Source organism: Acinonyx jubatus, chromosome A2 (assembly GCF_027475565.1).
Source record: "Acinonyx jubatus isolate Ajub_Pintada_27869175 chromosome A2, VMU_Ajub_asm_v1.0, whole genome shotgun sequence".
Classification (NCBI taxonomy): domain Eukaryota; kingdom Metazoa; phylum Chordata; class Mammalia; order Carnivora; family Felidae; genus Acinonyx; species Acinonyx jubatus.
This window is the reverse complement of record NC_069383.1, coordinates 146,458,416-146,527,703: the sequence shown is the minus strand read 5'-3', so window position 1 is coordinate 146,527,703 and position 69,288 is coordinate 146,458,416. Positions and strand designations below refer to the sequence as shown.

The window sequence follows — 69,288 nt, the reverse complement described above, 5'->3', positions numbered from 1 at the left end:
GTGCTCCAGTGGGAAAAGCAAATGTGTCCTCGGGTCCCTCTTGCTGCAACAAGGGCCAGAGAAAGAGCACTGCTGGGGCTCATGTCTACATGGGCTCATGTTACGGGGAAGCGGAGGGGTGGGGTGGGATTAGGGAGGAAAAACCCCAAAGAGAAAGAAAGCTACACATATACTCCTTGCCACGATAAAGGTAAGTGATAACATCGTCTCTGTTTTACAGACGATGGCTCACAGACGATTTGTGACTAGCTCAAGTCACGCAGGTGGCCTGGCTCTGAAACCATCTGCAGCAGGGCTCCAGTATCCCCTGAAAACCCAGTAGATGACACCGGCAGCTCTTCTCATTCCGGTTGGGTGGGCTCCGGGTCCAGTTCTCCCATGGTGGGTTCTTTCCAGCCAGCTTGACCTGGGTGCAGGTGCCCAGGCCTCTAGGTGGTGGAGAACTCAGCCTCCCCACCCACTGCCAGCTGCCTCAAGTAGCCTCTGAGAACCAGCACTCCCAAGCACAGGCACAGTGATGAACCGTGTCCCTAGGCTGCCCCACCATCCTCCTACAGGGGTCAAAGGACCTCTCTCATAGGCCTGCCTCATGGCTCCATCAGGGCACTGAACCTCAGCCCTTCTCAATCTCAGGACTGGCCCTGCAGGATGGGTTGGGGGCCCCATTCTCTGGGATGTGTTAGGGTTGGGTGGTAGCAGGCTTGGGGCTGTGCTCAGTGAGAGGCAAAGAGTGACCTGAGGGCATGAGGGGAGAGGCAAATCTCTGCCCACACTGCTATCCAGGCTTGGTTAGGGAGGGTTCTCCGTTTTTCTGAAGGCAAACATGCCCTGAGTGGTTAGAAGGCTGCCCCAAGGCCACCTAGCCAGAGAGGGAGGTCCTTACTTGCCCTCTGTGCCCATCCTGACCTGCCCTCCAGCTCCCTCAGCCAAACTTCCAGGCTCCTGCTCTGATGATGCTGACCCCGCGACCCCCTGTAATGGGAACACTGAGCTACACCCTCGCAGTGTAGCTGGACCCTAACCCTGTTCCAGACCTAGGTCATAGCCCCCACAGCCTCCTGGGGGCCCTGTAGCATCTCCCCCCCCCCCCCCATTATCCAGGCAGGGAAGCTGAAACTCCAACTGGCCAGATGTGGGCTTCAGGCTGCACAGCTGGGCATTGGGCTGGGACTACTCTACATGGCCTGACTCTGAAGCCGGGGCCTGTACCCCAACCGTGGGACAAGGATCTGAGGGAAAGGCCATGTAGGAAAAGACTGGCCTATAGGAGTGATAGGAGATCTGGCCAGAAGCTGTCTGTCCATCAGGAAGGGGGACTCTGTGAGTCAGGCCTGGCATTGCTGACCCCACCTTGCTCTCCCTCCTAATCTCTTGAGCCCTTCACACCCTGGCTGCTCAGTGGTCTGGGCAATATACTCGTGCCCAATAACCCACCTTCACCTGTGTGCCCACACCTGCACAATGCCCCCCACTTCCCTACTGTTTCTGGTTGTCCACTCTGTGCCTATTCCTGAGCTAGATGTTGAGTACTGCAGAGGCCGTGCCAGACTTGGGCATCTCCTGGGGCCCAGCAGACTTAGTGCTGAAATGGGGGGAGTCCCAGGAGACCCCTGCAGTCAGGTAGGGCTTCCTGGAGGCAAGGACCAGAGCTGAGGCCTCAGCACCCTCTCCCCCTCACTGAGGTCACTGCCTGCCCTCTGAGCCTCTCTCCCTGGAGTGGCCAGCAGGTTCCAGGAAGCGTCCCCTCACCCTGCAGTGCTGATTCCAAGAACTGCAGCTCCTGGCAGCACTAGCTCAGGATCCTTTCCTAGAACACAGGCCTCACCCCGCCCGGCTGCTGGAGTCTCATTGGGCAGCTGGTGGAGATAATGGAGGAGGGGGTGCCCTGGGAGGAGCCTCTGTAGGAACCAGACACTGGGAGGGGGGCCCAGACTGTCAGCCCAGAGGGGGCCAGGAGGTCAATGAGTGTGAAGACACTCTGACTCTCCCCCGCTTTCATTTGTTGGCTGTGGGGGGCCGGCTGGGGGGTGGGGTGAGCCCAGTGAATTCAGCTCAGAGCCTCCCTGCACACACAGGAGCCTTGCTCCTTGGATCCAGAAATTCTGCTGGCTGCTGCAACTTCACCCTCCATATCCGATTTTCTGCCACCAGCTTGGCATTCTAGGGTTCCATTCCATGAGCGAATGGCACAGGCCTTACTCTGGCCCCATAGCAGGCCTTCATCAGATAACCTCCAGAGGGACAGGCCAGGGGACAGAAGCATCAGGTTCTAAGCAAAGAGTGAGGGATGGGACAGTCTTAGGGCCCTTGGAAGGACATGACATCTATATTGTTAATCCTGTTATAATTTCACCTAGCGTGGTTAGGACAGAGGAAGTCACCCCACCCCATACCCCAGCAAATCAGGTCAGGTAGGTGGGGATCTGGGGTGACAGCCCCGGATTCATGGACAAGGACAGGGCCCAACTTCCCTCAAGGTCACTGGGCCTTTCCTCTGGGGCGAGTCCTCCACCCCCACCACCTCTGAGCTGGCAGCAGGCCTGCCTGCCCGCCTGGGACCTGCCAGATCACGTTGAGCAACCAGTTCCTGAGAAGCGTTGAAGGCTGTTTGGTTTAAAATTAACTCCCCCGCTCCTCCCTCCCCTGCCTGTGGGCCTCCTCTGAGTTCTTGGAAGAGGCGCTCTGCTCTTTCTTCCTGGGAAGAGGCCTCCAGCCGCAGCTATGCTGCGATTCTAGTGAAAACACCTCACTCAGGGTGGGGGTGGGGGAGTGCCCACACCACGCCTTCTCTGCACTCTGAAAGACCCAGGGATCCTCCTGGAGTCTAGCATGCCCCAGTTTGCCCACTGAGACCCAGAGGAGAAAGGGGGTGATTGTCAAGGTGCTGATAGGGTGCTACTGCCCCCAGAGCCCACAGCCCCCAATCAGGGACACGGTGCGCTGGCTCTCAGCAAAGAGGTAAAGGGCTATAGAGACACAGTCTGGGCACCTTTGGGGTAAGGAGATCACACACGCTGGCAGTGAACTCAGGACTTTTGCTTCTTTGAGACGTATATGGATCAGAGAGATAAAGCAACCTGCACAGGGTCACCCAGCTTTACTGGCCAGGCTGACAACACTGACCAGGCAATGGCAATAATGCCTAGGGGCAGGCCCCACATGCACCTACATTGGGGTTAGAGTGCTCTCTGAGAGGAGACCGTTGTCTCTCACCCACACTCCTCTAACTGCCCTGGGAACCCATTTTCTTCCCAATAGGACTTCATCTTCCAGTGTCTCCTTGAGCTCCATGTCTCTGGCGCTTTGGAAAAAAGGTTTTCTGAGAACCTGCTCTTCTAACAGCACCTCCTGCCACGGCCATCTACCCAAAAGAGCTGAGGAAAACAAAGGAATGTTGGCCAAGTGGAAAGGTCAACACATGCGCACGTGCACGCACATGCACACACACACACACTCATAATGATGTTGCTCAGAAGTGGGACTGGTGGGGGTAGGGAGCAGTGAAGTACTCTTTGGAAAGGGGCTGAAGGCCTAGAGGCACTTTCGAGAACAAAGCTTTGGCCCAACCCAGACTACAAGTAAAATTTTCACCTCTGATGGAGGAAGACCCCAGCTCTGGTGACATGAAAAGCCCTATCTGGCTCATCTGATGTTGGATGAAGGGAGAATCCTTGGAACAGGGCTCTGCCTGGGGAGCATTTGCTGGGCATCATTCCCCTTCCAGCAATACCATCCCAATGTGGGTCTTGCTAGTGGGGACTATACGTGGAACTATCCTAGCAGACTGCCTGGAGGAGTCATGGCAGTCCTGAGTTCCCTCAGGCCTCAGAGACCACTTCTAGTGCTCTGGGCCCTGCCTGCTTCAGCCAGGCCAGGGTCATGGAAGAAACTATCTTTCCATTAAGCATAAAGCTTTGGCCACACCAAAAATGCTCCTCCTGCTCAAGGCCTGCCTTATCTCATGTTCATAGGTGAGCATCATCCCACTTACTCCTTGTTACCCCAAAGTCAGATCCAGTCACTCTCCAACCCCCTGGGGCATGGGCACTACCAGTATTTCTATTAGAGGGAGAAACTGAGGTTCTTAGAAGTTAAACTACTTGCCTGGAGTCCCAGAGTGATTTTGGAACTGAGATTTGAACCCTGTCTATCTATTGTTTTCAATTTGGCTGGTTTGCCATTTCAAAGATATCCTTAGGGGACTTTCATGGGAAGTATGGTGTGTGTGTGTGTGTGTGTGTGTGTGTGTGTGTGTATGTGTGTGTGAGATATTTCATAAGAAGACAAAGAATGGCTGTTTTGAATCTATTATTGAAAGTGTTTTCTCCTCTCCAGGCTGGAGACAGTTGGGAAAACTCAGGCTCCAGGGAGATTCCCCAGGATGCAGTAGGTATCTAAAGTAGACAGGAATAAATGCTGGGGAAGTTAGGGAAGTCTTCTCAGAAAAGGGGCATTTGAGTTGGGCTTTGAAGGGTGAGTAAGAGTTTGCCCTGGACATTCCCATATGAATGATACAGTGTGATGGGCTATTAAGAGGGAAGAGAATGGAATGGATTGCCAGTTTTGGAAGCCATATCCTGGAACCTGGGGTAAGGCACAGGCAAGATATGGTGGGGGAGGGGGAGCCTGTGAATATCACTAAGTGGGGAAGGCAGGGCAAGGTCCGGTTTGTGAGCACCTGACTCAAGATGGTGGTAGGGCTGAGGAGGCCATCAGGATGGTCCAGCTGGGTGAGTGAATGAAGCTATATCTGGGCAAAGCAGCCATGGGGAGCAGCAGGAGGGCAGCTTGAGAGGGACAAGGGGCAAGATGGATGGACATGGGGATGTGAATGTGGGGGTTGTCTCCAAGATGGCGGGACAGTGAAGGTGTGTCTAGGGGCTAGTGAAGAGTCCAGGTCTGGACATGGGGAGTCTGAAAGGCCATGAACCCAGCTTTTTGAGTTGCCAGCTAGCAGGCAGCTGACTCTAGTTCAAGAGTTCTAGGGGGAGAGGGACAAGCCCTGGCCTGGGACTCAAAGTCCTGGGCTCTAACCCCATATATCCACTTCCTCTCTTGGTGACTATGGACAAGCTACTTTGCCTCTCTAGGTTTCAGGCTTGCATCTTTGAAATGGGGTAGACCCAGAGGCACCTGCCCCACTCACCTCCATCACCTGTAGCTCACCTATGAGGTCACAGACCACTGAGGGCTGGGAGAGGAACAGGCCTGAGGGAGACCACCCCCTAGGTGTGGGGCAAGGGTGGCAGATGGCCTAATCTTTATTGTCACTGCGAGAGAAGTTGCTAGAAGGTTGGGCTGGCTTCGCCTCCATCCTAGCCTTTGCAGAGACCAGGCCAAAGGGTCTGTTCACTAGGACCAGAACCCAAGGTCATTGGCAAATGATGCATGAGAGTGGAGGGCTGGGCTTGGAGGACAGAGCTGATGGGGAGAGGGGCCACTTACAGCTCCAGGTGGTTCCAGCCCAGCTCCCCTGCAGCCCAGATGGGGACCTCAGCAGACATCAACACCTGCCCAGACCACCTCTCAAAAAAGATGAAAACAATGGACAGAAACAGTTACAATGACAGCTGAAGCAGGTGCCAGATTGAACCCTATCACACTCTCCTCAGCATTGCCTCATTAATCCTCCTGGGCTCCTCATGTCCCCTCTGAGGAAAGTGCTGTCACTCTCCTCACTTCACAGCCAGGAACCCTCTCAGGTTCTGTGAGGTTGAGGGAAATTCCCGAGAACCAAGTGGACAGCACAATCCAGACTGGAGGGGAGTTTGGGGTAAAACCAGGGTGTAGGGGTTGTGTTAGCCAGGATTAAACCTCCAGGGGTCTCTTCTTCTTGGGTCTCAGATGTGGGAGGCTCAGCCTGCCACCCAACGGTGACCATTGCAATGATCCCTCGGGCAGCTGGTTGCATGGCCTAAGCTGGGGAGGAAGGCCTACACCGTGTAGTCGGGGTGGTGAGAACTCACCATGAGAGGTTGTAGAGTTTCTGGCAAAGCTTGAGACTGCTTTATATTAAAACTGGTCTAACAGGTTGGTATGAGGGGACTGCCCAGGCCTGCACAGGCTTTACTTATCCTGGAGTAAGAGAGCCTCAGCGAGGTCCCTAGAATCCTCTCCTGTTTTCTTGGTCGGGACTTCTTTCAAGCACCTGTCCCCCACTTGACCGTTGGCAGCTCTGCAGGGTGGGAGAGAGCAAGCAGCCCCTCTGAGATAGCAAGCAGCCCGGTCCTGCCCTCAGCCCTATTCAGACTGGCATTCAGCTTTGGCCCAGCGAGATTTGCTCAGTTGCAGATTGAAAGCTGAGCCCAGGTACAGGGGCGCTGATGACCCAGGTGGTGTTAGGATACTTGGTGATCATGAGAGAAACATCCCAGCAAGACCTCACTGACAAGAGGAACCTGGCTGACCTAGTGGTAACTCTGTTCCAAAGTCATTCCAGAAGGCTGAGTTTAGCAAGGGGCACCATACAGAATCATCCTCCAAACCCACCTCCTCATGACCTGGTGGAATCCTCTGGGGGTGCAGCCTCCACCCCCTGCCTCTGACACCTCCTTCAGAAAGTGTTCCTGACCCTTTACTTCCTTTCTGTGTACCCTCAGCACCCTGCAGTTGCCAAGTCTTTAGTATGTCAGCCCCTGGTGGCAGAGCAGAACAGAGGTCATTCCAACAAGCTCTCAAATAAAGGTTTGAACCCTGGCTCTGCCCCTCACAAACTGTGTGACCCTGAGAAAAAACACCACCTCTTTCTGAGCCTTACTTCTTCTGCTGTAAATGGGGACAACCTCTGCCGGTATTCAAGGCTGCAGCACAAAGTCCTGGGGCACAAACTCCACCCAGGATCCCCAGGCTGCAGTCCTCGCCTCCTGCTCCCCACCACAACCACCCCTGCCATAGCCTGTACCTCTCAGCCTCCTTTCCAGCTTCCTGTCCCCAGGCCCTGTTGGAGGCCATCCCCTACCCAGCTGACAGGTTCGCCCCTGAGAAATGAACATTAGATTATAGCATTTCCCTGTTAAACTCTGAGGAGGCCCTCCACCACAGTAGAATAAAATTCATGTGCCCCCTCTGCTCTCTCCACCCTTCCTCTGTCTCCTCAGCCCTCCTGGACAGCCATTCTGGACTTCTTTCTCCTGATCATACCAAGTTTGTTGTTGCCTCAGGGCCTTGGGATTGGCGGTTTCTTCTCCCTGGATGTCTTTTTCCTATGTTGTCTGCATAGCCAGCTGCTGCTCTTTGCTCGGGTGTCCCAGCTCAGTGGCCCCAGAGCTTTCCCTGACCCTCTCATCTGCAGCAGTGTCCCCACACCCAAAAGCCACTCTCTGCCCTGTCCCTGCTTTGCTTTCTTTACACTCTTAAAACTTGTCCTGAGTATCTATTTGCTCATTTGTTTATTGTTTCTTGCTCACCAGCCCAGGAGTCCCATGAGGAGGGGGACTGTGTCCCTCCTGTGTCCCCAAGGCCCAGATGGAGTCTGGCCCAGCTGGTGCCTGAGGAGCATGTGTGCTAGTAAAGGACTTAACCAATGGGGGTTACCATCAGTTATTGTTTGTATATTGTGCAGGGTCCTCCACACCCAACCAGATGGCTCCTCTATTTCTCCCTGGCCAGTGCTGTCAGGGCTCCCATTACTAGCCCGGAACCACCCGGCAGTGAATGTACTGACCAGAGGGTTTTCAGCATCTGTTAGGCTGGGTCTCTGACTTGGGTTTGGGCCTGATGACCTGCCCTCTACTGTCCCTGTTCTGGGCAGGCACCACTCACTCCCCTGACAGGGAGACAAGAAAAGATTGAAGCAGAAAAATATCAGGTGTTGGAAGTATCTGGCAGCCCCAGGCAAGGTGATAAGTATCTCAGTCCCAGGCAAGAGCTGGACCCTGGCTTGGGCTGAGGCAAAGGTGAGGGGGACAGGACCCTGTTGATCAGACCAATGTCTGGTCCAGAGACCTTAGCAGGCAAGGACATAGGGGGATAAAACCAGCATCTAAGATCAACTTGCCTGCAAGCTGCCAACCCCAGATGCCTGTCCTTGCCATCTCACATAGCAGCGTGGGGACAGACAGGCAGGCGGGACCCCTCAAGGTAAGCTCTGCTCTGTACTTTACTTCCTCAGCCACTGCCTTGCCCACTCTGGGCCTCAGTTTCCTCATGTGTGGAGTATGGGTCATATTCAGGCCCACTCCCATGGTTGTGGTGAGCACTACAGGAGGTGCAAAGCCCTTGTCCATTGCCAGCACCTGGCAGGCACCTGAGACACCTCCCCCTCCGAAGAGTTTGTGGGTTTCCTCTTGCTATGGCAGTTTTCTGTCCAGGCCATGGCACCAAGTGGGGAACACCCTGCCTTCAGCCCCTCTGTGTCTACTACTCACCCATTGGGTGACTCAGATTTGTAGGTGGAGCAGACAGCGGGGTCACCTCAGGCACTTTGGGAGTCACAAAGGGGCTGAGATCCAGGCTGAAGCAATGAGGAACAGCAGACATCCCTGGCAGGTCATGGTGACCTGGAGGAGGTGTGCCGTCGGGCCCTGCAGCCAGCAACAGAGAAGGTGCCAGGCTGGGCACCTGGGCCTGGGCACTAGTCCTAGTAAAGTCAGCCTTCGCTCACCTCTTATTCACTCACATCCAGTATCAGCTCTATTCTTTGCCATAACTATCTGCATGCCCATAACGCTTGGCTTTTTATCCATCCCTTCCTGCCTCCTCCATGTCATCCACATACCAGTCCTTATACCTTCCTGCTCTCAATCTTCCAGCATTTGTCTCTTCTAATCATCTAAGTCCCAAGAAAACAGGAAGGTTAGGATTATTTCTAAAATAAGGGTTAGAAGGTTATGAATGAGCTTCAGAGGATCTTTCCTATGAGTTATTCAAGTGAAGGTGCAGAAAATTTCAGGACACAGTGGAATTTACATTACAAAGTCAGACCATCAGATAATGGAGAGTTTTCATTTTAATTGCGCTTCCATCTACTTCTGGTGTGTAGGGCCCTGAAAGGAGAGGGTCCCCCAACCCCAACTGGCCTGTGCCAGAACCTCACCAGGTCCCACCTCAGGCCAGACCCTGCCAGCTTACTGGCCGCCATCCCCAACTCCATTGTTCTGTCCCACTGTACAGCATGACTACTTCCCCAGGCCTCCTTGTGGTTGGTAGGGAATATGAGCTTCCCAGTCATGCCCTGGTGCTTTTGTACTCCCTGTACTTTCTGACTGGAATGACTGGCCCTGACTTCTCTGTTGGCCTCCTCCTCTCAAAAGACACTGCCTCCAGGAGTGGGTGCCCCCACCGCACCCATCCCCCAGCATTCTCTACTTCCAGTCTTTGATATCTCCTGTTTACATGTCTCTCCAGTCTGGTGCTCCTCTGCCACCATCCCCCGCCCTGGCAGTCACTTGGTCAATGACCCTGCAGGCAGTCCAGCTGGCCTTCACCTCCTGCCTCCCATCCTCCAAGGGGAGCAAGAGGTAACGAGAGAGGAAGGCTGCTCCCTGTACTTCCCCGACTCTTCAAAGGGTCCCCTAGCAGGGCCTGCTCAGCCACAGGTCACTGGGCCCCAGCTGACCCAGATGTAAAGTGGGGGAAAATAATATCAAAGGGGACAAATTGTGTAAGAACTCAAAAGAGGTCTCACTGAGGTCTCCTTAAATGAAAAGTACAATTTTATTGTCAATACAGAAAAATCAGTGGAAGAAAAAAGACTACCAAACTGGGTTTTGCTTGTTATAATACTTATTTTATAAAGTCTTATCAGATAGGTATTTCTTTCCCTCTCATGTGCAGGCACCTTCCTGGGCAGGAAGCCGACCCAGCAGAGCTGGAGCAGCAGCTGTGGAGCCAACATGCTGCTTCCTGACACTGCACACATGCTCCCGCAGGCTGGTGCCCCACCGAGACCAGCTCTGTGCAGACAGGGCTCTGCCCTGCGAGGGGGTGAGTGGCAGGCTCTGCTGGGCACTGACACTTTGGCTTCATTTTCTTGTCCGCTTTCCCACCCTCCCAAAACAGGGCTGGGGGCAGAAGAGGGTGCACACATTCACAGGTGGGTGGGTCAGTGCCAGGATATCCAGAACTGCCTTGGATCCAGCAACATGTCTCAGGATGGGGCTCTCCACCAGGAGGAACCAGAGAAGTTGGGGCAGAGCTGGGGTCTCCAGAGCACTCAGGGCTCAGGGCAGAGAGGTGGGATTGGCTCACCTTGAGACAAACCCAAGGAGAATAAATAAATAAATACTGTATAACTTTGTAGTCCCTCAGCCTGGCCTGTTCCCCCATCAAGGGACTGTCACTGTCAACCTCAGTTCCTCTGGCCGCCATCCTTCCTGAGACAGGCTGGCTAGAAGGAGGGGGCCTGCCCCACCCTGTGGACTGAGACACAAGGGCTGGCAAAGTCTATACAGTTCAAGAGCCCACAACAGGCAAATGGGGGCTTGGGCCTCACCCACAAGGTGAGACAAGGTCCCGCCTGTCTCCCTCTCTTCTGACACATGGCTCACCACAACGGAGCCACATGGGAGCTGGGGGTGTTGACCTTCAAGTTGTGTGACACTTTTCTCTACCCCTCACCCCCAGCCTTGTTCCTGCTGACTCTTCCTGGTCCAGCTGTCAGGTGCTTGCAGTCACTAGGATAACTGGAGGAGGGACGATGGGAGCCCAAGTCCAGCTGGGGCCCGTGTCCCTTCCAGGGTATGTCTGGGTGAGGCTAGGCGGATGCTCAGGTGGGTCAGAGCTGGAAGGGGTACTGTCGGAGGTAGTCAGCCATGCGCCGGGGCAGTGGCAGGCAGTCTACATCAGCCACCAGACGGTTGATGACAAGGCGGCACAGGTGCTGCAGGCTGCGGGCACTGCTTCTGCGCACAAAGGGCTGCACCAGTTTTAGGTGCACGGCGGTGACTGCAGGGGCAGGTAGTGCTGGGTCACCAGGTGCATCTTCCTTAGGGGTAGGCAGGGCTGGGGTGGGTGCAGGTTCAGGGCTGTCACTTCGGGTGTCAGCAGTACAGGAGGCCACATAGTGCTGCACGAGGCTGACCACGTCTGGGAAGGCCAGGATGCGTGGCCTGGACAGGCAGTTGGAGTCCAGGCGGAAGCTGGAGTCAGCGTACTCAATGCGTACGTTGGTGGGGCCTCGAGTGGTTTTGACAGACAGAGTGAATAGATAGCTGGGGTGGGTGCTGTCACGTACCAGGAACGTGCCCTCTGGCATCTTCTGCAGGTGTTGTCGGGCCTCGCTGGCCGTAATGGAACCCCAATACCAGCCTAGGCAAGTGGAGACGGGGCCAAGAGACTAGTCACAGTGGAATTTAGTTGGGGGCACCAACACAGGGCAGAGCAGGACTCTGCCTCCCCCTTTACACTTCCATGGGGAGGACTGTACCCCCCCCCCCCCCCATCAGACTCTCCTGGGCAGGGCCATGTCTCTCAAACCAGACTCAACAGACAGAGCTAAGCTTTCCCCATTGGACTTCCCAGGACAAGGCCTGCTTCCCTCCTCAAACTCACCAGATTCCCGAAGGTAAGAGAAAGTCTTGGCTATGCATAGCAGATCCTCCTCAGGGTCCAGCACCTTGGGTTCACTCTCTGGCTGGGCTGGGGTCTCCTCTGCCACCTCCTCCAGGAAGGACCCGGCAGGCAAAGGCTGCATAGCTGGTTCGGGCAGCTCCAGGGACTGGGTCCACAGGGGCCGCTGCCCGATCTGCTCCACAGCCAGCAAAGAACAGGGTCTAGAAGGGGGTGGATGGGCAGTGAGTGGAGGCCCTATGCCCTCCTGTTACCAGAGACCCTCTATACCCCAGACCGGCTATATGACTTCTGGCCAGTCCATCTCACTATGAGCCTCAGTTTCCCCTTTGCCCACTCATGGGCTCAATGAGATCAGTACCCCGCCTCCCAGCTGTCATCACAAAAGGCTCCTTGATAGCTTCCCCTACATGTTGATTCTCTTTTGAAAGAGACTTCTCCACCCTCCTGCATTTATTGAACATTAATTAGTCTATTTTGCACCAGCTGACAACACAGATCATGCCCTATAAGATTTCTAGCTCACAATGGACAACTGATGTCCCTGACAATGGTAGGATCCAGTGCAAAGAAGCCTCACATGGGTGTCCTGTTGGTTGAGGTGGGCTGATTAGATTAAATGGCACTGGTTCTGCTTGAGCCATGGCCTGGGCCTTCATGGGGTGCTCCAGAGAGGTCCCAAAATTATGATAGGATGCCTAAGGTCATATGCTACCTCCCCATGGATAGGAGTATCTGTAGGAAGGACCGCGGTCCACACTGGCCAGGGCTTAGAGGCTGGAACAATCTCCCTAAACAGGTCAGACTCCCATCCTGTTTTCTGCTCCTCCCAGCTGAGGGTCTGGGGTGGACAGTGGCTTTAAAGGCACTGGCAAATCCCACTTCCCATAAACAGGACCTCCCACCAAAGAACAGGGTACTCATTCTACATTCCAGATCCCACCCTGGCAAGCCAGTCCTACGAGGCTCTATGACCTTATGTAAACCTTGCTGTTCACTAGGACTGTTCAGCTTCTCTACCCCCTCATAAGGGATGCTACCAGCCCAGATCCTGAGGGGGTTGGCAACACCATCTTGTCAGGTGACTAGAGTTGGGTTGCTGAGCCAGCCCCAATCTGAGCAGTAGCTTTTCTCTAGGGGAAGGCCACCCAGCATGGTGATCCTGGGACTTCCAGGGAGTGAGGGGCAAGGATTGGCTCGCAGGAAGAGACTGCTGATCCTTCCTCACTCCTCAGAAAATACATCCTCAGGCCTCAGTTCTGGGTCTGGTCCCCTACTGGGCCGCAGGACACCAAGATAATAAAACCATGGGCCTTGCCTTCAAGGAGAACTTATAACCCAAAGTCACAAACACAAAGGGTGTCATGGGGGAGTCAAGGTCTGCCTGTTCCTGAGCTGAGTCTGCCAGGCCAAAGGAAGGAGTAGGGGGAAGGCACTCCAGGCAGAGATGAGAGCATGGGTAAACTGTGCCAGAGATTGCTTATGAGGCAGGATGGGGTAGGCAGAAGCCTTGGCAGGACGCAGGCAGAGGAGCCAGATCTGACAGTGTAGGTTATAGGTGAGCATTAGAAGATGTTAACAAATTGGGAGAAGAGGCCACAAGACCCTGGCACACCACAGTTTGTTTAATACTTTTCCATACCCACTCTCGGTGTACTGTGGGAGCTCTGGAATCCTAGTGGGGGAGCCACGTTCCAAGGAACTAGCTGGTGGCCTGCCTGCTGGGACCCAAAGCTCAGCTCAGGCTAGCCAGTCAGGCCAGAGCGCCTGGGGGTGGCCATGTCCAGACAGCTTAGCAGGGCACTTGTGGGCATGGGCACCTCCAGGGTCAACAAGGTATCTGGGTGTGTAAGGAGCTGTATTGGTCCCCACAGTTCCTGGTGAGTGACTGTGTATCTTAGGAGGGGTGTGTCCACAGCTGTCGTCATGGCGGGGGCGATGGCTTGTGTGTTCCAGGTGTGGGTGGCCTGTACCTGTGTGTGCCTGTTGTGGAACCCAGCCTGTGTGTCCCGCCTGGGGATGCATGCCAGTGGGGCAAACTCAACCCTGAGGGTGGACCCCCTCAAGCAAAGCTGGGAGCCCAAACCTATATTTGGGAATCTCTGCCCCCTACCTTGGGAGGGCACCAGCTGGTTTGTGGCTGTGTGTGTGGAGGTCTTAAAAATCTTGCTCCCTGACACCCAACACTGGTCCTGAGGTTCCAAGGGACTTTTAGCTGGAACAAAGTAAAAAGAGAATGTGGGACTTCAGAACTGGGGGGATCTGGAGGACAGGGTGTGGGGGTGTTCAGGAGTCCCAAAAGTCAGAGGAGGGGTATGCTGGAGATGGCCAGGGAGAAGTATAGTAGTATAGTTTTCCTGGCACCTCTGGGTTTCCTCCCTGGAAGCAGACCTGCTCAGAGCAAGGGGCACTTCAGCCTTGCCCCACCTTCCAACCTTCTTCACTTGGTACTATGCCAGTTCTGATAACAACAGCCACTGGGCCACCCAGCTCTTCCTGGGTGTGGAGTGCTCACTCATATCTTCTTTCTCACTCCCTGGAGCTTTCTGAGCTCCTGTCAGATCAGTCTGGAGAGTATCAGACTCATTGTTGAAGGGGATGCTGAGGTGGAAGGAATGCTGAGGAAGAATGCTCAGTTGAGGCCAGGACTCTGTCTTACCAGCCTCCACACCATCCTAGTCTTTGAGGAAAGTTGGAGAAGGGAGGCAGGAGTCAAGTCCTCACTGGGATCCCAGACTGGACTGAGGAGGGGCAAGGCAATTGTGGGGGTGCCACGGGCAAAATTCAGGCTCTTCCAAGACCTGCTGCTTAGCCAACCTGGGGGGAGGCGAGGATCTCAGACTGGCTTCCCAAGAAAAGCCTAATTGCTAGCCCATGGCAGAACAGTGAAATCGGAGAGCGGCAGGGGCTAACCTAAGGTCAGCAGTAGGCCCTGCGGCCTGCAGGCTAGGGTAGAGTGCTCTGGGCCCAGAAGGGGGTCTGGGCAGGTGAGCCACGTCTTGGAGGATGAACTCCGCTGGCGTTCAGCTGCTCCAGCCAGAACCCAGGCTTAGGCTACCCGGTGCTCCTCCCGTCGCCAGCCGACCCCCAGTTTCACTACCCACAGTGCGAATAGGGTGGTGACGGTGTTGTCACCATTCCCTGTTGTCACCCTGAGGTCCTTCCGCACTCGGTCATTTCCGACCCGTCAAGCCCTCTCAATAGCCGGCAGCTAGCACGAGGCGGTACTCTCCCGAACGCCGGGCGCCGTCGCCCGGCTGGGACGGCGAGCCGCGCTTACCCCTGAACGCAGAGAACCATGTCCCGGCAGCGGCAGCGGCAGCGGCAGCTCCGGAGCTGAGGCTCAGCCGGACGGTGGCGGCTGGAGGGAGCCCGTGGGCGCAGGTCTCGCTCGTAAGGCAGGCTCCCAGGGCGCACCGGCGACGGGATGGGAATGAGAGGCCAAGGCGCTGGCTGGCCGGGAGGGCGCTGGGGGCGGGCCGGGAGGGTGGGGCGGGGCGAGCCGCCTAATCTTTTGTCCTCTGTGTCCCAGCCCTTCCCGGAAGCGACGTCTTCCTAGAACCGCCGGCAGTGCTGCCGGGCCGGGGAGGGGCGCTGGCGGGGGCGCCGGCTCCTAGAGTAGGCTCAGGGCCGCTAAAGGAAACACCTTTGACAGATTTCCAAGAACTTTCCAGGAAAATGGGGCGGGGCCCCACGCGCCGACCAATCGCAGCTCGGGGGGGGGGGCGCGGGCCAATTGCAGTTTTGAGATGCGAGGCAGACAAACTAGCCGGGTTGAGCGTGACCTAGGGATCACCAGGGAAAACGGGTTGAAGAAGGCCAGGGCGGGGCAGGGGTTCTCCGGGACAGGGGTTCTCCCCACCCGAGCGCAGACTTCTTTCGGGCATTCCGCTTCACTGGGGACAGGCCCCTGTATCTCTCTGTAGAACTGGTGGCAGCACGAGGCAGGGTCTTGGGTCTGTTCTCCCAGCTAGCGGCTCCCTCAAGGCGGTCTGTCTGGTGTGCAAGCGCCCCCTGTGGGCCGCACTTGGATCTCCGGACTCTGTGTGCGGTGGTGGGGAAACTGGTGGCATGGGGTGGGGTTTGGAGAAGGACATGAGAGGAGGGGAGGGGCACAGAGGGGGGCCTCAGATCCGAGCAGGTCCGCGGGGGTCAAGGATCCATCACAGCCAAAAGGATCCAGGCGAGAATGTTTTCTCTGAAAGACTTGGGGGAGAAGGCACATCCCAATCTTGGGATGGGGGCAAGTGTGGAGACTTCATTACTCACTTGATGGCTTGGGCACTGGGAGACCACAGCATGGGGCACCTATGTAGGGTGCAGTCTCTTCAGTAGAAACTGTCTACCGCTCCATTATTATGAAGACAAAGGGGCTTCAAGCTGCCAAGCAACAACTAGGATTTGAACCTGGGTATCTGAGTCTCTATGGGGTCAAATCCCAAGTTCTCTACCTCAAGACTCTGTCTTCCCTCTAACTGTGAGTATTTTACAGAACACTTAGTATGTGCCAGGTGCTCTCAGCGATTTCCAGCCTCATTTCATTGTCTAACCATTATATATTGTGTCCTCTTTACAGGTGAGGAGATTGATGCACAGAGAAGTTAAAATGCACCCTAGATCTCACAGCTGACAAGTGGTTAGTTGGGGCTTGTAGCCCAGTTCCCCCCAGTGCCCCATTGTCTCTAAGTGCCTTGACCTAACAACTCCTGGGCATCCTTCAAGATCCAGCTTTAAGGTCCTCAGTGAAGCTTCCTGCCTCCAGGCCAGTCCATGTCAGAGTACCCCAATGGTGTCCCCTTGAAAGCTCCCTTACAGATGTCAGTGATTATGCAGTTCTGTATGTTAAATTAGAGGGCCCCAAGGGTTGTGCCCTCCAGCCACCTTTCGTGAATTTGACAGTTATGCACCTGTGTGCACAGTATGTGGCCTGCCCCTGTTTTGCCCCAGTGTTGTGGGTCCCCTTGGCCAACTCTTTATCACCTTTCCTGCTGTCTGCTCCCTACACACTCTTGCTCTAACTGCTAGGCCCACATCGCCACCCAGTGGCGAGTCCTCTCATGGTTTCACTCAACAAATTTCCATATTCCAGGATAACCCCTCCTCCCACTCCAGGGATTGGCCTTGTCACAGGATCTCCCTGCTTCTTCCTACCCAAAACAGTCACAAGATGGGTCAGTCACAATAATACCAGCAGTGCCTTCCTCGAAGTCTGGCTTATTTGGTCTCTCTACTCTCATCATTTGCAGCCTCTCCTCCCCCTGAAGGACAGTTCACATGTGTATGTGTGTAGGGGATATATTTAGCCCTCTCCCCCTCTCCCCACACTCACTGGACCTCTTTGCCACTGTAAGCTATTCCAAAGGCCTCAGCCCTAGACTTCTTGGACATACAGCTATCATGGAGGACTGTGTGGCAAAGTCTGCCACCATGAACCCACCCCTGCCCAGCCATCCCAAATGCTGAATTCTCCCATCAGTGTGCAGGTGGTTGCTGGAAAATGAGCAGCTAAGGGAAACCACACCTTCTGACTCTCTTGGATTAAATGAGCAGTTGCAAAACATTTGTCTATGATGGACCTACATGGGAAATGTGTGTGCTTTTGTAAGCACTGGCATTGGTTATGGAGACTGCAAGAGGACAGGCATCACCAGTGCTTACTTTTTACATTTCCCTATGGTTTGAATTTATTATAACAACCAAGTTTTACTTATGCAATTAAATTTTAATTAAAAAGAGATAAGTTAAAAAATACAATTATAAAATGTTTAGAATAATTGTAATCTAATTCTATTTTTAGAAAATAAGATATCTCAGCAACTACAGCATACACTGAGATAACTTTGGCTGGGACAAGGAGCCACCCTCAGCTGCCCAGCACTCTGCTTTTGAGTGGGACCCTGCTTGTCCAGAATGAGATCTTGCTCAGCTTTGGGCTCACCTGGCCCAAACCAATCACCTCCAGAGGGAGGATCCTTCTCCAGTCTCCAAGCTGCAGAAGTTTCCAGATCACAGGGCTTCCTCCAAGGCTCTGAGATCTTGGATCAGATTCTTAAGTGGGACTCAGGGAGAGAGATTCTGGGTCCAGCTAGGCATAAATGTGTGTATGTGTGTGGTGTGCATGTGCATGCCCATGTGTCTGTATGCATGTGTACATATTTGTGCATTTGTGTGCATATTTGAACATATGTGAGAGCATATTTGTACATGTGGATGTAGGAATGGGGCAGGGAGGCACAGGGGAGGAGAGCATCATTTGAGGGTAAGAGCTGGGCCCTGGAGTTGTTCTTCAGGGGTTGGGATGGAGACTCTGCCATGACAGCTACTGATCTTAGGCAGGTTGCTTGATCTCTAGGGCTTGTCTGTCTTGTAGGCTGTGTGGGATGTGTTTAGCCCTGCCTACTCTGGTTCCAGTGAGGTCATGGAGTGCCCAGGTAGAACACCCACACAGTGTCTAGTCCAAAAGAAGGGTTCAGTACGGTCAGTTGAGGTCATCATCAGGGCTTCTCCTTCACTGAACTCTGCTAGCTTGAAGAGTGTTTCAAGGAGACAGGGCAGAGCCCTGGGCACTGTCCTCCAGCACAGCAGGTTCCAGCTCTCCAGGAACTGCTCTGAAGAGCCTTGGACCTACAGGACCCCAGGAATCCACGTGCACCTACGTGCGTATTTGTGCTGGGGCATGCATGGGAGGTGGGTGAGAGCGCTAGTCCGGCCCAATCCCAAAGTCAGAAGGACTCAGAGACACCTACGGGTGGGACCTAGGCTGTGCCTGCAGTTATGCCAGTGGCCTGTAGATGGCAGCAGAGGCCCGCGCAGAGATCATGACCCAAGTCTCCCTTTCCCAGTACCAAGTGAACCACCTTGTTCCAGTCCCTCAGTCTGAGGGTTGGGGAGTGAGAGGGGTGTGCTGGTGTAGTGCAGATTTGTCCCAGGAGAGAACAACACCCACTGCGACTCTAGACAAGTTGTTTCCTCTCAGGGGTCCTCAGTTTCCTCATCTGTGAAATGAGGTGTTTAACAGCCTGTCATGGGAAAACTATCAAAATACCTAAGGTATAAAATGGGCTCAGAATAGAGACCTAAATGTGGAAGGGAGCACCACATAGCCAAAGAGTATCTGGGGTGGGAGGAGGCGATTTTGTAAACACGATACCAAAAGCTCAAACCAGAAGGTGAAAAGTTGATGGATCTGACAAATGGGAATTTAGGATATCTGGCCTAAGGACGCTTCATCCCAAAGGGGGGGAAAAAGCCACGGATATGAGCAGGAGATGCACAGAAGGCGAGAGACACCCAGAGCCCGCAGGGATGGGAAAAACGCGAATCACAACGAAATGCCATTTCACGTGGCTCCATGGCAAAAATTAAGACTTTAGGTACGCTGGCGGTGGGCCACCACTAAGGAAGTCGCAAGCCTTACAAGCCTTGCTAGAGGGCCGTCTGGCAGCGTGCAGAGAAAACGCCCGACTCAAGTGGCTTCCTGTGGCTCCAAGAGAAACTGCGCTGTCACTTCGTAGGTCGCTGGTAAGCTCCGGGGCTCTCACTGCCCTCGCGGTTCCGGGGCCCGGGAGCCTAGGAGGTTTCCGCTCTCCTTCGGGAAGCCACGCCCCCTATTTCTGTCGGGGCTCCGGGGCGGGGCCCGCCGGAAGCTCCCTCCACGCCCGGTCCTGCCAGGGCCCGCCTGGCCCTTTAAGGCTGACCAAGCCGGGCCTCAAGTCGGGGACGCGCGGGGCGGGAGGGGGGGGGGAGCGTGGAGGAAAGGAGGGGGGCGGTCACGTGGGCCGCCGGCGGCGCGACTCGGCTCTAGGCGCTCGCGGCCGCTGGCTCCCGGGACTGCGGTCCCTGCCCCTCGCCGGCGCCGCAGCCAGGTACTCTGCTGTCAGATACGCCCTTGCCAGGTACGCCCTCATAGGGCCCCCTCCACCTCCCTCTCCCAGAACCTCACGGTCACTTGGCGCTCGACCCTTTACCCTCTAGACAGGTGTCAGGCCGGACTCCCTAGTGCTTGGTTGTGCGACCACCCCTCCTGCCTCGCCTCTGTACTCTCCCGCAGTTCGTCCCGAACTCCCGGCCCCGTCCACGACCCGCAGCCCAGACAGGCTCTAGGGCTCCAATACTGGGGTATATTGGAGGAGTCTGAGAGGAACTCATTCTTCCCTTCTCCCTCAGGTGGCCCTGGACGCGCCAGGCTGGGGTCGCCTCTGAGCGCCCCGCGGGGGCCATGGATGACGAGACAGCAGAGGAGCAGGGGGGCCCCGCGCCACCGCAGGGTGCACCCTGCGGACCCGGCTCAACTGGCGCTCCTGCCCTCGGGGGGCGGAGGGAGCCCAAGAAGTACGCAGTGACCGATGACTACCAGTTGTCCAAGCAGGTGCTGGGCCTGGGTGTGAACGGCAAGGTGCTGGAGTGCTTCCACAGGCGTACTGGGCAGAAGTGTGCCCTGAAGGTCAGTGACCCCTCCTGGGTGACTCGGAGGGCCCAACAGCAGAGGCTTGTGGGTGCACATATGCCCAGGACCCCTGCTAAGCTTCTTATGATCAGTATCTCCTTTCATCTTTACACTACCTTGTAAGGTCAGGCTCCTGGTCCTCCTTGCTTTACAGGTGGGGAAGTCGAGGCTCAGTTTAGCTAAACTCAGGATGTCCCTAAGATCAAGGGGTGGAGTCAGTGTGAGTAGAGTCTGCTCTACCCGGAAGCAGGGAAGGAGCGGTTCCTGACTCTGGGGTTATGGCTGGCTGGGCTTCTGTGTTCCGGCAGGGCGTGGGGGTGGGGGGTGGGGGCTTACTCAGCTTGGTTGTTCCTTCCATGAGAAACTCTTCTTCTCTTTCTCCTCCCCCCACCCTTCCTACTCCCCTCTCCTCTTCTTCTTTTTCATGAGAAGCTCTTCTGACTGGAATGAATCTGAGTTTCCTTCTGCCTGAGGCTGAGTCCCCACCAAGGCTTGGGGTGGGGCTGCTTTCTCCTATGGCCCCTGCCCGCCTGGGCTGGAGGGGTGGGAAACTCCCAGGGCTGGCTGGTGGGTAAGGATGGTGCCCATCACGTCTGTGAGCAGGAAGCTGCTGATGGGCTCCAGCTGAGTCACCGGCCCCATGTTGAAAGGGGCAGGCCTTGCTTCAAGCCTGACCCACCCTGGTTCCTGGGCAGAGGGTGGGCCAGCCATCTATTCATGTCACACCACAGCCTCCCCTGGAGGCCTGGCTAAGAACTCACTGATACAGATGGAATCCAGGGAGTTCTGGAGGTGGTTGATGTAGCCACATAGTTCTGGCTTAAGTCACTTAGTTCTTGGCCCAGGACCCTGCCTCATACCCAGAATGCCTTGAATCTGTCATCACTGGGAAGTTCACTCCATTGTGGTTTGTGCCAGTGGCCACCTGGATGGGTAGATCATGGCAAGGAGAGCAGCTTTGGAGGTTAGAATACAGCAAAGGATCTTCTCATTTTACAGACATTGCAATTATGAGCTTGAGTGCAGGGTTCTGCAGACGTGGCTCTAATCTCTGGCCTGCATTTGCCAGCTCTGTGACCTTGGACTAGGTCCTGGACTCTGGAAACCAGGTTTCTGCCTCTGTTCAGGGGGAAAGATAAGGGGTTTATGTGAGCTTAGAATGTGATGGTGCCTGTAGAGTAATTGGTACTGGGTCTGGTGCAGGCCTGGAGAGGCTACGGGACTTATTTAGGGTACAGTGTCTGCAAGTAACTGAGCAGGGACCTGGGCCCAGCTCCTTGTGTCTTTCTTAGGGGCACTGGGGCTGATAGGATGGGTCTGGAGGTGGCTGGTCTGGGCTGGCAAGGCTGAGTCTCAGGCACAGCTTCTTCACCTACTAACCCAGTAGTGAAGTGGGGTTTGGGGTCCTCCTCTGAGTCCTTCGAGGGGGAAGTGGCTGTTCTCAGTGGGGAGTTTCCACCTCTTCCCTCAGCACCATCATAGCTCTCTCACCTCTTATGAGGTCAGGGGCAGTTTGGGTAGGCAAGGGGCCAAATGAGGCCAGAGAACCTCTTTTTAATACCAAGCCTATGGCCCTGTGTGCCAAGGCTGAGTTCTGACCAGCCCCTATGGTGTTCCAGATGCTATGAGCGAGGCAGGGATAGAGGGGGAGGCCAGAGATTGTGGGCCCAGGCAGCACCGCTTTAAGCAGAGCTGGGTCTAGGCCCTTCCCCATAGATGCTGTGTTTGACAAATGACTTGGGGGGGGGGGAACTTCTGACTACAACAGTTTCCAAAGCACTTCCTCTTGAATCTAGGGCTTCAATGCTTTCTCTGTTCTGGACTGCGAACTAGGACAGGCCTAGAATAAATTCTCCTGCTGTACCCCTTTAGGCTTTATGGGTGAATATGGCTAGGGCTACTGCCTTGGAACCTTCAGGACCTGGCCCTAAGTTGGCCCTCAAGGGGTACATGGATTAGATGTGGGCCCCACTCCAATACTTTCCTTTTCTTGCCCCCAGCCCCCTTCCAGTGACCAAGTCTGGAAGTTTCTACCATCTGGCTGGTCTTTACCATCTTCCAAGATGGCACTAGTACAACCTCTGGCACATCGTACGTGTACTGTGAGTGGTGGCTCTAACTTTGAGGAAGAGGGTGTGATTTTTCTGCTTAGCCTCTACCCCCTGCCATCTCTGCCCTTCTTGGTGGTCCAGGCCAAGTGCCCTGGCCTCTCTCCATGCCTGTCCTCTTGGCCTTGTTGTCCAAGATGGCAGATAGTGCTTACCCTGAAGCCTGGAATGTAGCAGGCCCTCATCAAACAGGAAGAGTTGTGGTCAATGTCCTGTAGCCGTTGCTATTCTCTGGGGGCCCTGGAGGAGCAGGCTCCTCCCCAGGGAGCTGGGCCTCTTCCCCTTTCCCTCAGCTCCTGACACTGCTGTGGTTTATCTTGGCTTCACTCACACTCAGCTATTCTCTCTTGAGGCCAGTTTCTGCTGCTGGCAGGTCCTTCCACTCTTCAGTCCCCCCTAAGCACTTGCTGCAGTCCTGTTGGCAGGACCTAGAGGACTGCCCGCCAAGCATGGGGGGCAGGGGACTGCCTCCTACTGACCTCCTGCCTATGCCTCCTTCTAGGCCTACCTAATGAAACAGTATGCCTCAGTTTCACTCCTAACTGGGCACAGCCTTGTATATCTGTCCCCCATTAGTCACCCCACCACATTTGAGACACAACCCCTCAATCCTCATCACATATGTGAAAATTGTGACCTGGAGTCTGTGGTCAGAAATCATGTAGCTTAATTAAGATTATAGCAGAGGCCAGAATCTCTTCCCCTCCTGATTTCCTGCCCAGCCCACTTGTGGTCCTCTGCCTCAGGGCAGGCAGAAGTAGCCATGGCACTTAGATAAATAAAAACCTAAAAAGCTTTGAGAAGACAGAGGGGTTCTGCATGCGGAAGAAGTGATTCTTCTTTCCTACCACTGCTCTCTGGGCTCTGGGGCTAGGGGCCCTCCTCTCTGACCACTGAGTATGTTGGAGGCCCCAGGGCTCCCAGTGCCCTCCTCTTCCCTTCTTCTTCAAATAGAATGGAGTGGTGGGGTGCTGGGTCCCCATGCCGGGGAGTTCCCCACATTGTTCCATGGGTGGGGCTGGCCTGTTGAAGCTGGTGCTATGGAGCTGGATTTGAGGCTGGGTGGGGCCACCAGGCAGGCCGGTACTTTCTCATTTGGCAGCAGCCACCCCCTCACCTACCAACTCCAGACCGGTCAGATCAGCCTTGGCGGGGCCATTTGTTACCTAGTCAACAAGTCAGGAAGCGTGTGGAGGGGCCGGCAGTCCTGTGCAAAGGAGTCCCCAGTAGGGCTTTCACTGTACCCAACCACCTCCCCCACCCCCACCCCAGGCCGTCCCTCTCCTGGAAGGAAAGAATTTGAGGAGCTCATGTGCTACCATGCTGGTAGAAAGTTCTGAACTGCCAGAGGTGGGCAATTTGCTGTTTAAACAAAGATTCTAGGAAAGGCATCAAACCCTAAAACCTGCAAATAGTGGAGTTTTTGGCAGAGATTGTTTGAGCTGCTTCGTACCTGCTCACGCATTTGCAAGCTGTGCTCAAAGCCTAAACTGCTGCTGGGACTGCCAGGGTCTTCCCACCCTATCCAGGAGCTGACACAGTCTTCAGGCCTTGGTGCTGCAGATTCTAATATTCTCAAAAATGGCCAACAGTTTCCCAGACTGTTCTGATGGGTCCTATCCCCAATGCATGAGATGTGTTATGTTACCTAATTCTTGTCATTCCCATTTTATGGACAAAATGTTGCTATTCAGCAAGGCGAATGACTTGCCCAAGATGCACAGCTGACGAGTGGCAGGACTGTGACGTGAGCCCAGGCAGTTTGATGCCAGAGTCTTAGCATTTAAGTCACCCTGTGCCTCATGCTAGTTTATGGGGACAGGGGATGGTTTCTAAGACTTGGCCCCTGGAAGGGTGCTGTCATCATCTTCCGTGGTTCCACTGGGAGCCCTGATGGCCCCGGCTGGGCCCCAAGTGATGCTGCTGGTGTTTGTCTCTATCTGCCCAGCTCTCCTCACTGTGTAAGACTGTCTGCTTGTAAGCAGACAAGTAGTCCTGCAGGCCAGCACACAAGGGCCATGATGGCTGTGGGACTGCCTCAGAAAGGTTGTGTGGTTTGTCTCAAGCCTTTTGAGTCTCAGACAAGCCCAGCCCAGCAGAGTCCAGGCTGCCACAGGCAGGAAGTCAGGTTGGTGAGTGGGCGAGAGGAAACTGTGTCAGGGCTGGGCCAGCCAGGGTAGACTTCCTGGAAGAGACCGCCAGCTTTAATCCAGGCCTCTGATCTGAGAAGGATGTGGATGACAGAGGAGGGCACGGGGTGTGTGTGACAGCATGCTGGTTTGGACAGCTCAACACCTACCAGCTCAACACACTACTCACAGTCGTGTGTCCTGGCAGGACGTGGCTGATCTCAGCAGGGCAGGTGTCCAGACCCCAATAAACCCTGGGGAGCCATAGAGGGACTGAGGGCTCTGTGGAAGAAGGGCCTTGAGAAAGGGCAGCCACTTTCCCTCTCCATTTGCCCACAACTCAGATTCATACCTCACCCCCAGGGGCCTCTGTCTATCTTTGGTATCCTTCCTCACAAAGTGGGCAAAAATCCTCCCTCCTTCCCCCAGAGCTTTCTTTCGTAACATCATCAGAACCATTGTAGAGCACTGTTGCTCAGGGTGCTCGAGGAGCTTCTGGGTCACCTGGGCCGTCATTCAGTTCAGGCTGTGTGGGAAGCGCCCGGTCTCTGTAACGACAGAGGTCTGTCGTGTCTCTGCTGAACTCACTTGGGGAAGTGAGTTCCCTGCATGGATCCCTCATCTTTCTCTCCAAGGGCCTCCTTGGGATATCATCATGGGATACCCCTGTGAGTGGGCAGCAGGTGGAGCATCTGGCTTTGCAGTCCCCCCACCTCCTTTGGTTCCAGCCTCGTGACTGGCTGCCATGTGTCCAAAGGTGATGGTCACCAGGCAAGAGCTGAAGACTGCAGTCAGCCGTAGGTGTGGTAAGAGTGTGCACCAAGCCCTCCTGCATGGGTGGGTCTCCTGCTCTTAGGACAATTAGAACATGGCTTTCACTGGCTCCCGTGATTCTCTAGGAGAATTTTGGTTCTGCTGGCCTGCTCCTGTCTGTTCAAGATCTTATGTGTTCCCACATGAGAGGCTGCCTGGGGTTGAGAGAGAGCAAGGCTCTGGGCTTGAAATCCTTCCTGCCTCCTTCTCCCTGAGTGACCCTGGACAAAAAGGCACTTTTGGAATCTTTTGCAAAATCATCATCTCTGTGGTGTACTTGAACCCTGGGTTTGAACATGTGGTCGGAAGGAAGATTCAGTCTTGGTGGCTGTACCTATCCCTGTGTTCCTGCTATGATACAGCACAGGCCAGTAGACACTCTTAGAGGACAGAGCTCTCATTTGGGGATGCTTGAGTGCATTTTTTGGTGGCGTGTTATCAGTCTTTATGAGGACTCCCTTGGGCTCATCTTGCACCTGGGGAAGCCAGCCCTTTGTGGGGTGAGAAAGAATAGTGTGAAAGGAACTTTGTATCCTGGACTCCCCCACCCCCTACCCTCCCACCCTTTTGGAATTAAGTGGATTAGGCCCTGTGTGATTGTGAATAAAGTCCTGCTGCTGGGAACCATGGGGGTTTTGCTTAGAGCAGGAGTATGAGAGGAGGCTGCTGCTTGGGGGAATAAGGAGCCTCAGGAGGCCTTTTTAGCACTGGACAGGCCAGAGATGCTGAGAATATTGATTTTGGGTTTTTTTGTGGGTTTGGTATTAGGGTTGCCTTTTTTTTTTTAAGGCTAGGGCTTTGTCCTTGCTGCTTTCTCTTTATGGCACTTTCTGTTCTGTCTCGTCCATTTCTTCTTTCCCCTCTCTGTTTCTCCTGCTGTCACTTAGTCCTTCCCCTCTCTCACCTTGCCACTTTCTGTCTGAGGAGTTTCAGGCTTAGCTGGGCCTCTTCTCTGCAGCCCGCAGGCTGAGGGCAGGCATAGGACAGATGGGGCTGGCCAGGTGCTGGGAATTCATCCTAGTCACTCTGAAAGTCTCCCCCCAACAGGGTAGGGTAAGTGTAGGCAGGAAAGAGGAGCATCTGGCTGTGCCCATGCCACTCACAATGTCCCCTCCTGCTGCTGGCCTTGACAAGTTGCTGGTGGCCTTGGCAGCCAGAGCAGTGGAGTCAGGAACATTTGGGCCAAGCTTGTAACCTGAGGTGTCTTCTGTGGAGTGTGGGAAGTTAGTTTCAACTGTGGCCTCCACCTTTGGGTCTTCTTTTATGGCTCAGTGGTTTGAGACTTTTGCTTAGGACAACAGTGTGAGACCAGGAGCACTGTGACTCCCAAAGATTCTCTGGCTGAGACTGAGGAGAGGAGCTGGGGTCTGAGCCAGGGCCTCAGAGCCAGTGGGAGGAACTTGTGGAGAGTCTGGGAGGGCTTGAATGTTAGATGCAACCTACCTCTACTCTAGAAGCCAATACTGTCTATGGGCTGCCCCATACTAGCTGGGATGAGCACCCCAGAACATCTGACTCTCTAGCCTGCACCCTGAACCTGACCCCCTCACCTCACTGACCCTCAGAGGCTATTTTCAGGGGTGTAATGGGCCAGGGCCTGGAGCTGCCACACTCATCACCCCATTCCTAAGGGTTCAGCCTCCAACAAGGGGCTCACAACTTGTTCTGTAGGTGTTCCCCCAACATAAAGTTTAATCCCCCTTCTCAGGCTGTGACAGAGGGACTGGCAAGTACTCTCCATGCTCTCTGGCAGGCAGTGGCACACAGAGTAGGAGTTGGGGGTGGGGGATGGGATAAGAGCACCCACTTATCCCTTGAGTGCTTCCTATACACTAACCACAAACAGAAGAATCTAAGAATGGGTTGTATCACTCCAGTGTCATGGATGCAGAGACCGAGACTCAGAAAGGCAAAGTAACTCACTCAGAGTCACAGAGCAGGGGCATGCCCTGGCTGGGCTGGAACCCTGGCCTGTGGGTAGCCAAGTTGTGGCTCGCAGCTATCCCTGGGGATCAGGAGCCAGACCTGTCTCCTAGGTCACAGTCTACCCATCTATAAGATGAGGAGCTGGCTGCTCTGCTTGACAAGGTCCCCCGCTTCTAGCAGTGAAGACTTTTTTGGTGGGCAGTGATCGTGGGCAGTACTGGGGAAGCAGACAGGCAGGTAGTGGTACAAGTAGACAAGCAGGGTGGAGACTGGCTAGAGGGGGCCCCAAGATGCCACTCCTGAGCTAGCTAGTAAATGTGCCAGGGGAACAGTCAGCTGTGTGACAGGGACAGGAGCTCTGGGGTTATGACTCAGCTTTGAAGACCTTTTTCCACTGTACTCCATTGCCCAGTTCAAGCCTTTAGTCAGGCTGAGCCTGTACCAGGGTGCATCTTTACCCTAGGGAGGCCTGAGAGAATGGGGATGAGTCACTGTTTGCCCATTCCTATGACAGGAGTGTCCCTCAGTGCTGCCAGGTTACTACCCTGGTCTCTCAGAGGACTTCCCCTTCCTCATGGCTATGGCTCCATGGCATGATCAGAGACCAGGAAAATTTCCCAGAAGCTGGCTGGGTGTGGGAACCCTCAGAGCCCTCTAGCTGAACAGGAGCAGAAGAGAGAGAGGGGCTGGCGGCGGGGGGGGGGGGGTGGTGGTGGTGGTGCTGGGGGGTACCAATGGAGATTGGAAGCCACTTGCCCCTGCCTCTCCTGGGAGAAGACTGAGTAAGGTAATGGATGCCTGTGCTCACCCAAGCCTGTGTGGGGAGCTGCAGGGACATGGATGAAGCCAAGTGAATTGAGAGCGATGCCAGCAGATACAGTGTTGGCTGTTGGCTTCAGGAAGAGCAGGTCTGGGGGATGGAGTTAGAAGTTTCCCTAGGGTCTTTACACTGTGCCTCTTGGAGTAGTCCAATATGTCCCCCCTCCTGTCTCCCACACACATTTATTCCTTTGTTATCTTTGTGACATCTCCAGGGGGACAGAATCTCAGGGGTGCTGAATCTCCTATGTCTAGGGCTGGCCAGGGGCATGGCCTGCTGGGTGCCCTGGTCATATCCTCACTTGCCTTGGTCACCTTTTGCTTAGGGAAGGTGGCCACTGCCCTCTGTAGCCCCAGCAGCTATGTAGGCATCACTGTGGCACAATGTGGGACACACACTGGCTGAGGTGGGAGTCTTCGTGAGGAGGGACCATTGAAGGAACATTGCTTCTGAGGTTAGAATAAAACATTTGTATTTGCTGAAATCTTCCAGTCTTAGGGTGAAAATGTCTCATTTTTACACTGTCATAGGAGAAATAGAACCAGGGTAATGTTTTACTAATTATGTAGCTGATTTTGACAGAAAAATGCTTTTTTCCTCTAAGAAGTTAAAGGAGGATAATAGAACCTGTACCCTTTGAATATTTACTCAGGGACCTCACAAGGCACCTCAGCTCCTCCCCCCAAACCCCCCACTGTCAGAAGGCTGTGGGCAGAATGCTGGGATCTGATACCTGCCTGGGGCAAAGGGAGTTCTTGTCCTGCCACTTCATGTGTAATCTCTGAGCGGGGTGTGTTTGTGTGAAGGTTGTAGCTCTCTCTGGGCCCCTATTTCCACCTGTGAAGTAGATGTTGGTAGTCCCAGACCAGCCTGTCCTCCTGTCCCCATTGCCACGTGTGAGGAGCCTGCACACCACAGATGGGGAACTGGGGCTCAGAGAAATTAAGGAATAAGCCCCAAGGTCACTGCACATTTTGCAGAAGGGGACTTTGCTCAAAAGGATGTATGGAGGACTTGAGGGTATAAAGGTGGCTTCCATTTGAGGGAGTGAAGATATGCCTCTCCTCTAGTCTGCCAAGCTGAGAGCTGGGTGAGTTCCCTGGCTTGGGTCCCCAGCTCTCCACCTTGCTTCCCCACCTGCCCCCAGGGTCTCTCCCCTGAGATTAGCCTTCTCATCCTCTCACCACCAGGAAGGGTCTTTCCCCTACTCACTGAGCTTTTCGCAGCAAAACAGAATCCATAGACTCTTGATTTTTCATTAATTTTTGCAAAGCCAGGTCTAATCCTGCCCCTCTCAGGATTTGAGACCATTTTCTGTGACCTGCTGGATTCCAGAGGCTGGGATCCCTCTGGGTGCCAGAGGCTGCATCTGGATTTCCCCAAGTTTTGAAGAACAGGGACATGAAGAGTGTGGGGCCACCTGAGGGCAGACCCAGGGGAATCCTGAAGCCAAGCAAACCTTGAAGCCCATATCCACTCAGTATGCACTTGGTACTATGCTAATCTAAGCCCTCTGTGTATTCTCATTCCATCTTCATGGCCATCTGGGAACTTGCATACTGTCACTGTTCCCATTTTCCAGATTGGACCAGTGAGGTTCAGAGAGGTTGAATGGTCTGCCCAAAGCTTATAGGCAAGTGGAGGATGGAAGCGACCTCTGCTTCTGGCATCCGGGTCTGTCTGACCTGGAGTCCCATGCCCATAGCTAGTCTTTCATACTACATGGCTCCCAGCCTAGGGTACTGGGATCTCTGGGCTTGCCCAGCCCACACTTATGTTCCTGCTGTCTCTGTCCCTCCCTGCCGTGGAGCCCAGCTCAGCTCTCTCTTTCTGGAAGCATTCTTCCCCTCTCCCACCCATCTCCACCTCTCCCCAGACCTGGCACTTCTGCCTTTGTTTCCAGGTTGTCTGTAGCTGGTGGGAAACAGATAAACTGAGGCCATCAAAATTTAGCAAATTGAAGGAGTCTTGCGTTCCTGACTCGACAATTTCCAAATGTGTGTCAGATCTCCTGTCCGCAGAGGTTCCTGGGAAGACAGCCAGCTTGGAGCCTCAGCCACCCTCTCCCATCCTAGGGAGATGGTCAGGGAAGCTCCCAGCTTATCAGCTGTCCTACCCTCATCCCCGCACTTCACTCCCTGTGATCAGGTGCTCTGGCCTTGGCCTAGAAGGGGGTTATTTGGAGGCTCCCCTTATTCCTAGGCTCCCTTGGCTAGGCTTCCCCACCTTGCCTGCTCTGCCAGGTTCTGGATCTAGAAAGAAAAGAAACAGGAGAGAAGGAGCCAGGACTAGTTCCCTAGGGCTTATATCCTCACCAAGTACCCTAATTTGCAATAACTCATCAATAAACCCCAAAATCCTTGAGGACAGACTGCCTGTGGATGCATTCCCAGCCCTATTTCTGGGCCTAGCCCTCAGGCAGGGCCAGTAAATATTTGCAGAAGTAGGGAAGGGATTTGTAAAATGGGCAGGCCTCCCTGAGCATGAGGGTTGAATCTTGGTTCCCAAAAGACTCCTGGATGCCAGAGGTGGCTTACATATGTAAGCCATGAGACCCCGAGAAGCCCCAAAACCTCCCTGAGCCTGAGTCTCCTCGGCCACTGTTACAATAACCACCAAGTGGCAGAGCCTAGTCTAGACCCCAGGGTATGGGGCCAAACCCCACATATGAAAGGAGCAAAACAGCTATCTGCGTGGTCCCCACTGCCTAGATACCAACAGGCAGGTTCAAGTCCTGACTGTCACTGCCCAGCTGTGTGACTTTGGGCAAGTCACCTAACCTCTCAGAATCACCGTTTCCCCACAGTTAAAAGGATGAAACTGGTTCTTCTCATGATATGGTGAGCACTGAATGAGGTGATGTCTATGACCAAACGCTGTGGCCAACACACCACTGGCCGAGCACCAGGGAGACAGTTGTCATGAAGGGGTTGCTAAAACTGATCTGACTCTATCAGTCCCCGAGCATCCAGCTGGGGCCTGGGCATTTGGGGTCTGTGGTGTCATGCAAGCTGACCTCCCTGGAACTTAGCCTCTGAGGGCAAGTGGAGGACAAGATATGGTCAGAACTTAATGAAGCGAGGTCTGATCTGGCATGAAGCCAACTAATGCATAGCTGCAGAGTTGGTTCCATTAGCTCCTTTAATGAGATACAAAAGCTGGGGAAATGAGTGTGTGAGAGAATAATGGCACACGTCTGATGCTCTAATTCGAAGCTGTGGCTAAAAAGTTAGATTTGACACTGCTGGCACCTCTCCAAACAGCACTAGTGTCCTTGGATGGGGATGGGAGTGGGGGAGTGGAGGCAGTGAGTGAGGGGAAGAGGGGCATGGCTCTGGCTTTATAAGAAGATACTGAGGCCTTAAGAAGGAAATTCCTGCTTCTGAATCCTGAACTTGAGGTCAATCCATCCCATCCCATCTCTGAGGCTATGGCTACCATTCTGAGTGGACAGAGCAGCTTGCAAGGGTCAGGGGCTAGCAGGGGTGGTCCTCATTGGTGTTAGCAGCACAAGGCAGGGGTGGTCTCAACAGCTGGCTATAAAATGAATCTTGCCATTCCAGTGGCATGTGTTTCTCATAAAATTAGAGATCTGTCACCATGGGAAAAAAATAATACCAAATAATCAGACTGGGAGCCAGAAGGGATCTTAGATATGGCTGAGTTGAACATTCTTGTCAAAGAGGGAATGTGGTAAGTTCAAAGTGTGTGTATTTATTTATTTATTTATTTATTTATTTATTTATGAACGTCTTAAATTTTTAGTCCTTTCTTTACAGGTTACCTAGACCACTTTTGATTAAGAAAACTGTAGAAAGTTAGTAAGTGCCACAAGCAAATGCCAGGCGGTGGCATGTGTCAATTTTCCACAGAGTCCTGCTTTGCGGGGTGTCTGAATGTGCTGCTTGGGGTCTCCACTCACATTCGCTGGAGTCAGTTGCGGCAGAGTTAAGTCCACAGGTCGCTTCTCCCCATATTTATTTGTAAACTCTTCAGTGTTCTTACAGAATTTTTTACGGTCCTTAGAGTATTCTTCAGCTAGATCAGCCCGAAGTGGTACATGGGCTGGGGGTCGTTCACCAGTGCTCTGAGGGACTGGATTACTTGGTCAGTTTTGGTTGCTGGCTTCCAGTTTTCAGCACTAATTACCGGCAGACAGACCTGCCCCTTTTCATTGATGTTTGGGTGATAGATCTTTGTTTTAAATATGATCTTCGGTGGTTTGAATGGGTACTCTGCTGGAAAGTTTATTTCGATTCTGAAGACCCCCTTATCATATGGAGGGTTGTCAGGAACAATAAGCCCTTGCCAAGTCAATAAATTAGCTTCATCAACCTGGATGTTCTGGAAGCTTTTCATTCCACATTTGCGGATTTCTTCAAGCTCCTTCATCAGCCTCCTGCCGGCCGCCATCTTGGATCTGGTGCTGCTTCAAAGTGCTTTTTCTTATCCATAGCCTCTCTCTGTAGAGAATAGAGGTTTCCCCACAGTGAACAAAATGTGATTTTAAAACCTGTATTTTCCTATAACATTCTGTCCAATTCTGCTGCCCGAGTGTTGGGTGTTGAACATGATGTAATCAATAGCCCAGAAATGCAGCTCTTCTGCATTCTGGTCTGCCCTTGCCTGAGGCTGGGACTAGACCCCCAAGTGGGAGAAGATGTGATAGGGGTTAGGGACATACCAGTCCTTCTACCTCTCTCTTTTCCATACTCTGGCACAGAACAAAGCTGAGATTCCCCAGAAAATAAAGGGTCTGGTGATGTTATCTCAGCCTCCTGGTGGATGTGCCAGGCTACAATGCCAAGTGCTGGCCTTAGTCTTTAGGAGGGAGTTAATTATCAGATAGTTTCATGCGAATCTTTCTGTATCTTGGAAAATTATTGTAAAAGGCGTTTTCAGAATGTCACACTTTTCCCTCATGTAAGGTCTGATGTAGAATCCCTTTAAGAATTTGGTCTTGGAGGGGTGCCTGGGTGACTCAGTTGGTTATGCATCTGACTTTGGCTCAGGTCATGATCTCACTATTTGTGAGTTCAAGCACCACATTGGTCTCTGTACTGACAGCTCAGAGCCTGGAGCTTGCTTTGGATTCTGTGTCTCCCTCTCTCTCTGCCCCTCCACCGCTCTTGCTCTGTCTCTGTCTCTCTCAAAAAAATAAACATTGAAAAAATAAAAAATAAAAATCTTAAAAAAGAAAAAGAATTTCGTCTTGAAAAAAGTTCAAGGAATGTTTGTGCTTCTCTTCATGGGGTGATAAAAGCAGCAGAACCTATCTGGTTTTCTTCTTTGCCAAAACTCCCTGGAAGCTTAGAATTAAATTGTATTTTCAGTTGTAGTTATGAGTTAGTTACATGGGTGTCTGGTATATTTAATTTTTCTCTTCATTCTAAAGAGAATCTGATGTTTTTTGTTTTATTTGTCATGCTTTAGGATTATAAAATGCCTGAAATCATGTTGTCAAATGAATAGAGGAGTGGAAATAATAGACTTCTAGTGGCTCACTGGACAGTGAGAACAACTGGATACCTGGCTTCCAGGAGATTCCCTTTGCTGTAAGAATGATTTCTCTCAAGCCGTGGGTTGTCAAGAACTCCAGAGTTAATATTTCTTAATTTGTTAGTGCCTCACTGATGGGAGAGATTGTAGGCCAGCTCTCTTTCCCCGGAAGGAGTGGGTGTTCCCCTAGAGGCCACACAGCAGCTTGGCCCAGGCTGCAGGTTAACTGGCTGGGAGTGTGGGGGTTGGGGTGGGGTGGGGGAGGCTGCCTGTCCAGGCTGGTGGCCTTGGGACTTCCTGTGTGTGAGACAGATGGAGATAGTGTGAACACTTTTACCTGAGAAGAGCCCAGCCCTGGGGTTAGCTGGATGTGGACACTAGATATGTGGGTGAGCATATGGGCCTGGGTGGATGGCCTTTCTGGGGCTGGGAGGTGGCGGTAGTAGGGTGTTGGGGCTTGTCCCAAAACTGCGTCTTCACAGAGCCACTGCAGACATCCCAGCTCTGTTTGATGCCCTAGGAAAGCAGACAGAGTGCTTTTACAGCTCTGGGCAACGTGAGGTGATGCAGAAGATGGGGCCTCAGTGAGAGACGAGGTCTGAGCAGAGGGGTCTGGGCTTGGTCACCTGCTTGGGCAAGGCTGTCACAGGTTGAGTTGTGGTAGCAAGACCTCCAGTCTTTCTTGGGCACCTCTCTGTGTCCAGTACTCCGGTAGGCACTTCAGAGAGATAGAAAATGTTGGATGAATAGATGGACAGATGGGTGGTTCCCATCTCTGGGGGTTCAGAGTCACTATTGCAGGGAATGGAGACACATGCATACCCACAGCCCCTCACTTGCACACTTCCCCCACCCCCCATGCTCCCTATACCCATACACCCTCAGGGACACACCCCTATACATGCATGTACCCATGTTCCTGTGCACATCCCTACACACACCCCTGTTCTTGCACACACCTATGCACACGTTTATTTCAGAACAAGTTTCCTGAGTCTTGTAAGCAGTAGTTTTGGCCAGTGCCTCTTCAACTTGGTGTCACCCCCTCCTCCCATTTCCCCTAGGGGAGGGGTTGTCTGGACACTCTCTCAAAAGTCCCTTCTCCTCCCTGTTCAGCCTTGCCACACTCCAGCTTGGTGGCCCCAGGGCAGTGACTTCATCTTCCTGAACCTCTCTTTCCTCAGTCTATAAATTGGGGTTGCTGGTCCCGCCCTGCTTGCCTCATAGGGCGGCACCAGCATTCCCATGAGATAAGGGGAAAGAGAGCGTTTTGTCAACTACAAATTGTTTTCCAAACAGTCAAATGTTGCTATTGCTTTCCCAGCTCCTGAACTCAGGACCTTCTCCATCTACACGTGAAGCCTGTCCTTGGGTGGGACGGAACACAGCAGGGAGGGAGAGAGGGAGCCTGGCCAGTCCCAAGGCTCCCATTCCACCTGGTGCCACTGGAGGGGCATGGGCCCCGCTGCCTCAACCTTTGTCAGGGTCTACTGTCTGCTGGGGTTGGCAGGGATCTTGGCCATTTGGCTGTAGGGTCTGGGGACAATTTGGCAATGGAGAATGAGGGAGAAGGGAGAGGTGGAAACTGCTTCATCAAAGCCTGAGTCTAGAGTGGTGTCATTTGTTCAAGGATATGTCATCTCAGATTTGATGCTCATCTACCTGTGGTGGGGGCCCTCACCTCAAGTACAGCCAGGAGCCCACCCTTAGGAGAAAGCCAGGGTTCCGTCTCACAGGTATGTGGGTGCCTGCTGGGCATAGCTGGAGCTGCCCAGGAACCATCACTGACACTTAGTTTTGGTGGACCCCTGGGGGGTCCAGGGGACATGGGATGGGAGTGAGGCAAGGGTGGGGGATCTGCTGAGGTGACTATCCCCCTTCTTTTCTTCCTGGCTGTGACTAGGGACCAGGTGGCCCCCATGAAGTTCAGGTATTTGGATAGGTGTCCGTGGAGACTCAGGGGCCGCTCCATGACGGCAGTGATGTGGGAGTGGGGTTATGCTAGTTACTTTGCAAGGAGCTTCTGACCTTTGCACCTCTGAACCTCTGAGAGATTCCCTTCTCCCAATCTAGCCCAAACCCCATAGTTTCTCTCTGTGAGAAACTGAGGCCCAGAGACGCAAAGGAACCACCCAAGGTCACTGAGAGTAAGAGTAGAACCTGAGCCTCCTATATCTTACCCCTGTGCTCATTTCTATGCCTGGGAAAAAGGGGCTCTTGCTTGGAGACATCTTTTATGAAGGATTGTATGGACTCATGTACCTGCATGACTGAAGCCAGTTTATAGCAATAGCCTGTGGGCTGGAGCAGTCAGGATGGGCTCCTTGGAAGAGGTGGTAAAATCTGGTTCACCATTTGTTGAGCTTTCCTGGGTCCTCCTCAATTTAATCTTATTCTGTCCTCATGGTGAGTTGTGAGGGTTTCATCCTCTTATCTCCACTTTCTAGGTTTACTTGTTCAATAAATATACAAGTATTATCTGAGCCAGTACTCTGTGCCAGGCCCAGAAACTGGGACCCACAGGTGACCAGGCAGATTGGCCATGCTCTTGTGGGCCCACAGTCTCATGAGGGAGGCAGCATGGTGCCAGCCTGGCTGGGGAATAAGCCGTGTGGCCTGGGACCAGTTACTTTCCCTCTCTGTGCCTCCATTTCTCAGCTAAAGAATGGTGATAACAAAACCCCTTGCTCCTAACATTTATAAAGTGCTCAGAACAGAGCCAGGCACATTGAAAGTGCAATATCTATATGTGTGTGTTTGTTTAAAGAGTTATCAAAGGAACAAGCTAATTGTAGGTTGTGAGCCAGTGCTGCACAGGAGGGAGGTAAAAAGGGTGATGACGTGGGAGCTTGCTGGGGAGCTGGAAGTGTTTCTATCTTGATGGGGGTGTGGGTCACGGGGGTGTGCAGCTGTCAAAACTCATTGAGCTGGGCTCTTGAGACCTGTGCATTTTACTGTATGTGAAGTATACCTTAATGAGCAAAACGCATGTATAAAAAAAGAAAAAGGATGAAGGGAGAATGAGGAACTCTTGAGGTCCTCTTTAGTCGGGGTGGTCAGGGAGGGCTTCTGAGAAGAGGTGACATTGGGGGGACTCCTGGAAGAGGAGAAGGCTCTGGCTATGGAGAAGAAAGATGAGGAAACTGAGGCTCTAAGAGGTTTGGGGCCACACTCAAAGCCAACCCAAGGGATTAAGAGTGACAGCCCAGGGGATTTCTTGATAGCTGGGCCTGGGTGGGACCAGGTCCACGGCTCTGGCCCCTGTGATCTCCCCTGCAGAGAAGTCAGTGGAGGCATTTATTGTGTCTTCTGGGGGCAGCCATATCTCCACCCCTGTGCCTGTTCTCAGGGCCTTGGTACTCAGAAAATGACTATTTTAATCCGTGTGGGAAATGGGTTCCTAAATATGGACTGAGTAGGGTGGGAGCCATTCAGAGGCTCCAACTCAGGGCAGCTCCACCTGCTCCTCCACCTCAGCAAAGCACAGGGTACAGTCTTAGGCCATGAGGCCCTCTGGCCCTCCTTGGCCATCCACTCCCTTCCCCCCACTCTCTCCCACACCTCCCTTCTAGCACTGTGCCCACCTGCCCGTCTTTTGTTTGTTCAGGAGCTCAGTGTTTTCTGTTGGCCCCAGCCAGGGACCTGCAGCTGGACCTGCCCTGCCTCTTCTCTAAAACTGCTTTCAGCCTGATTGGAGGTACAGAGGCCAAAACCACAGGGGGAGGTGCTGGGAGGTCTTTGCAGACAAGGAGACATCTGAGCTGAGCCCAGAAGTTTCCTCAAAAAGAGGGAGTTGGCCCAATGGGGAAGGAGAGGGGCAATGGTGCATGTGGCATAGGCATAGAATAAGGCTGTTTGGGCCTGGTAAGTACATTATTCTGACCAGAACAGGAAGGGTTGGGAGCCAAAGGTAGCAGGCAATGAGAGGAAGGCAAGCCCTGAATGGCAGGGGAGGTGGTGGCTATTATTTGGAGCCATGGGGGAGGGGATTTAAGGGGTTGGGACAAGGATAGGTAGGGCCGAGGACCTCACTGGGAGTGTTCCAGCTGTGCGCTTGGGATTTTATGAGAGAAGGGAGAGGACTCTGGTGTAGGAGTGAGATGCTAGTAGCAGGGCAGAGTGAAGAGGGGGTCCTGGAGCCAGTCTGAAGACCCCTCCAGGACACAATCAAGTCAGACCAGACTGGGCAAGAGATAGCAAGGGGCAGGGAGAAGTGTAAGGAGGCCACACAGAAAAGAGGTGTAGAGGGAACAGAGCAGGGACGGAGGATGGTACATCTTGGGTCCTGTGGCTAAAACTGGGGTACTCCTGGCTACAGCCACCTCAGGTAGTGTGGTGAGTGGGAGTGACTGAGCCCCTGCCTCCAGCACTGCAAGCAAGAGTCTGGTACTCAGGAGCTGTGTGGGCAGAAAACTGAGGGATGTTCTGGGAGGCAAAGGCAGCGTGAGCAAAGGACCCATGGTTTCCAGGCTGGGAGTCTGCCTACTGCAGCCTCCATGCACACCCCCACCCTGGACTGGTTAATGGAGCAAGGACCCCAAAACTGGTGGAGGGGCTTGCCCAGCTCCCTGCACCCCCAGGCTAGGTCGTGGTTAGCTGCTGCAGAAATGGGGGAACAGCTATGGGGCAGCAGGCATGAGAGCCTACTGCCTTCCTCTGTGCTCCTGTCTACCTTAGCCTAGAGAGCTTGGTCCCAGAGCTGTTCTTCACAGTGCCCTGCAGAGGGGAAGGCAAGGCCAGGGATGGTACAGGGTCCTGCAGGTACTGAGCAAGATGAAACTGCTCTGAGCCGTAGGCTTGAATTCTGAGCCTGGTCCTCAACCCTGATCAGCTAGGAAACAAATGGGGCTGGGTCTCAGGTGAGCAGCCCTGTGGGGAGATGGTTTGTCCCTGTTCTCCACATTCTGGACCACCTCACCCCGCATGCTGACTTCTCCTCCTCCCCTATACCTCCTCTGAGCAGGACCACTCCGGGGGGCCTTGCTCATTTCCAGCAACTGGCATTATGGTTGGCAGCCATAGCCTACGGCTGAGTTAACCTGAATGAGGATCCTGATGCCCACCCACCCGCCACCTGCCTTGCTGTGATGCATCCTGTAGGGATGACTCTGTTATTACTCTATTTTACTGAGTTGTGGGCTTTGACTTGGAGCTGTGAATGTTTGCCTGAGGTCATACTGAGTCACTGGGAGAATTCAGCCCCAAACTCAGGCTTCACCTGACCAGGATGTTACCTCCCTCAAATAGGGTGCCCCCTGCCCCCAGACACTAGCTATGGGTCTACAACTCTTGTGCCATAACATTGCAAAAGTGCAGCTCGAGGGATGTGTGGCCCCTGACCTGGGGTCTCATACCTGATGTGTGATTTGCTTACAAAGCCCACTCAACTCCCACTTCCCTGGCTGCCCTGGAGAAGGCATGCAGGGCTTCTCTAGCCTCTGAGTCTTTCTAAGCTGTCAGCTACCCCCAGGGCCTTCCTGTGGCCATTGGACCACAAATCAGAGAAACCTAGATTCAAATCCTCATTCTTCCCTTTATAAGATGGGTGACTTTGGGCAGGTCACAGGCCTCTCTGAGCTTATGTACTCTTGTCTGCAAAGTGAGGGCAGTGGCACTATCTGGGTGGCTGCTGGAGAAGTGGGCTGTGAGCCTGACACTTTCTGTGCCTACCTTCCCTCAGCTCCTGTATGACAGCCCCAAGGCCCGGCAGGAGGTGGACCACCACTGGCAGGCCTCAGGAGGCCCCCACATCGTGCGCATCCTGGACGTGTATGAGAACATGCATCACAGCAAGCGCTGTCTCCTCATCGTCATGGAATGGTATGCTGGCCTCATTGGTACTCCTGTGGCCCCCAGGCTCCCACCATTCTTCTAGGGGCCCTCTCTGCTCTTCAGATAGCAGCTATGGGAGGCACTCCAGCCCTTGAGGAGTAATGGAGGGGCAGCTTCAGGCATTGCCCATAGAGCTGTGCAGCTGCTAGCCACAAGGCCGTTCCCACAAGGATGGGAAGGGAACCATGGGGGCTCCAATTTGGCTTCCCTGAGTGTGATTTCACTTTGGGAAGAGGGGCTGGAAGAGTTGTCAGAGAAAGCCGTCAAGTCCTGATTGTGGGTCAGGGGAGATTTGTGGGGGAAGCAGGACACACACAGTCACCTCCTCAGTTTGTACTCCTGTGGTCCCTCCAGATACTGGGAGCCAGTGGCCTCTTCTACCTTGGGCTTCTCCCAATAGCACTGTGGCTCAACCCTAGCCTTCCTCAGACCCTGGGCCTCGTGTCTACACCTCAAGCTCCTCCCCACCTACCTTTAAGTCCTTCCTCATCCTATAGGTTAACAGCTCTTGAGTCAGATTTGGGGTTGAGATCCTGGCTCTACTACCCACTGGCTGTGTGATTTTAGATAGCCCTTAACCTCTCTGAATTTTTGTAACTGCCATGTAAAATGTGGAGGAAGATCTAAATGTAGTATTCACCCTGTACCTGACTCCATTCTAAATGCTCCACGTGTATTGCTTATTCAATCTGTGCAACTCTGTGACACTGGTGCTATAAATCCCATTTTACAAAAGAGGAAGCTGAGGCACAGAGAGGTAAAGGGACCAGCCCTGGGTCACATAGCAGTGCACGTGAAGGGTTTGCCCAGGGTACAACACCCTGTAGGTGTTCAGAAAGCTGTTGTCATGATGATGACAATTGATATCTCCTCCCTTATATGAAGAAGCTGAGGCTTGGATGGAGGGTTGGTCTGCCCAAGCCTCAACCAGATGGGGGCAGTGATCCTGGTGAGGATCCCTGGGGAGCCCACCCTATTTCTAAGAGTCCAGTTAAACCCACCCAAGCTGATGGCCCACTACGCACCAAGTTCTTCAAGGCACGAGGAGGCTGATGCTGACTGTTTCCAGGGGCAGAGCGGCAGGGCCTGAGGTCTGGGCCTGTGATTCAGAGCAGGGGCAGGCTGACACTTGATTAGCCCACTCCCTGCTTACAGTCACTTGTCTCTTCTAGCATGGAAGGTGGTGAGCTATTCAGCCGGATTCAGGAGCGTGGCGACCAGGCTTTCACTGAGAGAGGTATGTGTATGCAGCTGGACCAGAGGGGGTGTTCCAACTGAGATGAGTCACAAAAAGTTGCTGTGTGATGCTGGGCAAGGCCCTGCTCCTTTCTGTGCCTCAGTCTATGCAGCTGAATAAGAGATGGTGGGATAGAGTGTTCATCCTCCCAAGGAGTTCCATGAATTCAAAATACCTTGTCAGAGATGGACTCTTCATGGCTTTGGGATGGAGGCCTCAAAGCCTCTTGGTGCCAATGAGCATCTCAGCTGGGAAGAGGTAGCCCAGGCCTGAGGAAGGAGGTAGAGGGGGACTGTGCTTTCTACCCCCAGAGGAAATTAGGATGAATGGGGGTGAGGGTATAGGATGGGTGTCCTGGGTGGCAGGACTGCTATCACCAACTTGTGCTATTCCAGGGGGGTGATAGGGTGGGGGCCCCAGGCTGCTCGACTTTTGACTGTCATCACTGCCTCCTCCTCTATGTCTGCAGAAGCTGCAGGAATCATGCGGGATATTGGCACTGCCATCCAGTTCCTGCACAGCCGGAACATCGCCCACCGAGACGTCAAGGTGAGGCTCTAGGACCCAGGTTGGGGGACCAGAGAAGGGAGTACACAACCCTCAATGGCTCCCAGTACCACTAGATGGAGGCGAGTTTCCTTGATCAGCATTCAAAGCCTCTGCCCCCTGGCCCAGACTGCTCTTCTCAGCCACTTCTCCCATGGTTTCAGCATATTCCTTCTGCTCTAGCCAGATGGGTCTCCTTGTTTCTTTTAAACACTGTGTAATCCCAGTAGGCTTAAGCATAAATGAGTGCTTGCCTCAAGCCAGTAGACACTGACAAGCATCTTGTTTAATTCTCATATAACCCTGTGAGATAGGAGCCATTACCCATTTTACAGATGAGGAAGACAGGTCTCAGAGAGAGATTGTACCTTGCCTAAGCCTGCACAGATGCCACACTGGGATTCATTCATTCTTTCTTTCAGCAAGGACTTTTATGAACATGCAATGTACCAGGTCTCAGACAGGGACTGCCTGACACTGTTGTGGCTTCTGTGAAGTAACAGCCATACTTTTGGTAGATTAGGCCCTCTAACGCTAGCATTTTAAGGGAAAGAAGCCATTTGCTGGGAGGCAAGGAGGAACCAGTTGAAGTAGTCCCAGCTCCTGGGTCTGTTTGCCCTTTCAGTGGATGGGATTCAGACACTTTCTAGAGGTTCAGCTCTCCAAATGTCCTATCTAGGGAGGACTGGGTCCTATAGGTCATCAGGATTGGATACATAAAATGCAAACCGCATGAGGCAGTCCCACACACATATGTATACACGTGCCAGCCACCATCAGAGCAGAATCTGTGAGTCCTAAGCCCTCTACCCCAGGCTTAGAGCATCACCCTGAGGCTTACTTCCTCCTGAGACTGGGCAGAGAGGAGTGGAGGGCCCAGCTACAACATCAGGCTCCTCCTCTGGCTGAGTACTGCCAGTCCATTTATCTTTTGATTCTGGATACACATGGAGCCAGGACAGACTCACCTTCTGAACCCTTGCTTTATTTTGGCCCTGGCTTCCTTTTTTTCCCAAGGAGAGAAAAGCCTTCTTTAGAGGTGACTCCCTTGAATAAACTAAACATGCTTTCCTGCTTTCATCCCAATCCAAGATCAGATCATCTCAAATAGAACTGGAGAAAAAGCTTTCACTGGCTCCAAACTGGAACTCCATCCAATACCGTGTCCTTTTACCCCAGCTCTGCTTGAAGGTCTCTCCTTTCCTCCAGAGCCCTAGGTCCTACCTATTCATTAAAAACCAGCTTAAGGACTGCCTCCTCCATGCAGACCTCCCCGCTTCTCTTTTCCTCAGGCTCTCTGTGCTTTGCAACCAGGAAGAACAGCCTCTGTGCAGCTCCTGGGGCCTAAGTGGTGGGGGCTTTCTTCCTGAGCAACCTCGGGCAGGGCTGCCCTGCTCACTTGTTCCAGGTTGGGCACAGGACACGGGCTTGGCAACATGACAGCCTACCTTGCCCCAGAACCTTCATTTTGGTATTTCATGGCAGCATTACCAACACAGGCTTCAAAGTTCCTGCCCCTGGGCTCTGTGTGGCACATGGCTTTTCACAGCTTTGGCTGAACACCTGCCTCTGTTTCCCTTCTGTGAAAGGAGGCGTTACCTCCCAGCCACCTTGGTCTTCTCCATATTTGGCCCACATTGTTGGTAACCAGGGCCCCGGTCTTTTTAGTGAGATGGAGCTGGTTCCTCCTGAATGGATTGGGGTGAAGGAAGTCTGCCTGAAGATCATTTTGGGACTCTGCCCCTGCTTGGTGCCTAACTCCAGACCAATGTTTTATCTTCCTGGCCCAGCCTGAAAACCTGCTCTACACGTCCAAGGAGAAAGATGCAGTACTCAAGCTCACTGACTTTGGCTTTGCCAAGGAGACCACCCAAAATGCCCTGCAGACACCCTGCTACACTCCCTATTATGTGGGTGAGTCCTTGGGATATGGTTTGTATGTCCCTACTCCCACTGGACCCTGCTGTGGTGTGGGGCAGCCTATGGGTTGCAGAAGCCAAAGGGTTAAAGCCCAGTAAGGAGGGAGGAAAGGATTCTATGGAGGCGGTGACGTGGGGGGCCGGAGGCTGCAAAAATATTCTCCCAAACTTCAGCTTCTGCTTTTGAAAATAGATCCAGGAAAATTCTGGCTGTGGCCTGTGAGCTGAATGACATCACAGCAGCTCTAAATATATACGTGATAAAAGGCTGCCATCAGCTCGGGACGGAGCCCAACCGAGGTTGTTTTTCTCCAGTTTTTATCTTCCTGGGATTCATATTCACAAAGCAGGCAGTCCTCCCCTATTACATTAGAAGGATACAGGGCACCAGCCACTTGTCTTGAGGGAGAGGGTCCCTTAGACGAGGGCATGGACGGGATTTGGGGATGTCACATACTCATGCTTCCAGAGAAGCTCCCTGCTCCCTTGTGAGTGGGAAGCCCAGATCTGGAAAGTGTCCCTACTGTGAGAGAGGGGTGATGACTCTATTTACAGAAGGCTCTTTTCTCTCAGGGAGGCCTTCCAAGAGAGCTGCTGAAGGGGTGGGGAACCCTTGAGACAGCTGAAATGGTATCCTGTTTACCAGGATGTGTTTTGCAGTATTTTGGCTTGGAAATCTTCTGGCCTGCCCATCATTGCACAGGTGGGAAGAACAAGGCCCCATGGGATGGTAGCCAAGCTGAAAGTGGAAACCAGAGCCCTACCCTTGGCCCCTCCTTGCCCGTGATCTAGGCTGTACATTTAGGGAGACAAGGGACACAGAGCAGCTGGTGGCCTGAGGCCCTTCACCTGTGGCTGGACTCCACCAAATCCCAGACTGACCTTCTCTCCCTCTCCTCCCTCACCAAGGCTGATATTGGCCCGAAGAAGCTAGGAAGCTATCATTCTTTACAGCCCAGCCTAAAAGCGGGTTTATTTTTTCTGGGAGCCGTTTTTCCTCCCCCAACTTCACACACATGCTGCCTTCCCAGAAGGTGCCAGACACCAGTCTGCTCTGCCCCACCCCCCAGCCCAGGCACCTGCTCCCCACCTTTCTCAGGCTTCAGGCTCCTATCTGGGCTCCAAGACCTTTGGGCTGAGAGCCCTCCTGTGCCCTCTGCCCTGCTAGCTCCTGAAGTCTTGGGTCCAGAGAAGTATGACAAGTCGTGTGACATGTGGTCCCTGGGCGTCATCATGTACATCCTGTGAGTACCACCACCTTCACCCCTATACTACCTCCTCATATCCTCAGAACCACTTCTGCTCTGCCCCCCTCAAACGTTTGGTGAACCTTGAGTGGGTCATTCTTCAGGCAGGCTGCCTTTCCCTTTTGGTCAGGGGACACCCCTCCTTCAGGCTGCCTGAAGGTCTCTCCTTGCCAAGGGCAGATGGCATTCCAAGCATGACCCCAGAGTCCAGAGGGCTGGTATTCTTGCCAAGGTGGCTGCCATAGTGGCTGCCTATCTTCCCAGTCAGGGATTTGGGGAGGGGAATGGGTCCACCCTGGTGCTGCCCTCACACCTGTGCTGAATGACCTCCATTCTCCTGCAGCCTGTGTGGCTTCCCGCCCTTCTACTCCAACACGGGTCAGGCCATCTCCCCAGGGATGAAGAGGAGGATCCGCCTGGGCCAGTATGGCTTCCCCAATCCTGAGTGGTCGGAGGTTTCTGAGGATGGTGAGCTTGCTCCACTGGACCCTGTCAGCCTTCATTCTGGGAGATACCGCTTTGGTGTCAAAGCAACCTACGTTCAGATCTTGTGTGTGTGACATCCCATATCCCATATCCCAGCTGTGTGGCCCTAGGAAGGTTACCCAAACTTTCTGAACCTCAGTTTCTATATCTACCAAATGGGCTCAAAACTCACCTCCTCAAAATTTCCTCTAACTCCTGTCCCTTATTAATATTTTCCCTTTGAGGACCCTGTATCCATTCTCTATGGCTACTTAATGAGCTCTTCCCAACACTTAGTAGCTTAAAACAAGAAACAGTTATTAGCTCACTGTTTCTATGGGTTAGGAATCTGGGGGCACATGTAGAGTGGGGTGGGGGACTGACTCTGAGGGACTCTGTAACTTCCCCACTCCCCATTCTTCCTCTAGCCAAGCAGCTGATCCGCCTCCTACTGAAGACAGACCCCACAGAGAGGCTGACCATCACACAGTTCATGAACCATCCCTGGATCAATGTGAGTGCCTCTGTGCCCTGTGGTGGGCAGAGTGGCAAGCTGGAGTGGGGCCGTAGGCAGGAGGGTGATGTCTCTGGAGGTCCTGGGGCAGGCCACAGATGTGTGACAGGACCCCACCAACAGCCTGACTTTGCCACTGCTTCCGTCAGGCTCCTTTGCCTCCCTGAGCCTTGGATGTCCCATCTAGGACAGGAAGAAAGGGAGTGGGGTGGGGAGCCAGTGCTGTCCCAGGTGCCTGCAGGTTCTAATCCATGGGCTTGGGGCTCCTTTCAGCAATCGATGGTGGTGCCACAGACCCCACTCCACACGGCCCGAGTGCTTCAGGAGGATAGAGACCACTGGGATGAGGTCAAGGTAGGTGGATGCTGCCTCAGTTTCCTTACAGCTTCCTGGGGTTTGGAAAAAGGGACTCCAGGGTGGTGGCTACCAAGATCCTGCGGCATCAGCCACTCCCCCATGCCTAGACACAGGACACCTGACTGCACTGGTGTCCAACTGTGGCACTCAGAGCACTGGGCTATGCTATTGCATTCAGGATGGTGCTCCTGGCTCACAGGGACTTTGGGCCAGGGGCTTAGTGAAGGGGATTTGGCCATAACCCCCCTACAGTTTCTATTTTGGAGAGTGGTCAGCCTGGTTTTAGACTTAGCGGAAGCCAGGTTTGAGCACATGGGACAGCAGCTCAGAGCCCCAGGATACCCTGGACACAATCTTCAAGCTTCATGTCCTGGGTGCCTTTCAAGATGATGTCCCCTGCAGGCCTATGCTTCTTAGCAGGTGACATTGGCCAAGGTCCCTCTCCTACTTACACTAGTGTGGTCCCAGGGAGTCACTATACTTTCTGTGCCTTAGTGGATAAGCACCAGAAAGGACTGTAGTGAGGATTATGTGACACAAGGGGATGGTCCAGTGCTGGGCGCTTGGGCAATAAAGGCTGTCACTGCCCTCATTGACATTAGTAAGGGGCTAGAGGCAGGAGGGTGATGGTTCTTGAGGCCAGTATGTCCTGACCTCCGTGGGTATCTGTCTGCAGGAGGAGATGACCAGTGCCCTGGCAACCATGCGTGTGGACTATGACCAGGTGCAGATCAAGGACCTGAAGACCTCTAACAATCGACTGCTCAACAAGCGGAGAAAGAAGCAGGCAGGCAGCTCCTCAGCCTCACAGGGCTGCAACAACCAGTAGCTCATGGGGCCTTGGATGAGCTGGGCCTCTTGGTGTGGCGTATAGATCCGAGTGTGCTGTGGCCCTGACCCAGAGGGCCTGGGGTCATTATTTGTAACAAAAGGATCGTTTTTTGTTGTGTTTTAATTTGTCACTTGGAACATCAGGATGGGAGACCTTGACTCCAAACCTCATTAGACAGGGCCCAGAGCCTGGGAGTTAGGGAGCCACCTGCCTCAGCTGCAGAGACTTTGGCCAGAGTGGCCCCAGTGAGACATAGGTCTGTTCTGCGCTGGGACATGGCCTTAGACTTCTAGGCTACTGGGGGTTGTGGCAGGCTTCCCTCCTCCCATGGAGATACCCCCTCTGTAGGGTAGGCAGATGGGCCTGGCCTTGGGAAAGGCATCTGGCCATTGGTTGCTATGGTGACCAGGGACCGAGTTGCTGTCTCTGAATGCTGAGTAAGAGAGTAAGAGAGGGAGAAGGGCCAATGGAGGGTCCACCTCTGCCTCCTTGGAGAGGTTTGTCTCCCTCACACTACTTGCCCCTCTCAGGATTCCTCCCTTTGGTCTCCTCGAGGCACCAGGGTCAGTCTGCCTGCCTTGCTGGGGGGTACAGCCCTATCTTGCTGCAACCCCATCCCACAGGCCCCTTGGAGCTCTCTCTCTGCAGAGTCCCTGGGCCTAGTGATCCTGTTACTACCCCTTACCCAAAGAGTGGCTTCTCATCTCAGGTGGGGGTGGGAAGTATTTTTAACCCTTTTCTACTTTGGAAACTGTCACTGTGACAAAAGCCAGCACAGTTCTCCTGCCCCCACCCGCTTACCGGATCCCAGGCAGGAAAGCTTCTCTCTGTAACAGTTCATCCTCCACCTTGTCCTGGTTGATGGCAGGGACTGTCTCTTGGTGTACTTTTTTGAGGGTGGATGGCTGAGGACAGGACCAAGAGGCTTCCCGTTAATCAGGAGTCTCTTTCTACACTCCAGGTCAGACCTGAGGCAGTAGAGGGCTGCTGAGTGATGCTTAGAAGGTCTGGTTCTGGGTCCTGGCTTCAGCCTCAGTGGGACAAGAGAGGACCTTCCTTGCTGGTCCAGGTTTACCCAGGCCCACACTGCCCAGAGTAGCCTCAGGGTTCTCAGTGCCGGATATGGACCTGACAAGTGCCTGATACACATCCTGGTTCCTGACCCCTCTCTCTGGCTGGGAAGCCCTAGACCAGATAGGAAAACACCACTGGGGTTTACATCTAGATATTAATAAACACCATTTTGGCATTTTCTCCTGGTTCCTAGGTTTCTCTGTCTACATGAGTGGACAAAAGTGGCCCAAGGGCAGTTGCTCACACCTACTAGTGACTGCACCCCCTTCAGGCTTGGTAAACATGCCAGGCTGACTCCAGGGCCACTGTGGCCTTGCCAGGCGTGGAAAGGTCAGAGGAGTGGAGGAATGGCAGCTGTCTCATGCCACCAGCTCTGGGGTGCCCAGTGCACTGTGTGTGTGACACCCACCCCCAGGCCCTGCGTGCACCAGTGTCTGCCCACAGTGGCCACCCCCAGCTGCATGCCAGCCTGCTGAAGGGCGGGCAGAGAGCCTGCTGCAGCACTGAGCTATTTTCAGAAGCTGCCAGATTTCATTTGGCAGCGAGAATGTCGGGGAGGGAAGGGGGCGGGACGCTGGAGACTGTCTTTTGACTATTCCGGCAGCAGAGCACCCTCTGCCCTCGGGAGCCCTTGCGGGCAGCCTGGGCGGGGGGGCCCTGACTCTGGCATATTCCCTCAGCTCCTATCTTGAAACCTCCCAGTTTTCCAAGAGCTCATCTGGCACCTGCTGCTCTCCCTCCTCCATCTCCCGTCCCCTTAGGGTATGGAGGAGGGGGGAAGATGGTAGAAGGCAGGGAGAAGCCAGCACTCCTGAGATATAGACTCCTTCCTAGCTTGGCGACCTTGGACAAGTCCCCAAGCTTTCCCGCCTCATTTCCTCAACTGCAGTGAGGAGGTAGTGCCCACCCTGGGGAGTCATCTGGGGGATCCGGGCCGATGCTGTGTGTGAAGTGCTTAGTGAGCTGCCTGGTGCATGGCTAGTGCCCAGCACTCATGTGCTACCCTAGCATACTTAGCCATCAGGAAGGGGAGAAATACTTGAAGTTGCCAGAGGGATAAGGAACCCAGCCCCAAATCTACCTCTGGGACTTCCCGCCCAGAAAATCAGGCTTTTGCTACCCATGGGGTTTCATTTCCAAGAGCCTGCTCTCCAGAGCAGCATCATATGGGCTTTCTGAATTGCAGTTCCAGTCCTGGGCTTCAAGAAGGGTGGCCCACCCTTTTGAAGGGCTCCTGGGCTCCCCAGATGAATTCTGGGGGCCTCACGGAACCTGTGGTTCAGACCAACCCTCCTCGTGTACTCTGCCCAGTGAAATGCCAGCCAGATGCAAAGGCAGATAGTCTTTCTAGTCACAAAGCTTAAGAGCTGCAGACAGACTCCTTTGCTTGGTTGCTGAGTATGCACTGTGCCTGAGCCCCCGTGCTGGGTGCAAGGAAAGCAGCAGTGAAAGCTGCACACAGGGCTCTCAGGAGATTTATACTCATCAGGAAGAAGGATAAGCTATCACACATATGTGCCAAATCACAGGCTCAGTATGATCTGTGAAGAAAGGACGTGGCTTGAGAAGGAGGTGTCATAGGGCCTTTTAAGCCAAAGAGATTAATGCACACCAGTGGCTAAGGAGGGTGCCTGATTAATTTATAGGATTGAAGTCAGAATTGCAGGGACCAGGGTTTTGGGGACAGAGGGACTCTGTGCCCCTCAGCTCTGCTTGTCTGTGCTTCTCCCTGGGGCTGGCCTTGATCTTCTGCCTGCATAGCCTTCTTGGCAGCTAAGACCGTGGTTTTAGCAGTCCCAGAAGGGAGGCATCTGCCAGGTGCCTACACTCCAGACCCAGGGAAAGATTTTTATTGGCCATATGTCACCCATCACTGTTGTGGGGAAGTGGCGGGGGGTGACTAGGCCAGGGGGGTGCAGCAGAGGTAGTTAGCAAAGGAGAGGGTGGAATGATTGTCCATGTCTACTTGGCCACTTTCAAGAGCCCAAGAGAAGCATGGCTCCTTGATCTCTGGTATCAGGTATAGCTCTCACAAGCCAGGGCTAGGAGGCTGGATGCCTGGCTAAGTCACACTCTTTGGGCCTCAGTGTGGCTATCTGTGAAATGGGAGCAAATGTCTAACAATCAGGTAGAATTAGGTGAACTAAAAAGCCAAGTGGCCACATGTTCTCATCAGCCTGTTCAGATACAGGCATTTGCTTGGCCTGCGTGGTGGTTTTCCTGGGAGCTTTCAATAAAGAATCCATAGAGGTGTACTCACATGTGTGCATGAATGAATGCATGTGTGTGTGTGTGTGTGTGTGTGTGAGAGAGAGAGAGAGAGAGAGAGAGAGAGAGAGAGAGAGAGAGAGGTTGAGAGAGAGAGAGAGATTGCTTCCCAGTGATGCTTCCCCTGACCCAGCTGACAGCAGAGTTCTCTGTCTTGCAAACCTGGTGCTGGCTGGCTTCCAGGAGGCTGGTTCATTGCTATTCCACACCAGCCCCTCTCCACCCTCGATTCAGCCCCTCCAGTGCAGCGTCAGAATTGAGCCTCAAATGCAGCCAGCCGCAACCTCTGCAGGGGGCTCAGTGCTCCCAGGCCTTCTTGAAACTCTCTCTGGCAGGCATGGGGAGGAAGCATAGGCCCTGGGTAGCTGTCTCCAGACCTGACTGCCTTGGGCTGAGCCTTTGCATCTCTAGTGGGTCCTCACAGCTGCCCTCAAACCCAGCAGGGTAAAATTCTTCCCTTTGTCCCACTGGGCACTCAGCATGTTCACCCCTTAGAATTGAGGCCAGCAGCCAGGGAAGGGTCTGGGAAGTTCACTTCCTTCCCTTCGAGTGGGGTAGGGTGGGATTGGGTTATTTAGTTTAGAGCCAGGACACCTGAGTTTTGGTTTACATGAGGCCTTGGGCAAGGCTGTTCCACTTTTTGAGGTTCCCCAACCTCATCAGTAAAATGGGACATTGATTAAGTAGGGCCAGATCCTTTCTGTACCCTTGGCACACATGCTGCCACCAGTTGATGGCAGATCACACACTTTGCTGGGTCTCGGTTTTCTTATCTTTTAAATGGGAGTAATCCTCACAAGGGTGGGCAACGTGTGGTGGAAAAGGGGAGAGGGACAGCAAGTCCAAAGGCCTTGGTCACCAATGTTGCCCAAATGTCTGCTAGGTGACATGTCAAGGTGCCAGGATTCTGCCAGTTCTGCCCTTTCTCTGTTTTCCATCACCAGGAGAAAGCAGCTAGAGAGTCAGAAAGTTGGAAACTCAGGGAACCAGTTTGCTGAGGCTCAGAGTAGTTGATCAGGGCAGGTTAATTGGGGTGTGGAGCCACCTGCTGGTCACCTGAGTGAGCATTCAGTAGATGCCTACTGTGTGCCAGAGCCTGAAGGAGCTGTGGTCCTGCCCTGGTGGAGGGGGAGGCTACCACATCACAGTGAACAGCTCCTGTTTATTGAGTGCCTACTGTGTGCCAGGCACACAGTGCTGGGACTTTACATGGACCATCTAAGTCCTCACATTCCCATCTTACAGATGGAAAAACTGAGCCCCAAGCTCTTAGTTACTGCTCTTCATACTGGAGAAGGTCAGAGGAAGGAATACTACTTTTGGCTGGGGACAAACATGGAAGGATTCCCAGATGTGGTGACATGTGAATTTGGAGAGACAAAGATTTTGGAAACGGGCATTCCAGCTGGCAGGTAGAGGGGGAGGCAAGGTGAGGCAGGAATGGGATGTGCTTGTGTGAAGGATGGAGAACAAGTAGGTTTAATGGGTGAGAGGCAACCATGGCAAGGAGATCTTTCATTTTTTTAAACCCCATCTCCTAGAGGAAGGCAGAGTGGGGGCCTCAGGGATGAGGCAGTGGGCACCTGGTAGCAGCTTCCCCCTCTTAGCACGCCCAGAGCAATCTCATGTATCCTCCCCTCCCCACACCCGCATGTGCTTCCCCTAGAGATACGCACAGCTTTTGATGCTAGTTTATCAAACAACCTGTCCACCTCCTCTTTCTGCTGTGGCATTTTCAGGTAGCTCCTGTGTTGCTTGTCAGGGACAGATCTTTTGACACCTGGTTCTCTGGGTCTTCAGGATGTGGTAGAGGGGTCCTAGGGCCCTCCACCCCCGCTTCCAACAGAGCTGATTTGTGTACTGGAGTTTCTCCTGAGATGTAATTTGAACAAGAGTTTACATGGTTAAAACATTTTTATTGACCAGTGAACCAGAGACAAATAAAATGTATCTCAAATCCTGCAGATAGGCATTGCAATCCCATTTTACAGATGGGAAACCAAGGCTCAGAGTGGCTAAGTGGCTTGCCAAAGTCCACGACTGGGCTCTGAAATGGCAAACTGTCTTCAAGATGGTCCTTGCTCCACTATCCCTGTCCTCATAGAGGCCAGACTCCATGAGGACAAGCAGGAAGCAGCTGCCTGCACTGTCTGGTGGGCTCCAGCCAAGTGCTAAGGGGGAAGCAGTGGTGACCTGTGATCATGGCTCTTATAGGAAGGCTTACTTTCCTCTTTCTTGTGGGGAGTTCAGAGAAAGTTAGGACAAAGAAGAGGTAATGGGGATGAGGTGGCATTGGGGAGCCTTCCTTATCCCAAAAAACCTGCTTCTGCTGCAGGGACAGTGTGGATAAAGCAGATTACACCCCCATCCCCACCCCCAGGCTTCATCTGTGTTCACAGCAAACTGATCAGCCCTCAGACCTGGCTGTGATTCTCTGTGCAGGAACCTGGTGAATCCTTCAGCCACCCCCTGGAGCGGCTCCCCAGTGTCGAGACACTCCCCAGTACACCTTCACTTCCAGCTGATGAGACCTTGGTTCATGGGCCATGTCTCCCAACCTGGGCTGTTGGGGGTGCATGGAAGGTCTCAGGGCCTGCTATGGAAAGGCCAAGTGAGTGAGGGGGCTGGGCTTCCCAGCTCTGGGCCTAGCCTTCCAGTCCCATTTTCAGCCCATGTTTTGAGCACCTAGAATGTGCCCGGAATGTCTCATATAAGATCTCCTTTAATTTCTGTCTCTCCATTAGCCCTCTTGGGCAGAGGTTATGCTCATCTTGCAGGCAAAGTCACTGAAGTTTGAGGAGTACCAGCTTCCCATATGTGGTATGTGGCAGGGCCAGGTCAGAACCTGGAAGTATGGGGCTCTATAAAAACCACCCTAAGAGGAAATCTGTCCTTGCCCAAAGAGTCCCAACCCTGGCTGATTCCTTCCCTGACCTGGCCTGGCTGAGGTGTCACAAGCCTGTCCTTTCCTTCTGCTGGTCTTCTGTGCCCCTGGCTGCCAGAGGAAGGGCTCTTGAGGATCACTTCCTATGCCCTCTAACCTCTGAACCTGGGAAGGGAGTGCCGGTCCCCTCTCAGGGTGGCTTAAGGTCAGGGCACTTTCCTGAGGATTAGATGGAAGTTGGGCCAGGTTGTGCAGCCTGGGGTATCCTCCCAGCTCTGCTCTGTGACCTTGGACAACTGTCTTAACTTCCCTGAACCCATGTGGACAAGTGACACTTGTCCCTAGCCTATGAGACTGTGAAAGGGAAGGCACAGAGCCCTGTAGAGCTCTCAGCATGCTATAGGTCCTGAAAAATGTCACCTCACACAAGAGACTGTGGGGTATGATGGTGTACAGGAAAGTATTGAGTCTCAAGCTAAAAGCCTTTAGAAAGGAGGCTATCTTCCTGGGAAACGCTGCAGTCAGAGCTCCTGTCTGATTGAGCTGCCCACCTATCCTCGGGACATCTTTCTGTCTCTGAACATTCCTGCCAGGCCAGAGCCTAATGGGTTGTGCAGAGGGGCTGGCCAGGGCTGTGGGGGGGAGACACATGAGGTAGAGGAGGCTTTGTGCAATGGCAACCAGGCAGGTCCAGAGAACTCCTTCTCACAGGGTCATTAAGGATTCCTGTGGGGGCACAAGTCTGGTCACCGCACCAGCCAGATGAGGGGATGAGCTAACCCAGAGTGCCTAATGTGGGCAAGCCCTCTGGACTATTGGCAGGAGCAAGCTAAGCAGATGGAACTCCTTCTTTAATGACAGAGCTCACAGCCAAAGTGGGGTGACAGGGATAGGGGAGTCAGGGAAGGTCTTTGAGAAGGGCACACTCAGCTAAGGAGGAATACAAGAAGTTGGCTATAAGAAGAGCAGGAGGAGGGGCACCTGGATGACTCGGTTGGTTAAACAACCAACTTTGGCTCAGGTCACGATCTCACAGTTTGTGAGTTCAAGCCCTGTGTTGGGCTCTGTGCTGACAGCTGAGAGCCTGGAGCCTGCTTCAGATTCTGTGTCTCCTTCTCTCTCTGCCCCTCCCCCTCTTGTGCTCTGTCTCTCTCAAAAATAAACAAAAAACAAATTAAAAAAAAAAAGGGCAGGAGGAAAGGCATCCCAAAAAGGGAGACTAGCAAGTGCAAAGGCCCTGGGGCTGAAAAGATCTTCAAGTATCTGAGGAGGAAAAATTAGCATAATGTGCCTGGAGAGTACTATTCTAGGTCAGCCTTCCTTGTACAGAAGTGAGTGTGTGGGCAGCCTTATGGAACACCAGGAAATTGGAATTTTGGAGGTGTCTTTTTCTAGGCTCTGCCAATGACCATCAAGAATAGGATCTGGCTCAGGACAGCTCAGACAGATGTGAATCAGCCCTCACCTTGCCTTTGACTCTACAAATAGAATATGAGCTCCTGAGACAGAGTTAATATCTAATTGTTGGCAATCATTTGGATCCACTAAACTGTGGACATAAAGCTTGCTGGTGTTGTTAACATCAGCAAAGTCAGTGCCCGTGTCTGTTTCTTTAAAGATAAGAAGCAGTAAGACAGCACTTAACTCTGGAGGCAGATTCTGTAGAGATAGGGTGCTGCCCTCTGGGCCCAGGAGAGAGGAGCTCGCTTCCAATCAGTGAGCTCCTGTAACCGGGGTTCACTCTTACTAGAGTTATATGACTGCTCAGGTGTCAGATCCTGGGGTGAGGGGTTTGCAGAGATTCTCAGCAACAGTTACACGCCATAATCTCAACCAGGAGAAGAGAAGGCCCTCCTCTCTCCAGCTCCTGAGTCAATGCAGTCCTCCAGCCTGGGCTGGGAACACTGCCAAGGGATGAGGGGACCCCAAGGTATTCTTCTCAGGACAGGTACCCCATCTCCTATGCCTAACCCTGGAAGATTTTCTTCTTTCTGTGGCTCTTAAAGTCAGGTGGATTTTCTCAGCTAATTCTGTGGAATAAATCCTGCCCAAATGAAGCAGGGAGGGTTGCCTGGAGGAGGCAAAGATGCAGTGGGTGGGAGGAGGTTTAGGAGAAAGACAGGAGGCCAGGTTCTGTCCTCTGGGAGGAAGGAGGTCAGAGATCAGCTGACTCATGCAATGCCACACAGAAGGTTAGTAGTGGAGCTGTGGACAAAGGAAGGCTCCCTGGAGATGGCCATAAAGTTGGGGGTGGGGAGGAGGGCATCAGGATGAGGGGGACCTAGAAGAGCTTGTGGGTTTAGGGCTTCTGATGTTTTCTCCTCAGAGTCCTATTACCTGGAGGGCAAGTGGTGCCTCTTGCGGCCCTGTACTTTCTCAGCTCCATGTGTGCCCTCCTGGATCGGCCAAACCTAGCCACCCTCCAAGGATGGGAGTGGATCCAGGAACAGTGAAAGTCCATACACGTGTCGTTCAGACACAGCATTGGGAACAGTTCTAGATAGGATCTGAGAAGGTCAGGGCTGGAAAGCGCCTTATTGTATTTCATTCTCATTTTATAAATGAGAAAGTTGGGGCTCATAAGCCAGCCTCTTAACTTAGACTGTCTGCTCCCACATGTGCAGCCTCCCTGTCCTCTGGTTTGCCGGCTTCCCTTCTCTGTCCTCAGAGTTCTCTCTCAGGTCCTCCTGGTGCCCACCTTCCTCTGCAGAGCTGTTTTCTCTTTTCGCTTGCTCTTAAATGGGACCTTGTCAGCAACTTGCCATGACTCTCATTTAGTCTTCATTTCCATAGGCCTTCACGTAAGAGGAGTATCAGTGCTCAGCACTGGGAGCAAGAGGTAAGGGGCTCTGCCGGGGGCATGCAGAGAAGGGCAGGTGTGCAGGAAGGCTGGTCCTAGGCATGCTGGGAGGCAGTAGCCTAAGCCTGGAGGCCTGAAGGGTGGGGCTTCTCTATGCAGGGGGCTTCTTTGAGTCTGAGACCTCCAGCTCCTGGGCTGGCTGCTGATGTCCCTCTCTCTGCCACGCCCAGGACTGGGACTGCCGGAAGGCTGGACATATAAGGGATTTCCTGGTTGTGCCTTGAGGACAGAGAGGGCTGCAGCTGTGGAAATTTTGGAAGACATGCCTGTTTGATCTGGAGTCCTTGCTCTCCAGCTGAAGGCATGACTGCTCCCTGTAGCCTCCTTCAAGGTGGGAGCTCCAGAGAAGAGAAGCTGCCTCAGCCTGGCTGGCACCTACATTTACTACCAGCTCCTTGAGTGATACCACTACTTAGCTTGGTTTGGGGCTCTTAGCCTCAGCTGGCCACACCTAGTGCTCTCTCACTGGCCAATGGTTGCCAATGCCAAGGGCCACTATCATTCTCCCTTCTTGGGGTTCTCTCTCCATCTAGACAAGATGTGGGCCACATCCTTGACCTGGATGGAGGTGGGAGAGGGGAAAGCCTCCCCTCCTGCCCTCTTCTCCCAGAGTATCTTCCACAGCCTCCAGTCTTCTCCCCATGGATGTCACAGTGCTTGGTCCAGCACTGCCTATTCCAGGTTCTACAGTAGGCCAGCCCCTGGAAGACTGGTCACTGCTCTTTCCTGGTATAGAGAAGGGGTTTTGGTGTCAGGAAACACCTGCAGCTCTGGGGCTGGCTGCTGCCTGTGATCTTGGACAAAGCTCTTCCCTGATTTGGAATCTTAGTTTCCTTGCCCATAAAGCAGCTACAAGGATGCTCACAGGGTTCTTGAGAGGATTCAATGTGAGAACATAAGAGAAAACACCATAACCAGGGAGTCTGCTGCCCCAAGAGTTGAGATAGTCTAGCTCAACTGGAGGGAGTGGGGGGCTCTGGACTATTTCTAGTGTGGGGAGAGGAGAAGGGTCTGGAGGGAAGGTGGCATCTGCTCTGAGAAGAGGACCTGCTCTGAGGCATCTGCTCTGAGAAGGGAAGTTAGGAATCCAGAGGCTCCCATGCTTTGCCAAGGCCTCTGACACTGAGGGTGGTGTGCCATTTACTCCCAAGGATTTCTAAGAGTCAAAGCTTGGGGCTCAGGGAGCCAGGGGAAAATAGTGTTGGGAGCCAGCCTGAAAGAAGGAGAGAGTAGAGGGAGGGAGCAGGAGATGGATTTCTCTTCTCCAAAGGCTACACATGAAATTAAGTCTTCCCTCAGGCCTTGGGTGTTGCATTCTCCCACCTCCTGCCCACAGGACCAGTTGGCAGGGATGAGAGAGCTTCATACTGGTGAGGGCCAAGGATCACCTCCCAAGCACAAGACAAACCCTGAGGTTACCACCTGGTTCTAGGCCCAAGGAGGGAAAGCATTCATCCCCCTGCTCCAGTCCATTCCCTGGCAGTCTTGGTTCAGCTCCCCAAGCACAGATCCATACCTACTCCTGCTCTCTAAGGCCAGATTTCTGAGCCCAGAAGTTAAGACCTGGCCTTGATCTGATGAATGAAGCAGGTCAAATACATGCTATATGCTCCCAGGCCTGATTTATCTAACCTTTCAGAGCATGTCTGAGATGGAGCTATGGAAACTACACAAGGAATAGCACTGGGTCTGTGATAGGCTTCAAGAACAGTCTGTAGGTTTGTCATTTGGCCACTGTTCTGGTCAAGCAAGTAGCTTCCAAAGTGTGTTTCTGCATTATAGTTTATATAAAGTGAAATCTTAAGTGTAAATCTAAGTCATATTTTATTTTTAAAATATTTATTTATTGAAATATTTATATTTTAATAATATTTTAAGGACATACACATTTTTTTCTATTTAAGAGGTTTACTTTTTATTTTTTTATTTTTTATATTTATTTATTTATTTATTTTTATTTTTATTTTTTTTTAATATATGAAATTTATTGTCAAATTGGTTTCCATACAACACCCAGTGCTCATCCCAAAAGGTGCCCTCCTCAATACCCATCACCCACCCTCCCCTCCCTCCCACCCCCCATCAACCCTCAGTTTGTTCTCAGTTTTTAACAGTCTCTTATGCTTTGGCTCTCTCCCACTCTAGAGGTTTACTTTTTTAAATGTTTGTTTATTTTGAGGGGGAGGGGGGCAGGGAGGGGTAGAGAGAGAGGAAGAGAGAATCTCCAGCTGGCTTTTTGCTGTTGGCATGGAGCCTGAAGTGGGGCTCGATCTCACCAACTGTGAGATCATGACCTGAGCTGAACTCAAGAGTTGGATGCTTAACCTGATGAGCCACCCACACACCCCCAAGAGGTTTAACTTTTTAAAAATAATTTTTAAACATTTGAATATAGTTTTGTGACGTACAATGTCACATTAGTTTCAGATGTACAACATAGTTATTCAACTTCGGTATACGTTATGCTATGCTCACCACTAGCATAGTTACACTATGTCACCAGACATGCTAGTATGGTACCATCGACTATATTCTCTGTGATGTGACTTTTATTCTCATGACTTACTCATTCCATAACTGGAAGCCTGTATCTCCCACTCCCCTTCACCCATTTTGCTTGCCCCGTACCCTCTTCCTTCTGGCAACCATCAGTTTGTTTTCTGTATTTGTGGGTCTGAGCCTGCTAACTTAGACTATTTTAAACTAATGCATATACTCATGTAACCAGGGTTCTAGTCAGAATATAGAACATTTCCATCACTTCAGAAAGTGCCTAACAGTCCCCCATCACAGATGCTGATCTGATTTCTATCACCATAGGTAAGTTTTGCCTATTCTAGAAGTTCATTTAAGTGGGATTACACAAGTATGCGAGTATGTAGTTTTTCATGTCTGGCATCTTCTGCTTCTTTTCAAGATTTATCTGTGTTGTTGCATTAGTAGTTCTTTGCTTTTTATTGTTGAGTAATATCCCTTTTATGAATATACCACAATTTGATGGTTATTGGGCTGTTCCAGTTTTTGGTTATTATGAAAAAAAGCTGCTATGAACATTCACATATACATCTTTATATGGACATCTGCTTTCATTTCTTTTGGGTAGACATTTATTTATTTATTTATTTAAATGTTTATTTATTTGTGAGAGAGAGACAGAGAGCGAGCAGGGGAGGGCCAGAGAGAGAGGGAGACACAAAATCTGAAGCAGGCTCCAGGCTCTGAGCTGTCAGCACAGAGCCATACGCGGGGCTCAAACACCATGAACCGTGAGATCATAACCTGAGTCGAAGTCAGGCACTTAACCAACTGGGCCACCCAGGCACTTCAGTTTTGGGTAAATATTTAGGACTGAAATGGCTAGTAAATAACTAGAAGTGAAATTTCTCGACATACATTAAGTATATATTTAACTTTTTAAGAAATGCCAGATTTCAAAAGTGGTTGTATCCTTTTATGTTCCCCCGGCAATTTATGAGACTTCTGATGGCTCCACAACCTCATCAACATTTGGTGGTATCAGTCCTTTTTATTGTAGCTGTTCTGATGGATGCATAGTATTTCATTGTGGTTTTTCGTTATTTGCCTTTCTCTAATGATTGATGATGTTTTCATGTGATTATTGGTCAATTGTAAATCTGTTCAAGTATTTACCCTATTCTCAAACACTGGGTTGTTTGCCTTTTTATTATTGAGTTACAGTAGTTCTTTATATATTCTGGATACACATCCATTGTCATATATAGATGTTGGAAGTGTTTTGGCTTATCTAATCCTGGCTTAGCTACTCATTTTCCTTTTTAAAAAAATGTTTATTTATTTTTGAGGGGGGTGCAGAGAGTGAGGGAGACACAGAATTGGGAGCAGGCTCCAGTCTCTGAGCTGCCAGCACAGAGCCCAACGCAGGGCTCGAACACATGAACCATGAGATCATGAACTGAGCCAAAGTTGGATGCTTAACTGACCGAGCCACCCAGGCACCCCTATCTACTCATTTTTTTAATGGGTGCTTAAAAATTTTTTTTAAAAATATTTATATATTTTTTCAGATATAGAGAGACAGAGTGCGAGAGGGGGAGGGGCAGAGAGAAAGGGAGACACAGAATCCGAAGTAGGCTCCAGACTCTGAGCTGTCAGCACAGAGCCAGATGTGAGGCTCGAACTTGCAGACCATGGGATCATGACCTGAGCTGAAGTTGGTTACTTAACCGACAGAGCCACCCAGGCACCCCAATGGGTGCTTTTGATGAGTGGGAACTTTTAGTTCTTTTGAAGTTCAAGATATCATTTTTTTCTTTTACGATTAGTGCTTTTTATGTCCTCTCTAAGAAATCTTCACTTACTCCAAGGTCATGAACATCCTTTTATGTTTTTCTCCCCCCCTTAATCTGTATAATTTTAGCTTTTACATTTGGGGCCATGATCCACCTGTTATTGATTTTTGAGTGTGGTAGGAGCTTAGAGTTGAGGTTTACATTTTTCTTGAAGAAAAATAAGCATTTCTTTCCCTGTCAAATTGCTATGGCACTCATCAAAAGCCACTTGACTATATATGTGTGGGTGTAGTTCTGGACTCAAATATCTTCTGTCCATCACCTGATTGTCTACATATCTGCCAATACCATATTGTCTTGATTACATTCAATCCATGAACATGGCATATCTTTCTATTTAGGTCTTTTACATTTTTTTTCTCAGCAATATTTTATAGTCTTGCACATCTTACATTACATTAACTGCTAGTATTTTCAGTTTTTGGATGTTATAAGTAGAATTAAAAAAATTTTTTTAATTTCCCAATAGTTGGTTACTAGTTTATGAAAACACAATTGATTTTTTATGTATTAATGTTATATTCTGTGGCATTGCTAAATTTACATATTAGCTCTAGTAGGTTTCTACATTTACAATAATGTTATCTGTGAATAAAGACAGCTTTACTTATTCCTTTCCAATCTTTATGCCTTTATATTTCTTGCCTGTACACTGTCTGGGACTTCTAATACAATGTAGAATAGCAGTAGCGAGAACAGAGTAGAGGCTTTGTTTCTCTGGAGGCCATTCTTTTGACTGGAGGAATGACATGCTGTGATTTACACTTAAAAAAAAATCCTCTGGCTGCCTGAGAAGAATTGTAGGAGCAAAGTGAAAGCAGGGAGACCAACAAAAGGCTGTAGAATTCTGAGTGAGAAAGGGTGTGGTTTGGTCTGCGATGGGATATCTGAGATATATTTGGAGTTAGAGTCATTGGACGTGAGACCACTCAATGGATGTGGGGGAAGGAAAGGGGCACCAAGAATGACAGCTAGCATTATTGTGAGCTGTTGGGGTGATGGATCTGCTGCCTCTTGAGAGGAGGAGACATTGGGTGTGCAGCTTTGGCCACTGTCATTTCAAGGTACTACTAAGACATCCAAGGTGTCAGGAGGTCTCCCCAAGTAATGGAGCTAGGGGGCACAGCTTTTGGGAGACATTAGACTTAGATTGGATCCAAAGCCACAAGACCGGACAAGAAAGGGGAGATTGTGGAGGAGGATGAAAAGGAGACAATCTTGGGGCAGAGGCCCAGGAAACTTGAAAGAGCTGGGAAAGCAGTAAGGTAGGAGGAAAACCAAGAGTAAGGTTTTTGGAACCTTTTGCTTCTCTTGAAGCAAGTGTTCCAAGAAAGGGATGGTTACTGTGTTGGATGCTCCTAAGCTGGAAAAGTGGGACAAAGACAGAGAGAGAACATCACAGTTTCCACCACGGACATCTTTGGTGGCCTTCCCATGGGCACCTCAGTGGGGTGATACAGCTTGAAGCCCAGCTGGAGAGATGGGGGCTGTAGATAGGGGAAAAGGAGGCAGTGAGTGCAGTGAAGGGGGGTGGCAGCCTTGTCCAAGCAGTCAGTAAGGAGGATTTCAGGGCTCTAGGTGTCTGCTAAGAGACCAAAGTCTCACTGGCCAGGGGGAAAAAGAAAAATCGGCTCTGTGCTCTGGAAGTCAGGGGCCGGGCCAGCCAGTGTAGATGAGTAGACAAGACACCCTGGGGAGGGAAGAGAGGATGAAGCATAGGAATCTATGCTCAGTGCTGTCCCTGGCTCTCTGTCATGAAAGCCCAGCTTCAAGAACTCCTCCATGCTCATCACCAGGAGGGATGAGCTCTAAGGAGGGTGGAAAGTGGACCCTGGGGTGCAGGGCAGCAGTGTGGCCCAGTTCCATGTGCTGCATCTGTGTTTTGTTTTCTGAGAAAGCTGCACTGCTTTGTACAGGTAAGTTTGTCCTGAGAGCAACATATATTCTTTGGGGAATTGCAGAAAAGAGGGAAAGGTTTACGTCTGGGTATATTTTACTCTGGTTTGTTTCTACATGCAGTTGTTCTTGCATAATTATAACTATGCTATGAACAGAATTTGGGGCCTGATTATTTTTCACTGAATGTTACGTAATAGATATTCTCCACGTGGATATATGGCTTTCATTGTTGTTAATGGTTGCATAAAACTGCAAGGGGGTAATGCCCCATGTTCAGTAAATTCATGCCCTACTTGTGGTCATTTGGGTTGCTTCCAATATACGGACAGTATTGCAGTGAATATCTATGTGGATGAAGCTTTTCCTTGATCCATTTTCACAGAATTAATATTTGTGGGTTTGTGATACTCACTTGCCTTATTGGGGGGTCAACTAGAGCCACCCAAGTGAGAAATACTACATGAGGCAGACTGCTCTCACATACCTGACTGCCTGCGCACTGTCATTTAATTTTTTTTCTTGTTATTTGATGGACCAAAGAAGGGGCCTTGTAGCTTCAATCTGTCTTTCTTTGATGGTTAGAGAGGATGCTCATTTTTCCATTTGTTCATTTACTCAATTTCCATTTGTTCTATTTTCCCTCATTGGGAGAGGAGATCCTATCAAAGTGACCTAGTGTGGCTTTCCCAGTGGGTCAACAGGCCCTGCCAGGGCTTTCCTCACCCACTGTAGTGATCTAAGGTCAAAATTTTGTAGACACAAAGTTTTGTGTCTGTCTGTTTAGACTGTCTCCCCCTCACTCACCAGCCAGTTTTTGTGGTCACATTCTTTCTCCTGAAGGCCTCATGAGGCCCTGGCTGCCCAGTTTTCAGTGCCAATTCTCCAGGTTAGACCCACATCCTAATATCAGGGAACCGTGGAATAGTCACTGCAGCCTTTCAGCCTGCCCTGTACTTTCTCCTCTAAGCCATCCTCAACTCTGCCCCCAGCCACTTCCCCTGGATCTGGCAGAGCCTTTGGGCAACATGCCTTGACGGACTGACCAATCTAGTCTCTACTGACTGCTAGGAATTCTCTGTCATCTGCTTCCATCCACCTGCCACCTCTCCCAAGGAAATCTCAGACTCTGGTCACACTGGCTTTGTTGCTGCTTCCCCCACATCTTTACTACTGCTTCTCTCTCTGCCTTAGTTCATAAGATCTCCAGCAAGAGTGCCTCTTTACTCCTGAGCCATGTTCAACTAGACTCATCCTTGAAGACCTTGCCTCCTTAGTCAAGTCTTCCTGGATTTTTCCAGTCTCCCTGCCTTTGAACATCTGTAGCACTTGTAATCTACATGGGCTCTCTGTAGATTACAATAAGTAGTCCCCTTTCCCCCATCCCACTTTTGAAGGAGTTGAGAAATAAAACCCAGATGGAGGGTAAAGCATCACCTTCTTCATTGATGAAAGCTGGTGGAAGGGGGCAGGAAGCAGCTTACTGTGACACCAGTTGGACCTGTGAACTGAGCCCAAGATTCAGCCAACCTCCTCCCTCCTCCCATCCCTCTAGCACCACTGCTCTGGCGAGTGAGGCCCAGGGATCACAGCCAGTGGAGACCAGCATCAGGAAAGGAGCATCAGGAACGAGAAATCCACCCCTTTCCCCACAGTCCATACCTCAGGGAGAAGTACTAAATTCTGTCTTGAATTATTATTTAGTCACTTTCTGTGGGTCTGGTTGCTTCTACTCCACTGTGAGCTCCTTAAGGCGAAGTGTGCACAGCTTCTGATCCTCACAGTGCCTTCAAGTGAGTAAAGAGAACTGGCTCTCAGAAAGCCCCTCCTTCTTCATGCACACCCACCCCTGTGAGGTCTGCAGTTCTGTTCTGAGGGCTTCATTTCTCCATTGATGCTAGCGTGAGTAGATGGAAGTCCTATAGGTGTAGGCAGGGATGTAACCACTGCCATTCACTCAGGCTGCCTTTCCTCAGAGCAGGCTTCCATGAGGGTGCAGGGTGTGGGGACACAATTACTCCCGGTGCCCTTGTACTAGGAGTGAGAAGAGAAATAAATAAGCAGTTGGGGTGCTACATACATGCTTTGCTCAACCCACAATTGTGCTAAGAGCCTACTTTGGGCCTTTACCAGACTGATGAATGATTGGATCATCCAAGGCCTAGGGGATTAATTATTTTCGGCTGGGCAGGGGATTCCATAGACAGAGCCAGGTCACAAACTCCACTGCTCTGCTGGCTGCTGCTTTCTAAAGGAATCTGAGCCCTCACACAATTTGGAGCCCACCTGGTAATGCCTGGATCCCAGAGCTGTGGGTGCACACACATCATTGCACCACGTAGAGTTAGAAAAAGATTTCTCTAAAAATAACCACCGAGGAATATTTAATTTGATAGAAAGACTGTGACTAATGCATGAAACAGAGAGAGTCTGTGTGACAAGACACAGTACAATAATGGGGAAAAATTCATGTTTGACCTTTAAACCAGTGCAAAATGAAATCGATCTAAGCCTTGGCAGCTGAAGACCCTGTGGCTCTAGGGAAACTGGCTATGAGCAGGGTATGGGATGATCATGGAGGAAAAGTGAAGGGAATATGTGGCTTTTAAAGGTGTTGCATCATGGAAATAGATCAGGGAAATCAATACCTTTTGGTGTTAGATAGAGAGAAGGTGGTGCTGAGCTAAGTGCTGGCTGGTGAGAGGCGGACGCGGGAGGCCAGCCCAGCTGGATGGGGGTGACTGAATCACAGGCTGGCTCTAAGGAGAAGCAGATTCCACAAAGGCAAGGAGACCCAGTGTTTCTGGGCAGCAATTGGAGCTGATGGGGCGGGGAGTGAGGTTCCAATGTTGAGCAAACACTTGCCCTGTGCTAGACTCTGTGTTGAGAGCTTCATAGGCATTATCCTCCTAATCATCCTGACACATAAGCTGTTATTATTCCCATTTGACAGAGGAAGAAACTGGGGTCAGAAAGATGAAGCTACTTGCCTGGGATCGCCCAGTTGGGAAATGTCTGGAGCTGGACGTGAACGCAGAGCCTTCAAGTTCTATTTGCTGCTACTAGGTCATTTAAACTTGAAAAAGCCCAAGAATGACAGGTTGGGTTTGGGGCAGGCTGAGTGTGTTGTGGTTTCAGTAGGGCCACATGGTGACAAGTTCTCATGGAAAATTGCCATGGATCCTGGCATGGCAGGTTTCTGGGTTGTGATCATTATCCTTATCTTTCCATAATTCATGACTGCATTTTATAAACTCTGATCCATCAACCTCATTGCTAACTGGAGAAGAAAATAGTCTCCATTTCTTAGAGTTGCTCTTCCTCAGTGGCAACAGAGAGAGTGCTGGTCCTACAGGTCAGGGTCCTGCATGTTCCAAGTACACATCCAAGGTGTATTCTCTGGAGACAGTTCCTCAAACATTTTTTTTTTCATCCTCTACTATATACATGTTCCTGGAGGAAGAGATTAGCAATGGTCCCTGATTAGATTTAGGGCCAGTTGTTTCTTGGGATGCTTGGTGATAGTCTTTCTCTAAAAAACTTTAGCATGGGCAGGGCTGGGGGTGACGAGCAAGGTGTTGAGATCAAAGTTGAAGAAGGGGGGCAGAGACCCTCCTGGACTTTGGAGGGTTGGCTCTGACAGGAGGCAAGTTGCTTTTCCTCTCTGAGCCTAGAAATGAGGGCTGAAGCTAGGTTTGGTTGTGCCATCGTGAGAATCAAGGAAGGATTGGCTTGACCAGGAGAGAAGGAAGCCCAGCGTGGTCCTGGGTGAAGAGTAGTTCTCCATAGCCTCTGTTGGGTGATCCAAGAATTGGGGAGTGTGCCTTTGAGCCCAGTACTTAAGGGGATGGGTCTTTGCCTTGGTTGTTCTCCCAATAAGACCAGGATCTCCTTGAGGAGCCTGATCTTAGGGCTTGGTCTTACTCTTGTCTCTCATCTCTGCTTCTGATCCAAGGCCTGGTAATTGTTGGTACCCCCAATATGATGGGACCCAGCAAGGCCCCAGAACCTGGCCTGCTTCCCACACCAGCCACATCTCTCCCCATTCTCGTCTTGCTTGCACTCATCACATCCTGGTCCCATTTGCCTTTTCATTCCTCAGATACATCAAGTTCCTTCTTCAGCAGACCTCCCTCCCTAAATGCTGCTCCCTCTGCCTAGAACACTTTCCTTCTTTACTTGGCTGATTTGTCTGCATTGTCAGTTTCCAGTTTAAACACCACTTCCTCCAGGAAGTCTTCCCTGATTTACCAAACTAGGTCAGGCCCCTTGGCAGATGCTCCCTTTGTACACTGTACTCTTCTGTACTAGTACTTATGTCTCTAGTTAGAGATTCACTTGTGTGAATAATTGATTCAATTCTTCTACTCCCCAACAAGATGGCAAACTCTGTAATGGAAAAACTATCAACAACTTCTGTTCTGGACCTGGTCCATAACAGGTATTCAATAAATATTTGGTGAGTGATTAAGATTTTTCACACCTCAAGGTGAAAAGTATAAGGAACTGGTGGGAATGAAGGTTCCCTTTCTAGCTCTGGCCACATAGCAATTCAGAGATAAAGTAGGTGGTGCTACACCAAACAAACAGGCTTTGTTTTGCACTTAACTCAAGTGAATTAGTGAAGACATTGCAATTGGTTGCTTTTTATGTGTAGAGAAATTACCTCTGTCCTGATTTGCAATATCTATGCTATTTTGGGCTGTTTTTCTCTTTTGGGCCTATTTGTATTGGAGCAATAATTTCACCATTTGGCTACGCAGAGGCCCAATTAATATTACAAATATGGTCCCATAAAATTCACTTCTTGACATTAGAACGTTTTGTTGCTAATTACTCTCCAAGGTTTTTAATTTCAATTCCTCCTTGGTGACTGAGTGCAGAAATTCAAGGGCACAGTTATTTCCCCCGAAGGGAAAGGAGAACTAAGTAATGCCAAGTTTCTATCTACTTGCCCTTCCTTCCTGTGGGGTATTTGTTTTTCATGCCTTCTCCTCCCTTTTTCCTGGCCAGAAACAAACAACAAACAAACAAAACCCATTTTGGAACAATGATATACATTTCTGGGAAAATAAAAACACTCATTTGCTAATGTATTCATTCAAGCAATATTTACTGAGCACCTACTGTGTGTCAAATCCTGTGTGCTAGCCACTAAGAACACCAAAAATAATATAGCATGGCACTGTCTTGGGGTAGCTCAAAGTCTTGAGTGGGCAGGGAGTCCTGAAGAGCCTGTGACATATCTGGGGGTACTTCTCATGGTAGAGCTTGATAGACACAGCCCATCCACGAGCACCACATCAGTCCCAGTGGTTGAAATCAGGGAGGTTTTGGGCATTTTTCATTTGAAAATCTTGGTTAATCACAGGGAATCTGCATTTTAATAATATTTTGAATGGGTTGATAAAATAGGAACAGATGGTTAAAGTTTGTCATTTTAGGGAAAATAATGAAATATTGCACTGCTTAATCTGTCTTTTTCACACTCTTCCCTATCCCCTCCCCACCGCGAACATATTCAGATGTAGCAAAATTTAAAGCAAAATACTAATAATATCTTCTTAGTCGCTTAGGTCTCTTTCCTGAAAGGACCCCAACTTTGTCAGCCAGTTCTGTGTTAACCTACTCTGTTAGCCCTTTACTCCAATGTTGCCTCCTGAGAGGAGAGTTCCAAAAAGGTGTTGCTTTGGGGTGTTACTTTTGGGGATGCTTGTGCATCTCTCTGCCATGAAGAAAACTAGCTTTGTAGATGCTCTATTAACCAGAGTAGACTCACTCCTAGAGGATCCCAGTGGGGCAGAGATGACTTGGGAAACAAATGTTTCTGAGCCTCCTATCCACCTGCCCCTGGGCTGTTTATGTGCATAAGTCCTAGTTGCAAGCACTGCCTGATCAAGAGAAGGCAGAGCTAAGTCTACCATCACCCGTACTTTGCTTAGATTTGCCACCATCATCTGTACTCTGCTTAAATTTGCCTCTATTACCACTGCATTTCTCTGAAAATTTCCCACCATTCTGCTTGGACAGAGTATCTGATGAGATCAACCATGAGAGAAGGAAGCGAATGCTGCTCTTGCACCATGGCCAGAAACTCTTGGGAGACTGAGCATTGTGTACCACTTGCCTACTGCTCACCGACTTCAGTAGCAAGAGCCTCCAGGATGCTCCTGGATAAACATCATCTTTGTGGCCACACATTGTTTTATGAGCTGAGTCATCAGACTGGCTGGCTCCTTAAATACTGGTATCTGATTCTCCAGGCAACAGAAAAAAAAAGGGGAGAAGTGTAGCTCATTGAGCTTTGTAGAAGAGTGCCAGTCTCATTGTCCGAAAGTGATGGGGGGATTTATCATTATGATGTTTGCTTATGTTAAAAAATTGATTAAGTTCTATTTAAGTGAAAAAGATGATGCTGTCTGCATTTCTTGTATGTTATATACAAAATGTTTGGTTATGGGCTATTTTTAATAGCCACCAATCTTGAAGAACTTCCTGTTGAAGACTTGATTCCTTCTTTAGTCAGCAAGTTGCAATTTATCATCTGAGATAATGAGTTCCATCCAAAAGTAATAGTGACATGTTAAGTCAAACTGTTTGCACACTTGTTTCTTAAATAGCAAACCATGTTTATATTTTACATAGCTACTCAATAAGATGTCTCAATGAATTTTTTAAATTTAATTTAATTTTCTTAAATGTTTATTTATTATTGAGAGACAGAGAGACAGAGCATGAGCATGAGCATGGGAGGGGCAGAGAGAAGGGGAGACACAGAATCTGAAGCAGGCTCTAGGCTCCGAGCTGTCAGCACAGCCTGACACGGGGCTCGAATGCACAAATCGCGAGATCATGACCTAAGCCGAAGTCGGACGCTCAACTGACCATCCAGGCGCCCTGATTTTTTTTTTAATTTTAGAGATAGCGACAGAGAGAGACAGTGCAAGGGAGAGGGACAGAGGGAGAGAGAGAGAGAGAGCACAAGGGAGAGGGACGGGGGGGGGGGGAGAGAGAGAGAGAGAGAGAGAGAGAGAGAGAGAGAGAGAGAGAGAGAGAGAATCTTAAGCAGTCTCCATGTTCAGCCTAGAGCCCAACACAGGGCTTGATCCCATGACCCTGGAATCATGACCTAGGCTGAAATTAGGAGTCAGACGCTCAACCAGCTGAGCCACCCAGGTGTCCCATCAATGAATTTTTAATTAAAGCCTATATCAAGGAAATGTGCCTATATCAAGGAAATTTACTCTTTTTAACTCAAGTTTCTCAATTGGGAGATTTGTGGCTTGCTGAAATAAATTTCTCAGTTTTCTTTTCCAACCTATTGCATTATGATCTCAGATAACATACAGGTAGATCATTCACCCAAGAGTATATGTTGAATTCCTGTTTGACGGTAGGCATTATGATAGTCTCTGTGTGGGGTAAAAATAAACAGAGCAATCTTTGCCACTTAAAAAGGAAACAGATGTTTGTCAATGTGCAAGGCAGACCCATCTGATCTCTTGGAGGAAAGTGGGGTGAGTAGGTGCTACAGGAAAGGCCCTCATGGGAGAGCAAAATCTCCTTTTGCCAAGGGCTGTTGGGAAGTTTAAGGGAAGACCAGCCCTTGGAGGGTGAGGAGGATCCATGAGTTTCAAGAGAGGAGAATACATGGGTTGAGTGATACTGTATGCAAAGGCCCAGCCAGAGCCAGGGAAGAGTAGCTGCTTGTATCTAGAGTTGGGACATCCCTGGGGACTTCTGGGAGAGCAGTTTCTGGAGGTGACAGGGTCAGAAA

The 69,288-nt window shown here is 51.6% G+C and overlaps 2 protein-coding genes and 1 pseudogene across 5 annotated transcripts; 1 reads left to right on the top strand and 2 right to left on the bottom strand.

Annotated features, from left to right (window-relative positions):
* Positions 1 to 9,630: 9,630 nt before the first annotated feature.
* Positions 9,631 to 14,927, bottom strand: CISH (cytokine inducible SH2 containing protein). The gene is made up of 3 exons (XM_027038819.2): positions 14,789 to 14,927; positions 11,491 to 11,711; positions 9,631 to 11,247 (listed from the first exon to the last, which is right to left on the bottom strand). Exons 1-3 carry the CDS (start codon positions 14,806 to 14,808, stop codon positions 10,715 to 10,717), a joined length of 774 nt encoding a protein of 257 aa, XP_026894620.1. The 5' UTR covers positions 14,809 to 14,927; the 3' UTR covers positions 9,631 to 10,714.
* A 4,078-nt stretch (positions 14,928 to 19,005) lies between these two features.
* Positions 19,006 to 47,452, top strand: MAPKAPK3 (MAPK activated protein kinase 3). 4 transcript variants are annotated; one of them, XM_053219317.1, is made up of 11 exons: positions 19,006 to 19,029; positions 19,675 to 19,951; positions 38,930 to 39,069; positions 40,254 to 40,318; positions 40,788 to 40,867; positions 42,655 to 42,778; positions 43,883 to 44,027; positions 44,374 to 44,498; positions 44,924 to 45,009; positions 45,283 to 45,363; positions 46,043 to 47,452. In XM_053219317.1, exons 2-11 carry the CDS (start codon positions 19,727 to 19,729, stop codon positions 46,193 to 46,195), a joined length of 1,224 nt encoding a protein of 407 aa, XP_053075292.1. In that variant the 5' UTR covers positions 19,006 to 19,029; positions 19,675 to 19,726; the 3' UTR covers positions 46,196 to 47,452. The 4 variants fall into 4 exon arrangements, with proteins under 4 accessions (XP_053075292.1, XP_053075290.1, XP_014932598.1 ...); XM_053219315.1 differs by lacking the exon at positions 19,006 to 19,029 and adding an exon at positions 19,247 to 19,403; XM_015077112.3 differs by lacking the exon at positions 19,006 to 19,029 and adding an exon at positions 19,248 to 19,403 and having other exon boundaries at positions 43,952 to 44,027.
* On the bottom strand, positions 31,507 to 32,222 carry LOC106979272 (ubiquitin-conjugating enzyme E2 L3-like; annotated as a pseudogene).
* Positions 47,453 to 69,288: the final 21,836 nt, after the last annotated feature.

What these genes read in the sequence shown, in the direction of transcription:
- CISH (XM_027038819.2), bottom strand. Translation starts at nt 14,808, where the DNA reads ATGGTTCTCTGCGTTCAGGG. An exon ending in ATGGTTCTCTGCGTTCAGGG is followed by an intron (nt 11,712 to 14,788) that starts GTAAGCGCGGCT and finishes ACCCCCTTCTAG; the next exon opens with ACCCTGTTCTTTGCTGGCTG. An exon ending in CTCTTACCTTCGGGAATCTG is followed by an intron (nt 11,248 to 11,490) that starts GTGAGTTTGAGG and finishes CCACTTGCCTAG; the next exon opens with GCTGGTATTGGGGTTCCATT.
- MAPKAPK3 (XM_053219317.1), top strand. Translation starts at nt 19,727, where the DNA reads ATGGATGACGAGACAGCAGAGGAGCAGGGGGGCCCCGCGCCACCGCAG. An exon ending in GTCGGAGGTTTCTGAGGATG is followed by an intron (nt 44,499 to 44,923) that starts GTGAGCTTGCTC and finishes TTCTTCCTCTAG; the next exon opens with CCAAGCAGCTGATCCGCCTC. An exon ending in TGAACCATCCCTGGATCAAT is followed by an intron (nt 45,010 to 45,282) that starts GTGAGTGCCTCT and finishes GGCTCCTTTCAG; the next exon opens with CAATCGATGGTGGTGCCACA.